The sequence below is a fragment of the Anas platyrhynchos genome, chromosome 29 (genome assembly GCF_047663525.1).
Source record: "Anas platyrhynchos isolate ZD024472 breed Pekin duck chromosome 29, IASCAAS_PekinDuck_T2T, whole genome shotgun sequence".
Taxonomy (NCBI): domain Eukaryota; kingdom Metazoa; phylum Chordata; class Aves; order Anseriformes; family Anatidae; genus Anas; species Anas platyrhynchos.
This window is the reverse complement of record NC_092615.1, coordinates 5,763,299-5,834,233: the sequence shown is the minus strand read 5'-3', so window position 1 is coordinate 5,834,233 and position 70,935 is coordinate 5,763,299. Positions and strand designations below refer to the sequence as shown.

The 70,935-nt window shown below is 45.4% G+C and overlaps 1 protein-coding gene and 2 long non-coding RNA genes across 5 annotated transcripts; 2 read left to right on the top strand and 1 right to left on the bottom strand.

Annotated features, from left to right (window-relative positions):
• Positions 1 to 14,306: 14,306 nt before the first annotated feature.
• ATCAY (ATCAY kinesin light chain interacting caytaxin) lies at positions 14,307 to 39,207 on the bottom strand. Of its 3 annotated transcripts, none has more exons than XM_038169205.2 (13): positions 38,813 to 39,207; positions 36,915 to 37,044; positions 32,201 to 32,265; positions 31,628 to 31,849; positions 30,618 to 30,803; positions 29,836 to 29,938; positions 29,158 to 29,289; positions 28,675 to 28,761; positions 28,089 to 28,187; positions 27,781 to 27,816; positions 20,126 to 20,161; positions 19,263 to 19,298; positions 14,307 to 18,658 (listed from the first exon to the last, which is right to left on the bottom strand). In XM_038169205.2, the coding sequence occupies exons 2-13, from the start codon at positions 36,989 to 36,991 to the stop codon at positions 18,649 to 18,651; spliced, it is 1,089 nt and encodes a 362-aa protein (XP_038025133.1). In that variant the 5' UTR covers positions 36,992 to 37,044; positions 38,813 to 39,207; the 3' UTR covers positions 14,307 to 18,648. The 3 variants fall into 3 exon arrangements, with proteins under 3 accessions (XP_038025133.1, XP_038025134.1, XP_038025135.1); XM_038169206.2 differs by having other exon boundaries at positions 19,263 to 19,295; XM_038169207.2 differs by lacking the exon at positions 19,263 to 19,298.
• Positions 39,208 to 39,226: 19 nt separating this feature from the next.
• Positions 39,227 to 54,372, top strand: LOC139999752 (uncharacterized). The gene is made up of 3 exons (XR_011805262.1): positions 39,227 to 39,444; positions 41,993 to 42,224; positions 52,165 to 54,372. It is a non-coding gene; the product is annotated as an uncharacterized lncRNA (long non-coding RNA).
• A 5,495-nt stretch (positions 54,373 to 59,867) lies between these two features.
• On the top strand, positions 59,868 to 62,679 carry LOC119714240 (uncharacterized). The gene is made up of 3 exons (XR_005261329.2): positions 59,868 to 60,209; positions 61,169 to 61,305; positions 62,063 to 62,679. It is a non-coding gene; the product is annotated as an uncharacterized lncRNA (long non-coding RNA).
• Positions 62,680 to 70,935: the final 8,256 nt, after the last annotated feature.

Genomic DNA, 70,935 nt, shown 5'->3' with positions numbered 1-70,935 from the left:
TCTTCGTCTTCTTCATCTTCTTCGTCTTCTTCGTCTTCTTCTTCCACTTCATCTTCGTCTTCTTCTTCCACTTCATCTTCTTCCACTTCATCTTCCACTTCATCTTCCACTTCATCTTCCACTTCATCTTCCACTTCATCTTCCACTTCATCTTCCACTTCATCTTCCACTTCATCTTCCACTTCATCTTCCACTTCATCTTCCTTCTTCTTCCTTCTTCTTCTTCCTTCTTCTTCTTCCTTCTTCTTCTTCCTTCTTCTTCTTCCTTCTTCTTCTTCCTTCTTCTTCTTCCTTCTTCTTCTTCCTTCTTCTTCTTCCTTCTTCTTCTTCCTTCTTCTTCTTCCTTCTTCTTCTTCCTTCTTCTTCTTCCTTCTTCTTCTTCCTTCTTCTTCCTTCTTCTTCATAGAATCATAAACTCATAGAATATCCTGAGTTTGAAGTCCATCATCAAGTCCAACTCCTGGCACCGCACAGGTCTGCCCAAAAGTTTAGCCCATGTGACTAAGTGCACAGTCCAATCACTTCTTAAATTCAGACAGGCTTGGTGCAGTGACTACGTCCCTGGGGAGCCTGTTCCAGTGTGCAATCACCCTCTCGGTGAAGAACCTCTTCCTGATGTCCAGCCTAAACTTCCCCTGCCTCAGCTTAACACCATTCCATGGGTCCTATCACTGGTGTTAGGGATGTTTTAACAATTCATGTCCATAAAGAACAGTCCTGTCTGCCTCTGGGCCCTGCACTGGCAATTTAATTCTTCAACCACAGATGCAGTGTGTCCCAGTCTCCCCCTCATTCTAGTCAATTTATCAAGTCTTCAGAAAATACTCCTCAAATTTATGAATCTGTTTGCTTTTGTTATTCCGGACTTAATTTCTAACAGCTACAGCCTTTTTTTTGTCTTCTTCGAAATTAACTTAACACTGCTATAGGTGTGACTGTCCCTGTGAATGGCTGGTGAAGAATGTTTTAATTACTGGTGAAGTGTCAATAAGAAAGCTATTTGTATGAAGTCTTTGATGTCTGGGGGTTTCAGAACAACTGATAACAACTAGTGACTGTTATGGGATACTATGCAGGCCTCTGATATCTGGCCAGGTGGCCAAGAGATTAAGAAGAAGAAAAAAAAGAAGCTGAAGGATGGCTAGGAGACAAGACCTGCAGGGGATGCTGTATACACTTGACACGGTGCCAAGGAGTACAAAGGGGAAGGATGAGAAAAAAACTTGGAGAGGAAGACTATGAGCCTTCAGCATGAAAGACCCCTAGAGACCCCCAGAGGGACCACCGGAGACTGATGCGCATGCTCCAGCAGGAGGGACTGGACCCTGGAAACTAATTATAATAACCTATTTTTTTTAAAAGTAGTAATGAATATGTATTAGTCTAGGAGTATAAAAATCAGCTACTTGATGTGGCTGGTGTGCGTCCTGGTGGAGCGGAGACTCCTGGTGCACCCAGCGCTGTTTGCTTACCTCTATTCTTTTAATAAATCCTATTTTTTATTTAATCCTACTTTGAAGACTGAGCCATTTCTAACAATTTGGGGGCTCATCCGGGATGGCTATGGTTCCTGAATTCTGATTTGATCTAGGAGAGGCGCCCCACCATTTGGTGGCTCCTGTTTGAGTTGGATCGGGACTAATGCCATCCTGAACCTGAATAAAGGTAAGCAAAGAATTTGATTTTTTTAAGCTGCCTTGCCGGCTGTTTTTTTTGCCCATAATTCTGCGTGCGAAGATCCGGATGAAGACGACAGGGTCGTTTGTGGATACTGTTCGGTTGGATTCTGGACGAAGACGACAGTCGTTTGTGGATACCGTCCAGTTCGATCCCGGACGAAGACGGCAGAGACGTTTGTGGATACCGTCCGGTTGGATTTTGGACGAAGACGACGGAGTCATAAGTGGATACCATCCGGTTGGGTAAAGGTGCGGTTGCCAGTGTTCATGTGTGAGAGTGTAACTGAGACTTCTAAAGTCAGCGTGGAGGTCTTTTTGTTTTCTCACCGGTTCTAATCTCCTGTGGAGGGGTTTAGCCGGTGAAGGGAGTGATTCTATAGAAGTGGTTTCTGTAGAATTCGGGGATACGTGGGTGGGTGATAGGTCCTAAACCCCCTGGAAGACACTCTCACTAGGGGCAACCAAGGGCTGTGGGAATTGCCACTAGTAAAATTCCCAGATGGGTCAGATAAAATCGAAGACCAAGGACCAGGAAGGGAGCAAATTACCAGATATATGACCAGAAAGTCCATTATGAATAATGATTAGAAATTGGAACAATAGGCGCCCCAGAAAATTAAAGAGTAAATTAAAAATGATCCAATATTATATGATAGAATGACCAAAAGAACCTCTAAGACCCCATTTATTTTGATTCACAGAGGACGGGGTCTGTCAGGCTTTGAACATTAATAGTAGAATACCTGTGGATCCAGAAAAGAGCAAGCTGAAACACTGGAATTAGAAATTAGAGAGCAATTGATTAAGAATGAATATGTACTACATTTGTGCCTCTGCTGCACTTATACCAGATAACAGGAGCCTCTCGGACCCCGAGAACCAGATCAAAAACAACCTCATGTTTCGGACTTTAATCAAGGGGTCTGAGATAAGGAGGACTGTTCACAAAAGGACAGGTTATGCATATGTATAGGAATGTTCATGTATATGTAACTCTTTACTAAAGCAAGTTGCCACGTTAGGCGTGCACGACTTTGGTGGGACTACCCACCCCGTGCTGCACGGAACTGAGTAAACATACCTACTTTACAATCTTACTGATTGTGGAGTCAGCTTTTTGTGAGTCATTTTGGTGAGCCAGGCAGGAGACACTCTGCTCGGCTGCAGGATCGGCTGCGGCGCAGACGCCCCTAGGTGCACCCTGAGTGTTTTGCTCGGAGGGGACTCCACTCTCAGCTGCTCACCGCAGGAGCAAAGATCTCCTGAAACTGCAGACAAACAGTATGTTTTCGACTGCTGGAGGGATACTAACTGGAGTGTTAATAATTGTATGTGTTTTTAAATGTCCAGGTATTTTGTGTTGAAAGTATTTGTGTAAGTGTAAGGGTTTAAAACGAAGTGTTACAAATCACTTCACAAAGAACACAGTCAGAGACAATACTTGTTTGGTTGGTTATCATTCTAAATTACATTCCTGTGGTATGAATGAGATGTACTAGAGGCCTCTGTGTGCGATTGTGCTGTGTGAGTGAGATGCAAAGCGAGTGCAGAGTTCGCAGAGTTCAGGTTGGATGTTAGGAAGAACTTTCTTTACCGAAAGGGTTGTTAGACATTGAAACAGGCTGCCCAGGGAAGTGGTGGAGTCACCATCCCTGGAAGTCTTTAAAAGACGTTTAGATGTAGAGTTTAGGGATATGGTTTAGTGGGGACTGTTAGTGTTAGGTCAGAGGTTGGACTCGATGATCTTGAGGTCTCTTCCAACCTAGAAATTCTGTGATTCTGTGATTCTGTGATATAACGGAATTGGAATTGCTGTTGATAAATACGCTTACTGCAGTAACACTACTATGATAATAGTGCTAGCAAAATGCTATGCCAGGTGTCCAAAAGGAGAAGGTTCAGAGCTTACCAAGGACGTATCCCTATCGCAGTGGAGAAGTGAAGTGAAGTCACCAGTCAGGTACCGCCCTCCAAAGCTGGCCAAAGGTCTCGGGTGCCTAGCCTGAAGGGGACTGTGGACTCAATCTCAATCTCTCTCTGGAAGTGGCCAAAAAAATTCACAAAGTATGCCTGGGAGGAGGCATGGGTAGCTACTGTGCATGCACCTCATTCCCAATTTCGACAAAATTCACCTAGCATCCCAAGCCAGCAAGATGCTTTTGACCAGAACTAAGGCAGGTATGCCATAGTTTGAACTTAGTTTGAACTTTTTCCTAAGTACTAACTGCTTTCAGGAAAGGCAGCTCCCGGGCATGCAGCAAGCTCCAAAATTGTCTACAATTTTTGGAGACCTCGCCTAGAGGTATCCAAGTTTAGCATCCACAGACGAAAAACATATCATGGAGGAAGACAAAATTTTGGAAAGGCATGCCAAGTTGAGAAGGCAAGGGTAGCTACCAGGCATACACCTCTCTCTAAAATTGGCCCAACTTCTTGTGTCTCTACCCTGAAGGGCTTTGCAGCTGGTACCCAGAACTAAATGTCTCTGAGGAAGAATCCCCAACATTTGCAGAAGCTTCCCTGGAGTAGGCAATGGTAGCTCCCAGGCCTGCAGCTCCCTCCAAAGTAGGACCAAAATGCTTAGGGACCTAACCCGCAGGGGTCTTCAGCTGCCACTGACAAGCAACTCTCTCTTTGGGGCTAGCCAGAAATGCTTGCAAAACATGATCTGCTAAGGGAAGTGAAGGCACCAGTCAGGTACCGCCCTCCAAAGCTGGCCAAAGGTCTTGGGTGCCTAGCCTGAAGGGGACTGCGGGCTCAATCTCAATCTCTCTCTGGAAGTGGCCAAAAAATTTCACAAAGTATGCCTGGAAGGCAAATTCTTGGGGACCTACCCGAGCAACATCAGACATTAGAATCTGTTCAGGGATTTTTGAAACAACAAGGATGCCATGACTTTCTTCAGCTGAGCAAACCTAGCTACCAGAATGACTACGAGAAGTTCCCAGTATTCCCATATCACCCAACTGAGGAAATAAAAAATATTGTTGCCAGCAGCTGGCTTCAAAGACAGGATCTACATGACTGCTAATCACAAGGGGGTCATTTTCTTGCAGATGGGGTTGGTTTTTTGCAGTTGTTTTTTCTGAGTGCTTTTGACCAATAATCTTGTGTGAGACACTATCCGTCCCTGTTAAATTTGCTATAAAAGTCAGGCTATTCAGGTAATAAAGGGAGAGCATGATCTGACTATACTGGTGTCTGTCGTGTTTTTGGCCGTTCTTCCTGGAACAAATGGCGCCCAATCACGGTGAGACCCGATGAGACGTGGAGAGACACAGAGAGATGTGGGACGTAGAGAGACGTGGAACGTGGAGAGATGCAGAGAGACTAGGAACAGAGACGCAATAACACACGGGACACGGAGAGACTCGGAGCACAGACCCGGACGGACACGGACAGACACGGTGAGACGCAGAGTAGTGTCACGGTGAGACGCGGAATAGTGACATGAAGAGATGTGGGTTATCCGGGGCTGAGTTTCTATGGGAGATCAGAGGCACCAGTGAAAATGGCAGACAAGCACCGCTGTGATGCAAGTTGGAACACAGCAGAGGTGTGGACATCATGACCCTGTAATAAATGGCTCAGTCTTCAAAATAGGACTATAATCAAAGTTTACAATTTATTAAAGGAATAGAGCTAAGCAAACAGCGCTGGGTGTGCTGGGAGTCTCTGCTCCACCAAGACACACACCAGTTTACATCAAGTAGCTGATTTTTATGCTCCTAGGCTAATACATATTCATTACTACTTCTAAAAAAGCAGGGTTATTATAATTAGTTTCCGGAATCCAAACCCTCCTACTGGAGCATGTGTATTAGTCTCCGGTGGTCCCTCTGGGGGTCTCTGGGGGTCTCTCATGCTGAAGGCTCATAGTCTTCCTCCCTCTTGTCCTTCTCCTTTGTCCAACTTGGCTGTATGTCAGAGACTTGTGCAACGTCCCCTGCAAGCTTTGTCTTTTAGTTGTTCTTCAGCTCTCCCCGTCTCCTTAATCTCCTGGCCAGATATCAGAGACTTGCATAGTGTCCCATGTAATAGTTATAATAGTTAGCAGTTTTTCTGAAACCCACCCAATATCAGAGACTTCAAGGAAAAGCCTACAAATACATTTCCCTTCAAGCTCTCTATTGACAAGAAATGCTAAAACATTCCTTTGCAGAATACAAGAATTATATACATTAACCACTCTGTTTTTCTTAGACTTGTGGTTATACAAGGGTATATAAGACAGAAGGTCACATTCATCATACCATGCGGCCCTAGCATTGTTCCATACTGACACAAATCAGATGAAAATATCTCACAACCCTGCAGCTCGTCCAATGTAACCATGGAGGAGGAAGCAGCTATCAAGCTTCTCTCTAGTATTCTCTCTAAGAGAGGTGTATCTTGCAACGTAAAAAAGATCAAATCCTTGGTGCACTGGGCTCAGAAGGAGGGTTTTCTGAAGGAAATCCCTCTAACGTTTAGCCCAGATGAGTGGCGACACGTAGAAGGTCGCTTATGGGGTAATGCCATCTCAAGTGGAAAGCTGGATAAAGATGTAAGTGCAACCTGGCGCACAGTGATTAATGTGCTGTGCGGTATGAAAGCCGAACAGCAGCTGGTGATGGCAGAGGCGCAAGCTTTGTCAATACCGTCTGGGACTGACAGAACACTGAGTGCAAAATCTGAGACCTCAGGAACGCAGCTGACATTCTGATTCTTTTCGTCGGTTCCTGCAGCCACCCCGGTTAGGAGTATGACCTCTTCAATAAAGGCATCAGTGGCAGAAATAACTAAGGGACTATCAGAGCAGAGTGCTGATGGGGAGTGGGAGTTGCCCTCCCTAACCCCCGCACTGGAAAATCTTTTTGAAGATGTGCTGCCAGCATCCATGACACTGCCAGGAAGCAATAAATCCACTTGGGATGCTTCGCCTATGAGAGGTGCAGCAGCAGCTTCCAAGAATCAACCTTCAGTGGAGGAGCTGTTCCAAGAACTGTTAGAGAAATTGGAGAACTTAAAAATTAAGGATTCGGAGGAGCTTCCTCTCTCATTTGCCCCACCAGAGCTGACTCCCTCATTATCCGCCGCTACAACACTGTCGGCACCAATGAGGGACAGGTGGTCTGGCGTCATACGTGATGCCATCGTAGGACATTGGAATGCTACATCTTTGGCCTGCCCTATTATTATCGACCCCGTGCAAGGCACCAGGTCATGGTAGCCGCATGACTAGAAGCTTTTACAAGCTCGAAAAATGGTTACGGACTACGGTTTACAATCCTAGGCGACTCAACAGATAATTCAGTGCATTTTCCAGGCAGACCTAATGTGTCCACTTGACTGTCAAAACTTGGCTCGTTTATTGTTAACTCCTTCCCAATTGTTATTGTTTGAAAGGGAATGGTTGTTGTTGGCACAGGTGGAAGCGGGTCGACTGTGTCAACCGGGGGACCCTCTGTATGGGATTACTGCAGAGATGTTAACGGGGATGGCTCCTTATCTCAATACCCAGGTTCAGCTGCAGTTCCCTGCGATTATTCACCAAACAGCTGCACAGCTCGCACTGAGGGCTCTTCTTAGTCTTGCAGGGGAAAAGAAAGCACCCCCATTTGCATCAGTTCAAGAAGCCCATGGAGAACCATATGCTAAATTTATCAATTGGTTGTGGGCAGCAATCACTGATCATCCTGATCTAACAGTGGAGTCTAAATGGAGTATGTTTAAAATGCTTGTGTTTGACAACGCAAACGCAAAAACTCAAAACATCTTAGCCACACTGCCGAGAACCGCACCCGTAGAAGAGATGTTGGAAAGAGTAGAAAGAGTTGATCAGTCCAGGCAAGCAGCTGTGGTGGCACAGGCTGTAGTAACAGCCATTGGTGATCCCTTAACTGCGATAGCGACGCAAAACAATGGGGCACCCCTAAGGCGTACCACCCCCTACCACCACCACAAAATAAGGTAATATGTTATAGATGTGGGAAACCTGGTCATATGAAAAACCAGTGTATGATTTCTGTCTGGTGTGACAATTGCCAATCTAACACGCATACTACAGTGCTTTGCAGGTGCGAGCGTGAACAGGCATGCAAGGACAAGAGTAGCTGCAGTTCAGACGGAGAGATTTCTCGACAAAAATGCTCCAGCCACCAGAGGAAGCCTCGAAGTGGATTTGGCAACAGCAATAAGCATAATGCTCCCAATAAATCTGTGGTAGTAATTCCAACAGGAATCAAGGGGCCACTATCAAATACACCGTTAGGCAGCTTGTTATTAGGGAGATCATCTGTGGGACATAAGGGATTAATTGTTATACCAGGAATTATTGACTTTGATCACGTAGGGGAAATCAGAGTTATGGGATACACGATCAACCCGCCACTATTTATCCCAAAGGGTACCAAAATAGCCCAACTTATTGCACTAAGAAACTGTCAACCATGTCAGGAGCACAGGTAAACCCAGAGGGAGGTTTTGGTTCCACGGACCAGGTGGTGTGTTTTACCAGATCCTTGACCTCCGGACCTATGATGAATGTGGTATTATCGCTAGGATTACAAAAAAATATTGTCATGGGTATGATTGATTCCAGGGCGGATGTTACTATCTGCAGCTCATTGGTATGGCCAAAACATTGGCCTTTAATATGTCCAGGTGCTGGGATTACAGGCATAGGTGGCAGCTTGGCAACATATCTCAGAGCACAAGTCGTGACATTAAATTTAGAGGGAAAAACGGCCTCTATTAAGGTGTATGTGATGGCACTACGTGCAAGCCTTCAAATGCTTATTGGGAGGGATGTCCTTTCTCAGCTTGGGGTGATGATTACTACTGAAGAAAAGGATTTTCCTTAGTGGTCACTGCTGAGCAACCGACCACCCTGGCTTTGACATGGCATTCTGATCAACCTGTCTGGGTGGAGCAGTGGCCATTAACAACAGAGAGGTTGCAACAGGCAGAGAAACTAGTTCAAGAACAGTTATGGGCCATCCATAACTCCTTGGAATACGCCTATTTTCATAATTCACAAAAAATCAGGGAAGTGGCAACTCCTGCAAGATCTAAGGAAAGTAAATGATCAAATGCAAGCTATGGGAGCCTTACAGTCTGGCTTGCCATCACTAAACATGCTGCCTGAAAATTGGTCCCTACTGATTATAGACAAAAGATTGCTTCTTTACGATTCCGCTAGCAGATAAGGACTGCCAAAGGTTTGCTTTTACAGTACCCTCCATTAACAAACAGACCCTGGCAAAGCACTATGAACGTCTAGTGCTTCTGCAGGGGATGAAGAATTCCCCTATGTTATGTCAATTATATGTAGCCTGGGCATTAGAACCAATTCGGGCGACATGATGTGATGTAATTATTTACCATTATATGGATGACATATTTGGTAGGCCAGAATGCTTCCAGGATTCAGATCTAAAGTTTATTCAGGATACGTTGGAAGCAAAAGGGCTGAAGATAGCTCCAGAGAAAGTTCCATGGAAACAGCCATGGCTATACTTAGGATGGAAAATATCAGACTGTACCATTCATCCACAGAAAGTTGATATATCTACAGCGTTACATAATTTAACAGATGTACAAACATTCCTGGGTAATATTCAGTGGGTTCGGCATATGGTGGGGATTACTAATGATGATTAGCTATATTATTACCTTTATTGCAGGGCAGGAGTGCAGAGCAAGAGACTACACTAACAAATGAGCAACGGCAGGCTCTTTCACAAATAGCTTCTAAGGTTGCAGCTGGTGCTGCTTGCAGACGTATAGCAGAAGTTGCACTCTCCTTACTAGTAACCAGTCATGTGTCTCATCCACTTGGTCAGTGGCAAAAAGAAAAGGGGGAGAGTAAGGGATGCTAAAGACAGAAACAGTATCAAGAGGATGCCACTGACATTAACAGCACTGGAAATAGGAATGGCATAAATGAAACAAGTGATAGCAAGGGTGGAATGATAGGGCAGCATTTTCGAGTCCTAGAATGGATTTTCCTACTGATTCAGCCAAAAACAAGTGTTCAAACACAGGCGGAAGCTATCACAGGGTTAGTAAGTAAGGGTCGCTCTCAGAGTATTGAGATCAGTGGGCAGGAACCAGGAGATATTAGTCTGCCGATGACTCAGGATCATTTGGAATGGTGTTTACAGCAATCCATACCACTACAAGAAGCAGTGTTAGGTTACCCGGGATTGGTACGTTCCCAGACTCCAAAGGGGCCTCTCTGGCAAGTTATAAGATCATATAAATGGCAGGTAGTACCACGGCTTTCATCCCAACCAGTGGTGGGTCACACTGTATACACTGATGCAGGTACAGCAAGTAGGAAGGCTGCGTGTGCATGGTATGAGAACGGAAGCTGGGAAAAATACTTAATTCCAGGGGAGACAGGGGATTCATTACAAACATTAGAATTGTCTGCAGTTTTTTGGGCTTGTCAATGCTGTATGCATGTGCCGATTAATATCGTCTCAGGCTCTCTGTATGTTGTCAACGTGGTAAGACGGATAGAGGATGCCTTGATAAGGCCAACTAAGAGGGACAGGTTATTTCTGCAGATGCAAGATGCCATTCAGGGGAGAACTGCACCTTACTGTGTTATCCATATATGTACCCATCAGTTCTCAATTGGGTTAGCAGAAGGTAATTCACAAGCAGACAACTTGGTGAGTATAGTCACAGCGGGGCCTGAGAGTGATTTTGCATGTGCACGAGTGTTGCACGAAATGTTCCATCAGAACAAAGGGTGTTCGGAGGATGTTTGGACTTACTTGGATACAGGCAAAAGGAATAGTAAGAGCGTGCCCTTCCTGTAGTCATTATGGACCAGGGTTAGGTTTGGGTATTAATCCACAGGGTGTTAAGACACTTGAGGTATGGCAAATGGATGTAACGCATGTAACGGAATTTGGTACTAAAAGATATGTGCATGTGAGTATTGATACTTTTTCAAGATTTATGTGGGCAATGGCGCAGGGCGGAGAAAAAGCACTCCATGTGTGTAGACATCTGACAGTGTGTTTTGCCATTATCGGAGCGCCACAGCAGATCAAGATGGACAATGGTCCAGCGTATGTTAGCAAAAAGGTTAGAAAACTTATGAAAATGTGGGGAGTAAAGCATATCACAGGTATTCCATATTGTCCCATGGGCCAAGTGATTGTCAAACGATCACATCAGGTTTTAAAGGAACAATTAGTGAGATTAAAAAAAATCAAGAACATCGATAAGCGATTGTCCAAGGTATCGTTTGTCTTGAATCACTTATGTTTGACTGGTGACCGAGAAGACCCTCCTGTGAGTATTCATTTTCAAACAATAAATAGAGCAGCGCTAACTGTGTTACCACAAATAAGAGTGAATTACCGAGATCCTGCAATCCCACTCAAAATATGAGAGTCTGGGGTACATGACTGAGTACTGAAAATCTTAAGACTAGGCAGCACCGAAGTCAACTGAGAAGGGAGGATGAGTGTCTCTGGATGTTCACGGAGCAGAAAGGAAACTCAGATTTTAGCCCTAAGCAACTATTTTTAGAGACAAGCTGGAAACTAGTTCTTTTCAAGCCAGGGACCATTTCAGCATCCTCAAAGCTAAAGAAACGGTTGACTGCTGTGTCAAATCATGTGCCTGGTGAAAAAGATCTGGGGACCAGATCTGGGGACCAAGGCATCTGGGGGCTCAGTGGGAGTTGGCACACGGGGTCCATCGAAGGGTCTGTGGCCTCAGTAGGAGTCCATGCATGGTTCCACCACAGGTTCCGGGGTCTCAGAGGGATGTGGCGCCTGGGGTCTGCCATGGGGTACAGGGGCTTGGCGGGAGTCAGTGCCTGGGGTCTGCTGAAGGGCTCAGGGCCTCAGCTGGAGTCAGCGCCCGGGGTCTGCTCCCGGGTCCTGAGGCTCAGCGGGAGTCGAAGTCTGGGGTCTGCCACGGGGTCTGAGGCCTCAGCAAGAGTTGGTGCCCTGGGTCCACAGCGGGGCTTGGTGGAGAGTCTGCACACAGGGTCCACAGAAGGCTCTGGGGCCTTGGCAGGAGTCGGCACCCAGAGTCCGCCGTGGGGTTCAGGGCTTGGCAGGAATCTGTGCCCAAAGTCAATTGCGGGGTCCGGGGCCTCATCAGGAGTTGTCGCCTGGGATCCACCACAGTGTTCCGGTTAGGGTTACTTTTAGGGATGTTTGGAAAGAGAGAAGGTGCAGAGTCCTGTTGTGTATGGGCCTGTGTAAGGGCTCCCCAAGGGAGTTCAGGTGTACCCAAAGGCTTCCCTTGGGAGCACTTTTTGATGGGAGAAAATGGCGCCATACATGTTTTTTAGGGTCTTAATTAGTGTTCGGCTTAGTGTTCCTGTTAGGGTTACGTTTAGTGTTGTTTGGAAAGAGAGAAGGTGCAGAGTCCTGTAGCATGTGGGGTTGTGTAAAGGCTCTCCAAGGGTTTCAGGTGTACTCAAAGGCTTTTGCTTTCCTTTGGCCATCTCAGAATTTTTCTGTTGCTGCCATACATAGCTTATTGTAGGATAGTTGTGCTGAGTCAGTCTCTGGAGTTGCCCCTTTCTCCCTGTTGCCCATAGGCCACTACACTGACCTTGAAAATTTAGCCTACACGTGTTATTCCAAGGTGGTTAAGATTAGGGGAGAGACATCCTGAGCAGGGAGTAAATTCTGAGTCAATTAATCAAATGCAAAAGCATTTTACATTGAAATTTAATTCCCTTGGAGTTTTACTGATGTGAATAACGTGTTTCTAAGGCTATTTATACAGATCACTTATTCTCATTACCAGTCTTTTTCTTTTTTTTTTTACGTTGGTTAAAACTTGGTCACACACATAGTGCCCATATTTAAATTTTCAGTGTTGAGTGCCTCAGTCTAATGGATTTTGATAAGACATTGCTAAAATGACTCAGGTGCTCGATATAATAAATTTACCCAAAATTCATTGTTTTCATTAAAGATATATACAATTTATTTTTAGTTTACTGCAGACATAAAAAAAATGCTTAAAATTAGTCATACTTGAAAAGCTACACTAAAAAAAATAACATTGTAAAGCTGACATTGCGTTTAGACCTAGGTGCCTAGGGGGCTACATGGCCTGTGTGAAAGAATATTTTTCATTTATCATGTAATAAATAACTACATTGCAATGCACAAACAGAAAGGGTTGATAGCTTTTAAATTCTTTAAATAAATTCTAAGAAATATTCCTTAAAATAGGTTCTTGTGGCTGTAATCATTTCTAAGAGGCTATATTTGATATTTAGAACAAAGCTCACAATGGTAGAATTATTAATCATTAATCTTTATCAATTTGATGGCAGGATGACAAATTAATAAAAATCAAAACAAAAGAAATGAGGAAACATAAATTTTGAAGGCTTTAAGAATGGAAAAAAATGTTGAAATTGAATATATATGCAAGAAAAATGACTGACCTTTGTCTGACGTAAGGAGTAAGCCAGACTTGGGAAAATGTAGGTTGGAGGACGATGGGGGGACATTGAGAACAGAATCAAGTTTATTTTCATGCAGTGTTGTTTGCTTGCAATAACAGTAAGAAACAATGTCTTTACATTCAAGCCCCGTGAGTCTTTAACTCCAATGCTCTCACAATTTGGTTTCCTCAAAGCAATGTTCTGAGCACTTATTAGCAATATTGTTCAATTTCTACCAGTGATTTATCCTTTTCTTCCATTCCAGATACAAAATCTTATTCTTACAGCTCATATTGGACATTAACTTTTATCTAAAAATTGATTAAAATTTAAAAATAGATAATTTTCCATTTGGGCTGTTACATGAATGAATAAAAAGAATAAGCAACCAATTTAAAATGAACTTGAACTGGAATGTAGTCGCTTTCCTGCTTCAAATCTGTTCTTAAAACTCATCTCTTCAGCTAGCATTCCCTTCTTAATCTCCATTCTTATGCTACTCAGTGAAACTGACTGCTTTTGATCATACTGAATTGTTAAACAAAAGATCAAGTAAGCAAAGACTCAAACATTCTCAGAAGTTAACCTAAGGTAATAAGTTGAACGATCCAAGTACTAAACTTCTGTGTGCTAAAAAAAAAGGAGGGAATGGTTGATCACTTTCTTTCTCTTTGACTTGTATTATCACTTCATTTTCTTCCCCTAGGGTATGATTCATTTATCCGTGCCATGTAAAATATATGTGCATGGTGTGAGGCTAGATATTTAGCTGAAAGGCATCACCACGGAGTGACATCCAGTCCTGACAGATGAAATCATCTCTTTCTCTTTTCATCAGCTGTAGAGGGAACATAAAACTAAAATTTAGATTCCATATTTAATTTTTAGTTTAATAAAATTAGGTGAAATGAATCTCATGCATACTGTTGAGATTAATTGTTTGGAGATAATTCTGATTCTTTTGAGTTGAGAACCTTATTTTCTTATCTGTGGTGCATCATAATTCAGCAATGGCAAACACCTCAGAACAGTCTATGCAGTAATTAGCGCTTTGCTTAGTATTGCTTCATTCAGGAACCTCAGTCACTTTAAAGTGAAGAACAGATACGTAATGCACGTGTGGGAGACCAGATTTTCACTTGGGTAGCAGTGTAGTTTACAACTCTTACAACAGAAGAGATTTCAGGACAGAGAAGGGTACATATTTTTGCTTAAGGGTTAGTCTCTTTTTAATTGAATATCCATGGATTCTTACAGAAACATACAAAGCAAAAAATAATACATATTTAACGGCAATCTATGTCTTCTAGCATAAACCATCTAATTACAAACACTTTAGAAAAATGACAGTTCACACATTTTTACGTGTAGGTTTGGGTTAAAAGGTCCCACTACAAAGGAAAAAAAACTGAGATAGATTATCTTATATTGCCATGGTGACTTTTTAAAATTCACTTTATCAGTAGCATGCTGTATTTTTGACTGTCAGTAAATATGGAATTACAAAAGAGAAAACATGTGCTTTTGTTTTACAGCAATTTTGCCTGTATTTTTCATCTGCTGCCAGGCCAATCTGAGTTAAATGCCACCAGCATTTTATTAACTCTTTCCTTTTTTAATTCCTAGATATGTAAAATAAAGAATGTGTTGCTTTTAAAACCATTGCCACTTAGGTTTTCTTATACACATGTATATATACCTGGAACCAAATAATCTTTGGAAAAAGTAGATGGAAAAATTGCAATGAGGTATACTCTAACCACTCACATTTCCACAGTACTGTACATAAGAAATTATATTAACTATCCAACTTGAATATAGAGAGCAGCATCTCAGTTTTATTTCCTATGTCTTCCTTGTGAATCAAAATGAAAATTATTGGTCAATTCCAAAACTTGGTGATTTGTAAATATGCCAAAACAAAGTGGTTTGACTGTATAAATATGATGGTTGCTGCATAAAATGTTGAAAAGTGCTCACATTTCAGAAGGCTAGACTGACCTCTGTTACTACCTTAAAGAGATGGGAAGGTATTTCCTAGTCTGTTATTAATATAGGAAGGACTCCGATTTTTCTTCCTGTAGGTTGATGCTGGGAGGATGCTGAAATTGTTATTAATTAGACTGTGAATAAGAATACAATGATTTTTGTGAATATGCCATCATAGGGATAAAATCAATTTTCTGCAGCCAAAATATTGCTATATATGGATTCACTGTTAGAACTAAGTAAATCTCATGAAAGGTAAAATCCAAGGCAAGAAAAATGTTGATAATACCTGCTGTTTGATATAATACAGTGCATTAATTAGTCAAAATATTTATCCTTCAGAGATGTTTTCATGAGACAGAAACAACGTCTGGTCTACATTTGGAACATTGACTAGTATACCAATGTTGCAATTTATTTCATTTTATTTTTTAGACATACGACTGGCAAAAGTCCTACTGTAAATGCACTTGTAAATGCACTTTCACTAGCAAAAGTTTTTGCTGGTACAGCATATTTTCTTTGAAGATCTTTTATAAAATGCATCTGATTTTGCTTGAAGCCCATGCTAGTCTATCAGACTCAAACTTAGATATCTTGCTGCATGATCAGTAAAGGGACACTGCCAACATGATCACTGTGTTTCTTTCAAAGAATTTGCAGCTACTTTGGTTTCAAGTAGCATCCAAAATCACTGTCCGAAATAAGTTAATGATGCTTTTCTTTGTTGCTATAAAAACACACTTTTTACTTTTAGCTATATTTTATCAATCATGGGTTCAAAGTTCTTTTCTATGTTGAAAAAACTTATAGCCATCCAGGAATAAAAATAATTACACACTCATAAAGATTTTTTACAAATTAAAACATAGTGCATACTATTTAGAGTGCTCTATCAGAAAGTGCACTTTTTGAAAAATTATTTCAAAGAAGTTACAAATTGACTTTTGTATTCAAACTCCTACCTTCATAGGAATTACACAGTTATAAAATTATAATGAAATCGGTGATAGGTACATTTTCACAAGTGAACTATTAACTTTGGCCTGAAGGAATTACTTGAGCAAATAGGAAGTTACGTCTCCAGGTCTTATTATTCTGTAGTTTGTTTGTTTGTTTGTTTGTTAAATGTAGACACAGTGTCTTTTCTTTGGAAAGGAAAAAAAAAAATCTTCTGGTATGGCTACTGCTCAGGATCAAGAAGTAGTCTGTTTCTTCAGGTCCCAATGCTAAATCTAATCTGGATTTCTTATTCTCCATGTCCACATGTTCCATAACAGCAGTATTTTCTATTATGTTATGAACATTTTTCACTGAAGTGTTCAGAAACTAAAGATGCAAAAAAGATTTTGAGCTGTACTTTGAAACACTATTAAATGTCCTACTAATTTTGTTCACTATATAATTGTAGATTCCCTTTTCAGTGTCTAATTGCATGGCATTCTTTTTTGGAAAGCATAGCAATTGCATTTTGTCTAAATGCATAAAAACAGTCTCAAAAGGAAAATCTAGCTTTAAGTATTACCAATGGGAGATACTGAATTCACATACTCTGTGCTACAAAGAGATCTGTGATTATTTATAGTCTGAGCTAAAATTTGTTTGATCAGAATAGGCCTTTCTTCATTTTTTGTTTGAGTTTGTTGAGTCCATCTGACAGACTCTATGAAAAAGGCTGCCCGGCTTTGCAGATCAATTTAACATATGAAGATTTCAAAATTTCTGACTCCTACTTCTGTCTTGAAATGTATGTCTGCTGTCTGGAAGGCTTACTACAGAATGTTTTTTGATGGGCATAAAACATAAACTCCAAAAGTGCTGTTTTTTCCTTGTAGCATGGAATTCACATTGCCAATAATGGGCTCATAATAAAATTTCTAGAAAGCCTTGTCAGTTGATGCTTGTTTGGTGCTTATTATAAACATGCCAGTGAAACAGAATATCAAGTTTTCATCTTCAGCATCAAGGGTTAATGTTAAGGGTGCAGTTCTCTCTTTTTCATGTAAAGGCCTGTTTGGTAAATACATCTATGACCGAAGAATATGGGAAAAAAAAAAAAACATATATGTACATTAAATGAGAAGTAAAGTTAGCAAACATATTTGGTGCTTCTTTGTAGCATTCAGGAAAATAAAGATCTCATCTGCAACAGTATTATGCACTGAGAAGAAAAAAGACAATTTTTAGGAATACAGAGAAGCCATCACTATGTTGAAGAAAACCTTGCTTTGCCAGAATTGTCCTCTGGGGGATTTCACAGCAGAGTGAAGTTAATTTTAAATAGCCGTGGATTGAGGTTGCCAGCCTGAAATATTCTTTAAGTGGTGAAACCTGCAGATAATTCTTCATCTTCATTTGTCTGCAAGGGGTAGATACAACAGATTATGTATGCTGGCTTTGATGAAATCAGGAGTTTCCAGATGATTTTGCCAGTTGGTTGTTTCCTAAATTTTCTTCTCTCTTTGGTTAAAGAATCCTCATGGGTCCGAACAACAATTTTCAGAGTCTCAATATCACATCTGCATCTCTTGGATAACTGAGAAGCTAACCCAGATACAATGTCCTGCAGCATTCTCCACCCAGGTTTTTCCCAGGCATGTATATTAATAGATGAGACCCTCATTACCCAGGGACAGAAAGTAGGAAATTTCAAACGTTTAGCAGCTTGACTCTGCAATAGGAGGTATTAATACTGAATGATTGTCCGATGTCATGAAATCAATATAAAGACAAGGCATGAAAGACTTCCCTGTCCATAAGGCTCCTTCTTAAAACATGTGTGCATGTGTGCATTGACTTTAGCAGATGCTCATAAAAAGGTTCTGTCATATGGGACCCTTTTTAAAATTACCAGTGCCTTGCAAACCGAGACAGAACAAATAAGAAAAATCATGGCATTTACTCATAGGAAAGGTTCACTATGAGTTAATCAGAGAAACTGTCAATAGATTAACTGAGGAGGTCAAGGCTGGAAGAAATGTATAGACCAGAGCACTTGGGATTTATGGGAAGAAACATACAGTGAATAGAGGAAGGAAGAAAATGTACTTTTTTCATTTCCTGCTTTAGGTATTTCCTGGGGCAATGGTTGTTGTAACACCTGTGTAGAGGAAACTGGGTGTACAGTTTAAAGAAAAATGTCTCAGTGCTGGCCAGCAGCAAGTTAGGGGAAGGGTTTATAATTTAAACAAAAAACGTTTCTTTTCCATGCTGATAGCTAATGGGCTACAGGATGCCCTTAACTTACTTACAGGAAATATGTTACCTATTTGCACTACTTAGAGCTCTCCACAGACCATTGTTGAACACACTGGAACCTGACCTGAAAAGTGCTATTCTCTGCTTTGTTTATCTGTTCTTTCTTCTTGTTGTTTAAAGCAAAATGTTTCCAAAATTTTGAAGAACTTGGCATCTTGGAGATGGGGGAGGCACGCTCCATGATCTTTCAGAACTCAGAATAAGATGATGACAAGGTCTTATACCAAAAGGTCATTTACATGGGTGACTGCCAGACCACATCATTCTTCTGCTCCATTTGTTCAACTGTCCTTTGATTCATGACATACTGTGAAGGAACAGAAATAGAGAGTTATTCTTAGAAAGCAAATTGCAGTAAAAAATTTCTTATCCCCGTAATATCTAAAAATATGAGTATGTTTGGATGTAATCCTCTACCAAATACTATCAGGGCCAAAGATAAAGCCATTCATAGTTTTAATGGGCAATCATCTTCTCTGAGTATATAGGTCCATGAAGAAGTTACTGTAGGGTAATGGAAGGCAGCTCTGCAGTAACTTCCCGTGCACACATGTTTATCATGTGGCAAATGCCAGGTAATTTACTCCTTTTATTGAGAGGCAGCTTTCCCCAAGTGACTGCGTAGTCGTTGCAGTTCTGACAAGTCAGTGCTTTGGGGCAAGCTGCAGTCTGTGGTTGTGGTTGCAACTGCAACCACATTGCAGTGGGGGTGAAGGTGTTAACAGCTTCCTGATTTGTACACGTCTGCTGCAAAATGGATGATGCCTCTGTTGTGTTTGGTGAATGGCACTGGGCTAAAGAGGTCTTGTGTTTAGCTCAGTCTTGCCTTTCCTGTTAAAGCATTACAAATGCAACGGAATCCATCCCATAGCAGAGAAAAGACAAACAAAAGAGTGAGGTACTAGTCAAACCTGGTTTCTTGATCCTCTGCAGAGGGCACAGTCCTGCTTGGAAGAAAACCATCAAAGCAGTAAGTGAATCTCCACCACAAATTTATCATCCTGTCTTTTGGTCCTGAGGTCCCATGTGGTTCTTTGGAACAATTCAGATTGCTCAAATGGACCTTGGCAAATTTGATCAAAGCTCCTGCTTCTCTGCGAAGAGAACAGCAGAAATATCCACTGTTCCCCCTCAGGAGCTAGTTAGACAGAATAACAAAGATAGGCTATGTCAGCAGCAGAGCCGAAATCAAGCCAAATTATCCTGGCATGGCATTTTGACAGTGTTTTCAAAACCTTCCTAGTATTTTCCTTCCCATCTAATGTTACAGTCTTGTATCTAGCCTTTATGTACACCCAAGATGTGCTTGACAGTGGTATTTGGCCCTCTGCATTGCTCCAATGTGCAAATGCAAAAACTGAGTGTCAGGAAAATGTTCTACAGTGCCGCTGGCTCTGTTCCATGACCCAGTGGATTTGCCAGCTTTATGGAGGTTAAAAGCAGAGTCAGGAATCCATTCACATAAATAAAGGTCAATAACTAAGTAACAAAACAAAAGTAGGGCTCTCTGTGATCACAGAAGTGATGGCACAGTGAGATCTTAGGGAAAAGAGAGGGTTTATCAATTCCCAAGTACTTCAGAAATACCCTGTTGGGTCCAAACATCTCCTGAGAGTGGAGAGCCTGGCTCTCCAGAAGGTGATGCCAAGCAGTAAGACCATTCTTGTGACAAAAGATTGTTCCAGGTATTTTGTAAGTGAAGGATATGAAATATATCCTTAGGATATGAAATATATCCTAATATGTTTCATATAAAATAAAAAAGAATAGTTACCTTTCCTTTTCAGCCATGTCTTGTTTGTCTTCTGCCCTGCAAAAACAAATTACATTTAAAGCCTATCATCTAGGGTTTAGCAGTGTGAAAGAGTGGAGTATCTAAGGCCTTTGTAGGGAGATAGCTGGTACTCAGAGTTTCACATCTGTTCAGAAATGTCTGCATTAGCTTCTCCACAGAATCATCTAGGTTGGAAGAGACCTCCAAGATCACCTAGTCCAACCTCTGACCTAACACTAACCAGTCCTCCACTAAACTTTTTGCCGAGGCGATCGGCTCCAGGGCAGATGCGTTCTGCAGCGGAGCGGGGATTTGGGCCAGGCAGGGCTATTTTTTCCAGCATCGAGCCTACTTGCGGGAGCCGCCAGGACCCGGCAGCCCTCGTGAGGGAGGCTGACGAGGCGTAGGCGGAGCCAGCAGCGCTCCCTCCCCAGCCATTCAAAAACTGCCCCTAGGGAGCACGGCGACCAGGACGGACAAACGGGGCGTGGCGCGGCAGTTAGCGCAGGCAGGGCAAGCAGGAAGGCCAGAGCGTTTCCCCCTCCCATACGAACACCTCCTTAACAACAGCCATCAGCTAGGTGATAATGGTCTCCACCAGGCACGGTGCGCTCTCCAGGAAGTCGGTAAACACTCAGACCGACTACCCGTTAAAAAATGCAGCAGTTCAGGTCACCGGGTGCGGGGAGTGTCTGAGCCTGTTGCTGCCATCGGCGGGAGGCAGAGAAACTGCGTGCATGAGGTGCGAGCAGGTGGATGACCTGGTCCGCATGGTGGCGGAGCTCAAGGAGGAGGTGGAGAGGTTGAGGGATATCAGGGAGTGTGAGAGGGAGATAGACTTGTGGAGTAACACCCTGCAGGGCCTCAAGGAGAGGTATCGAGGTGAGACACCCCAAATGGGGGTGGACCCCCTGCCCTGTCGCCGTTGGGCAGAGGGAGGGGATGGAGAGTTGAGGAGGAATGGAAACAGGTCCCTGCTCGACATTGCAGGCGATTCCCTCCCCTTCCAGCCCCACCTTCCCAGGTGCCCTTACGCAACAGGTTTGAGGAGCTCGAGAGACCAGTGGGTGAGGATGAGGTAGCAAGTGTTCCCAGGAGGATGCCGAGGGTGAGGAGGTCAACTCCACGCCTCAGGACTGCCTCCACCAAGACAGAAAGAAGGGTTATTGTTGTGGGAGACTCTCTTCTTAGGGGAACAGAGGGCCCTATTTGTCGGCCTGACCTTACCCGTAGGGAAGTCTGCTGCCTCCCTGGGGCCAGGGTCAGGGATGTTGTCAGGAAGCTTCCCAACCTGGTTCGCCCCTCTGACTATTATCCTGTTTTGATAGTCCAGGCAGGTAGTGACGACATCGAAGAGAGAAGCCTGAAGACTATCAAACAAGACTTTAGGGGGCTGGGACGGTTAGTGGATGGAGCAGGAGTGCAGGTGGTGTTTTCATCCATCCCTACAGTGGCAGGGAGGGGTACAGAGATGACACGGAAAGCCCACCTGTTAAACACGTGGCTCAGGGGCTGGTACCAACGCAGAAATCTTGGGTTTTTCGACCATGGGGCACTTTACTCGGCACCCGGCCTGATGGCCGCAGACGGGTCCCTATCTTTTAGGGGAAAAAGGATCCTGGGCCAGGAGCTGGCAGGGCTCATTGAGAGGGCTTTAAACGAGATAAGAAGGGGGATGGGGCTGAAGCAAGGATTGTTGGAGCTGTGCCAGGGGGAACAATAGCAAGGTTGGGGGACAAGGCAATGGCCCAGCTGAAGTGCATCTACACCAATGCACGCAGCATGGGTAACAAACAGCAGGAGTTGGAAGCCATCATGCGGCAGGCAGGCTACGACTTGGTTGCCATCATGGAGACATGGTGGGACCAGTCTCATGACTGGAGTGCTGCAATGACTAGCTATAAGCTCTTCAGAAGGGACAGGCAGCACAGAAGGGGTGGTGGTGTGGCTCTCTATATTAGAGAGTCTTTAGATGTTGTAGAACTCGAGGCTGGGAATGACAAGGTCGAGTCCCTTTGGGTTAGGATCGGCAGGGACAACAAGGCTAGCGTCCTGGTTGGGGTCTGTTATAGTCCGCCAAACCAGGATGAGGAGACGGATGAGGAGTTCTACAGGCAGCTGACAGAAGTTGCGAAATCTTCAGCGCTTGTTCTTGTGGGGGACTTCAACTTCCCTGACATATCCTGGAAGCACAACACAGCCCAGAGAAAGCAGTCTAGGAGGTTTCTAGAGAATGTGGAAGATAGCTTCCTGACGCAGCTGGTTAGTGAGCCTACCAGGAGTGGCGCCCTGCTAGACCTCCTCTCCACAAACAGAGAAGGACTGGTGGAGGATGTGATTGTCGGGAGCTGTCTTGGGCAGAGTGACCACGAAATGATGGAGTTCTCTATTCTTGGCGAGGCCAGGAAGGGGACCAGTAAAACTGCTGTATTGGACTTCTGGAGGGCTGACTTTGTGCTGCTGAGGACACTGGTTGGTAGAGTCCCTTGGGAGGCGGTTCTGAAGGGCAGAGGAGTCCAGGAAGGCTGGGCGCTCTTCAAGAAGGAAATCTTAATGGCGCAGGAACCGTCTGTCCCCACGTGCCCAAAGATGAGCTGGCGGGGAAGAAGACCAGCCAGGCTGAACAGAGAATTGTGGCGTGATCTTAGGAGAAAAAAGAGGGTTTATAATCTTTGGAAAAGTGGGTGGGCCACTCAGGAGGACTATAAGGATGTTGCGAGGCTGTGCAGGGACAAAATTAGAAAGGCCAAAGCTCATCTGGAGCTCAATCTGGCTACTGTCATTAAAGATAATAAAAAATGTTTTTATAAATACATCAGCACAAAAAGGAGGACTAAGGAGAATCTCCATCCTTTACTGGATGTGAGGAGAAACTTATTTACAAGAGATGAGGAAAAGGCGGAGGTGCTTAATGCCTTCTTCACCTCAGTCTTTAGCGGCAATACCGGTTGTTCTCTGGATACTCAGTACCCTGAGCTGGTGGAAGGGGATGGGGAGTAGGATGTGGCCCTCACTATCCACGAAGAACTGGTTGGTGACCTGGTACGGCACTTAGATGTGCACAAGTCGATGGGGCTGGATGGGATCCACCCAAGGGTACTGAGAGAACTGGTGGAGGAGCTGGCCAAGCTGCTTTCCATCATTTATCGGCAGTCCTGGCTATCAGGGGAGGTCCCAGTCAACTGGCAGTTAGCAAACATGACGCCCATCTACAGGAAGGGCCAGAGGGCAGACCCGGGAAACTAGAGGCCTGTCAGTTTGACCTCAGTGCCAGGGAAGCTCATGGAGTAGATTCTCTTGAGAGTCATCACGCAGCACTTGCAGGGCCAGCAGGTGATCAAGCCCAGTCAGCATGGGTTTATGAAAGGCAGGTCCTGCTTGACAAATCTGATCTCCTTCTATGACAAACTGATGTGCTCAGTGGATGAGGGAAAGGCTGTGGATGTGGTCTACCTTGTCTTCAGTAAGGCTTTTGACACCGTCTCCCACAGCATTCTCCTCAAGAAACTGGCTGCTCTTGGCTTGGACTGGCGCACGCTTCGTTGGGTTAGAAACTGGCTGGATAGCCGGGCCCAAAGAGTCGTGGTGAATGGAGTCATGTCCAGTTGGAGGCAAGTCACTAGTGGAGTTCCCCAGGGCTCAGTACTCGGGCCGGTCCTCTTTAATATCTTCATCAATGATCTGGATGAGGGCATTGAGTGCACCCTTAGTATGTTTGCAGATGACACCAAGTTAGGTGCGTGTGTAGATCTGCTTGAGGGTAGGAAGGCTAGGCAGGAGGATCTGGATAGGCTGCACCGATGGGCTGAGGTCAACTGTATGAAGTTCAACAAGGCCAAGTGCCGGGTCCTCCACCTGGGGTGCAATAACCCCAAGCAGAGCTACAGGCTGGGAGATGAGTGGTTGGAGAGCTGCCTGGCAGAGAAGGACCTGGGAGCGATGGTGGACAGTCGGCTGAATATGAGCCAGCAGTGTGCTCAGGTGGCCAAGAAGGCCAACAGCATCCTGGCTTGCATAAGAAACAGTGTGACCAGCAGGGCTAGGGAGGTGATCGTCCCTCTGTACTCGGCTCTGGTGAGGCCGCACCTCGAGTACTGTGTTCAGTTTTGGGCCCCTCGCTACAAGAAGGACATCGAGGTGCTTGCGCGGGTCCAGAGAAGGGACACACGCACCTAACTTGGTGTCATCTGCAAACATACTAAGGGTGCACTCAATGCCCTCATCCAGATCATTGATGAAGATATTAAAGAGGACCGGCCCGAGTACTGAGCCCTGGGGGACTCCACTAGTGACTTGCCTCCAACTGGACTTGACTCCATTCACCACGACTCTTTGGGCCCGGCTATCCAGCCAGTTTCTAACCCAACGAAGCGTGCGCCAGTCCAAGCCAAGAGCAGCCAGTTTCTTGAGGAGAATGCTGTGGGAGACGGTGTCAAAAGCCTTACTGAAGACAAGGTAGACCACATCCACAGCCTTTCCCTCATCCACTGAGCACATCAGTTTGTCATAGAAGGAGATCAGATTTGTCAAGCAGGACCTGCCTTTCATAAACCCATGCTGACTGGGCTTGATCACCTGCTGGCCCTGCAAGTGCTGCGTGATGACTCTCAAGAGAATCTACTCCATGAGCTTCCCTGGCACTGAGGTCAAACTGACAGGCCTCTAGTTTCCCGGGTCTGCCCTCTGGCCCTTCCTGTAGATGGGCGTCATGTTTGCTAACTGCCAGTTGACTGGGACCTCCCCTGATAGCCAGGACTGCCGATAAATGATGGAAAGCAGCTTGGCCAGCTCCTCCACCAGTTCTCTCAGTACCCTTGGGTGGATCCCATCCAGCCCCGTCAACTTGCGTATATCCAAGTGCTGTAGCAGGTCGCCAACCATTTCGTCATAGATTATGAGGGCCACATTCTGTTCCCCATCCCCCTCCACCAGCTCAGGGTACTGAGTATCCAGAGAACAACTGGTCTTGCTGCTAAAGACTGAGGCACAGAAGGCATTAAGCACCTCAGCATTTTCCTCATCTCCTGTCACTAGGTTTCCCCCCACATCCAGTAAAGGATGGAGATTCTCATTAGTCCTCCTTTTCATGTTAATGTATTTATAAAAACATTTTCTGTTATCTTTAACAGCAGTAGACAGATTGAGCTCCAGATGAGCTTTGGCCTTTCTAATTTTGTTCCTGCACATCCTTACAACATTCTTATAGTCCTCCTGAGTGGCCCGCCCTCTTTTCCAAAAATCATAAACCCTCTTTTTTTTCTATGCTCTAGCCACAACTCTCTGTTCAGCCAGGCCGGTCTTCTGCGCTGACTTGTCTTTGGGCACGTGGTGACAGACCACTCCTAAGCCATTAAGATTTCCTTCTTGAAGAGTACCCAGCCCTACCATAGAATCATAGAATATCCCGAGTTGGAAGGGATCCATAAGGATCATCATGTCCAACTCCTGGCACCACACAGGTCTACCTAAAATTTTAGACCACGTGACTAAGTGCACAGTCCAATCGCTTCTTAAATTCAGACAGGCTTGGTGTGGTGACTACTTTACTGGGGAGCCTGTTCCAGTGTGCGACCACCTTCTCAGTGAAGAACCTTTTCCTGATGTCCAGCCTTAACTTCCCCTGCCTCAGCTTAACACGGTTCCCACCGGTCCTATCACTGGTGATTACGAAGAATAGGTCACCTGCCTCTCCACCTCCCCTCATGAGGAAGTTGTAGACCACAATGAGGTGTCCACTCAGCCTCCTCTTCTCCAGGCTGAACAGGCCCAGTGACCTCAGCTGCTCCTCATGTTTTCCTCTCTAGGCCCTTCACCTGAACAGGCCTAGTGACCTCAGCTGCTCTTCATGTTTTCCCCTCTAGGCCCTTCACCATCTTTGTCGCCCTCCTCTGGACACTCTCCAACAATTTAACGTCCTTTTTGTACTGGGGTGCCCAGAACTGCACACAGTACTCGAGGTGTGGCCGCACCAGTGCAGAGTAGAGCAGGACAATGTCATGCTTGATGCATGCCAAGATACGGTTGGCTCTCCTGGCTGCCATGACATACTGCTGGCTCATATTCAACTTGCTCTCAACCACAACCCCCAGATCGGAGCCTTCTTGGACTCCTCTGCCCTTCAGAACTGCCTTGTCCCTGTAATATGCAGCCTTAATAATTATAACGCTCTTGGTATACTCCTGTTGGTCCCATAAGGTGGTAGCTGAATGATTTTGGCTGGGTGACTTGTTTTTCAGCAGCTAATGCTGAACTGAATGGAATCCCCCAAACTGGCATCTCACATTCAATTCACCAGCTTAAGGATGGTGAATTGAATGTGAGATGCCAGTTTGGGGGACTCTATCTGGATGATGCAGTTACCAAACCACTTTTTGTCATAATTGAAAAGTCATGGCAGTCAAGAGTGAAGTTCCCAGTAACTGGAAAAAGGGAAACAGCTATTTTAAAAAGGGTAGAAAGGAAGACCCTGGGAACTACAGGCTGGTGATCCTCACCTCCATGCCTGAGAAAGATCATGGAATGAATCCTCCTTGAAACTGTGCTAAGGCACGTGAAGATGACTCAAGACAGCCAACATAGCTTCACCAAGGGGAAATTGTGCCAGACCAAGCTAGTAGCCTTTTATGTTGGTGTGACTACATCAGTGGACAAGGGAAGAACTGATGTCATCTACCCAGACTTCTGTAAGGCTTTTGACATGCTTTCATGAAACATTCTTGTCTCTAAAGTGGAGAAAGATGGAATTGAAAGGTGGACAACTTGGTGGATTAGGAATTGGCAGGATGGCAGCATCCAAAGAGTTGTGGTCAATGACTCAACGTGTAGGTGGAGATCAGAGACAAGTGGTATACATCAGGGGTCTGTATCAGAACTGGTGCTGTTTAATATGACATAAAGAGCAGAATCAAGTCACCCTCAGCAAGTTTATGGATGACACTGAACTGAGTGGAGGAACTGACACAAGAGAATGAATGGATACCATCCAGAGAGACCTGGATGGGCTTGTGAAATGGGGCCCAGGTGAACCTCATGCACATCAACAAGGCTGTGTTCAAGGTGCTGCACCTGGGACAGGGCAATTGCAAACATCAGCACAGACTGGGGGATGAATATCTGGAGAGCATGTAGTGACAGGACAAGGGGTAGTGGTTTTAAACTAAAAGACGGTAGGTTTAAATTAGATATGAAGAAAAAATTCCTCCGTCTAAGGGCAGTGAGGCCCTGGCACAAGCTGCCCAGAGGTGCTGTGGGTGTCCCATTCCTGGCAGTGCCCAAGGCCTGGCTGGATGGGGCTGGGGGCAGCCTGGGCTGATGGAGGGGTTGTGCCTATGGCAGGGGTGGGACTGGGTGGGCTTTGAGGTCCCTTCCAACCCAAACTATTTGATGATTCTCTGAGCCCGTGATGTGGACTCATGGAGTTAAGAGGAACAATTCTATGGATAAATAACCTTTTAATCAAGCTTTTTCTTCCTCCTATAGCTTTTTCTTATTTTGAGAAAATAAATAGAAAATAAATGTAGACTGTGTGGAATAGGCTAGGAGGAACACAGGATTGACTGGTTATAATGCATAAATAACCATGTGAGACAGCAAAAAGGCAACAATATTCTGACAAAACAAACCAACCCTCCTTCCACCCAATAAATTAATTTTACCTTTCCTTTCTGGCCTTGATCCTCTCTTCTTCATATCTGCAATGAACAGGAAACATTATTTAAATGTTACCCAGCCAAAACTGTTCTCATTCAATAAAATGCAGTGTTTGCTCTAAAGATGACAGAAACTGCAAGTTAGCAGTTTGCAGGCTTTTTCTTGGCACAAGTGTATGACTCAGATATGGTTTGCCCCAGGATCTGTGTTTTCTGTGCATGGATTTTGATTCAATATAATATTCTGCTACACAGGATTTTTGTCCTGGGCCTGCTGAGATCTATATGTGTTCCAGGGTCCCTGTAATACTTACTGTAAGACACAGTCTGGAATTTGTACATGCTCCATTGGGATAAGCTGCTCCAATTCCTCCAAGCTGTGAACATACTGGATCTTACTGATAAACTTCACACTGGCAAAGAAAGGGAAAGAGTGTGCGCTTGAGGCCTTGTTTTGATTTCCTCTCCGTAGGAAGTCAGACTTTTCCTGATGGGAACAGGGAGTTTTGCATCTCTGTATCCTCTGCAGTCTTAGTGCACTTATATCCTGCCAGTGCTAATGTGCTGATGACTAAGAACTATGGTGAGATACTACATCACTGTACCTCTCAATATCTGCAATGTGTTTTACAGGAGGGGCCCAGGACCACCATTCCTGCACTTCCCAGTAAATTTGGTCTCTTTCAGTGTTCTTTATACACTACCCACTGGGACAAAGTCTGCTCTGTATCCAGATCACCATACTGTCTCCTAAAACCATCTTTAGAGTTGTCCTTGGAAGTATTAGACACAGGACAAGTGATGAAGTTTCACCGTGGTCCCTACTATTTAAAAGATCTGATTAAAGAGGTCAAATTTCCCTTCCAAAACCAGCTGAGTATGGGAATACATTATATTTACCTGATGAAGGGCCTTGATATAGCCAGCACTGTCCGGATGAACCATGAAGGATGCACAATTATCAAGGCTTTGAGGTTTTTACGCAGCCTGTGGAAAAGTCATGGGACAGAAAGTCAAACTTGAATTATCTTTTCTTAAACTCACCTGTAATCTGTCTGGGCTCTGAGGGCAAACTTAGACTTTAATAATGCTCAGCAGCCACACCTCGGGGTCTCCAGCCGAAAGCCCTGACCTATTTAAGCTCAGGGCTGGGCAGTTGCAGGAGTACTGCTTTTCTTGCTTGAGTGCTGTATTAGTCAGATGTCTGTGAAGGGAGCATGTCAGGGAGAAGAGGAGATGAAGTCAGAGAGCTGTGACAGAGGAAGAAATTATAGAATCTGGAACTGGTGGGAAAGGCTTAGAGAAAGCAGTGGAAGAAATGTGGAAAGAGGATAGAGAAGAAAAAAAAAAAAAAAAAAGAGGCAATACCAATAGGATTCTCACCTTCTGTCTATCATTTGATAGCATTTCTTTAGCCAGCCAAGGCCTGGCATCCTCCTCCGGGGTGTTGCTCCATTTAGGTACACAATCATGTAGTCCTCAGCCACCAGCAGCTCCAGACTACTGATCACATATCTGTTGGGTGATCAGAAGCAATGGGGACATAAGACTCGGAAAAAGTACCTTGACGTTTCTTAAGGTATCTTTGTATGAACCTCAAAGTACTCCAGGTCTTTTCTTTGTACACCTTATAATATGTTTCAAGCTCTCTTGGCATCTCTGCAGAATGCAGAGGGTGTTTCTCAGGGTTTGCCTGCACTTGTTAGCATAGAGTGTACATTGATGGACCAATTCCTGCACCATTTTTCTGCCTACTAGTAGTATCTGCAGGCTGTTCAGCATTGTATACATACGGTCTAGCCTGATTGTGAGTCCACTGCTGGCATAATTAACACCAAATATTTGAATGCTTTGGCTTATTAGACTTGTTTGTGAATGCGGTGGACAGTGATGTTCACTCCAGTTTGCAGCTTGCAGCTGCACACTAGAGATATTTGGCCTGGATTCAAACTCTTTCCAGCTGAGGTTTCTGATGCAATGGGTACATGGAAACTAGTTCCCCAGGACCCAAGTTACCTTCCTTGCCCTCCTCTCCCTCATAGACCTTGGCCAGACACTTACAAGAAGAGGTTCTCCATTATGTAGTGGTAATCATCCAGGTTACTGTCTGGGAGATAGCAGGCAGCAAAGACAATGATGGCATTGAGACCTTCTCCATAATATCCTGGGAAAGTAAGACAGGCAGCATCAGTGACTCTTTCCAGAGGGAGACACAAGAGTTCATGCAAAAATGCAAAGATGCATTGCTAAGTGTGGGCCTGTACTGCTTTTTGTGCCTCTCTTCTGCTCTAGGTAAGTATTTGTCCCTTTTTACGTATCTTTTTCACAACTGGATTTGCTTCTTTTCCTGGTTTTCCCAGTAACATGTACGTGGGGTTCAGAGAAGGAATACATGTGTGTCAAAGCACAGAGCTAAGAGTTTTGCCCTGGGTCTTTGTTTGTCTATGGTCAAATTTCAGAAATGGTCACCAACTGTGGGCATCTTAGCCTTTAGATATGCATCCAGAGACAGCTCAGATGCTAATTTATGGAGGGATTAAGCAGCTGCAGTCACTTCAGCATTGGCAATGTAGCTGCAGCATTAGCCTGCAGCTGAAGAAGAGGCTCAAGATGTATTTGTGCTCACTCAGAGCCAGTCTTATTATTGAGTTTGTTTATTGAAACCTTTCTATTGTGGCTATCTCTTCTTTAGCATAAGCAGGGTGCTTTTTGTGCTTGTCTGCCACATAAAAGTATGAAAGGAATAGCAAATTTTCCCTAAAGACAGCCAAAACTGTCAGGTCATCCCTTCCAGCTTGACAAAGATACTGCAAGAAATCTGCCTGGCTAGGATTAGGCCTCACCTCCGTGTGTCACCACTCTCATGTAAGGTTTGATCATCTGGAGGTCAATACGATGCTCCTGCTCTCCGATGATGACTGTCCTCCAGAGCCGTCCATTGGTAGCACTCCCATCTTCTGTCCCACCATCCCCGAAGAGATCTGCACTGTCCCCAGGCATGTTCTTGGCTGTAGCTACAGGAGTGTCATCTAGGAAAAAGGACAATATTTCTGCCACTAATAACGTGTATGAAGAGGCTCTGCGATAGCTTTGGTGTTCAGTAACATCCACAGACAGGATGATCTCTTTTATGTGCTGTTTTGATTTGTGTATGTTTATGGATCTTATTTTTTTTCAATTGTCAAATTGTAATAGAAATAAGTTTAACATCTCACGCCTGCAGTCACAGGTAGTTCACAGGACTTTTTGCTGGATCTTCCTTCAGATCCATTTATACTGACTGAAGAGAGCACTACCTATATCAGGGGATCTCTTCTGATCTGCTACCAGAGCTGCTTGAGTGAGTCCTTCTTAGCACAATTCAGTCAAAATCATCCAGGTTAGCAAAGACCAAGTTATTCAAGTTGTTTAAACCAATCTGGTTTGGTTTGAGCATTCACATGACAGCTCAGCCTGCAGAGCTGAGTAGGTAACACCTTCCAGCCTGGGGTTGTGGCCCAGGTACTGCTGGAAGGGAATGTATGTACAGAGCCTTACGCTTTATCCTGAATTGTGGTTAGACTGGTGTTTGATTGAACTACTTCTGCCCACACTGTCCACTGGTGGAAATGTTGAGAGAGCACTCCTGGACTGTTGCTGGTGTCTTGGTGGGGCAGATATTGTACGGAAGATGGGCTGTGGTTGTATGTGCTGTGCTTTGCTGCTGTCAGTCCACAGCTGCTGCTGATAAGTGTTATCAGAAGTGGTTAAAATCAGTGTTAAAAAAAAAAAAAAAAAAAAAAAAAAAAAAAAAAAAAAAAAAAAAAAAAAAGCCCTAGCCCCTGTAGAAGTCCACCCAAAGTTATCCTTTTACCTTCCCATTCCAGTTCATTCCCATTTCCCAGGAATTCAAGGGAATCTGTTTCATCAGGAGTTTCAATGTCATCCACATTAATATCCAAGTCATCTGGTGTGTCCAAGAAGTCATCAGAGAGAATGGAGCCTTCACTCTGGTCCAGGGAAATGTTGATTTCAGGTGCAACAAGTGTCTTCCGTTTACGATGCGACCCATTAAAGTTTAAAGTATTTGGGGGAGCTGGAGTTAAAAGGAAAATAACTGACAGATTGTCCTTGTACTGTATCCTTAGTGCAAGAGATGGTGGTTTCCTTATTTTTATTTCAGGATATGGTCTTGGAAGCTAAGGGTGGTGGGCAGTATCTAACACATGCAGGTATGGCTGGATAAAAGTGCCTACACTTCCAAGATCCCCATTTCCTCCCCCAGCCTCTTGCAAAAGATTAGCAAATTCAGATCTCTGTGGCTTCTTCTTCCATATTAGAGTTTTTGTGGAGACTCCAAGGGAACTGAGTTTTGCCCTAACTGCATGCTGTCACTCTCTTAGGCTTGTTTTCCTTTGAACTCCTGATAAGGCAGGCTGGTACTTACAGGATGTATTCTCATCTTCTGTAGGGCTGCCCAGTGACTCCATTCCTGTCTCTTCTGGGAGAGGTCTGCAGGCAAGCCAAGATGTGGATGTAAAAGATGGGAAACAAGTGATATTTAGAAGAAAGTCACACATGACAGACATGAGAGAAGTGAGGATGTCAGGGAAAAACATACAACTCTATGTGTGCGCTTCCCTTTTCCTTTTGTCTGTGAGCATCAGCCTGGTTATAACGTCAGGAGATTTACCCAGGAGCAACCCAATAGCTGTGCTTTCTCACTGGAGAACAGTGCAATCCCAATAAATTTCCAAACTATCCCCCCAGTATGTCTCTTATCCTGCCATTCAACCAAAAGTCTGGAAAATCTAGCCAGTGACACTGGAACAAATACTGTCCTTGGGGAAAAAAAAAAAAAAAAAAAAAAAAAAAAAAAAAGAAACACCCTCCTTTTCTCCATATTATCCCCATTTTGATCTCCATCAAAAAGTTGAGAGGCAGTGCCAAACTCTAGGGCTCCTCATCAAGAATACCAGTGAACATCTGCAGCTGGTACTTTGATACTGAACCCTGCATAGTGTAGGCAATGCAGTGGGCTGTAAAATCTGCATTTGGCTGTTTACAAGCTCAGAACGGAATGCTCTGATCCCAGTAGCAGGTGAGCTAGCAGAGATGCTTAGAACAGGAGCATTTGCCACTGTCCACCAATGTTTTCTAAACAGTGCATCCTGCCTTTAGGCACTGGCCATGGCTGAAGTGGAGAAACGTTTTTTTCAAAGCACCCTCCACAACCACCTCTTGTGAAAGGCCATTGCCTCCTTAGTCTGTCATGACTTTGCTCTTTTAGTTGTTTTCTTGGTGTTCAAGGCAAGAATTCTAAACCTTAGGTGTGATCACAGAATCATTCCCCCATCCTCACCTCAGTCCCCACTTGGCAATAGATGACAGTGATACCCAAACCCTACTGAGGTCTGGAAGCAGGTTCATTCTGAGCTAAGATCCAGGTTTGAGCACTCAAACCAGTATCTTGGATCCAAAGGCTAACCCACCGCTCTCTTCCTTGGGCTCCATGTCAGAGGCCAGGATTTTCATCTTCATCCCCTTGGTATAAATAACCATGACAGTAGCTGGAGGCTTAGAAATGTCAACTGAATTAAAAGTTTGGCTTTCCTTTACAGATGTTAATGCCAGATCTCACTATGTGGCTGTTGCCCTTTGCAAACTGGTAAAGTTGCTCCCAGCTCATAGGGGTAAGTGAAGTAAGAATCTGCCCCCAGTTCTGTTGTGAGTAACCCTAGCTGGCAGTACTGAACAGCACACTGCCCACCCTGAGCTGGACACTTTTCTCATTAATTTGAGCTATAATTTGTGCCTTTCCCTGGCATTAGCTAGGGGAGGCAGTTTGAAACTTTCCACACACCATGACCAAATCCCACCAACCCCATGGCATGTTCATGATGTCAACAAACAGTTTAAAAAACAACCAAAAAAAGCAACCTTCTAAACTATCCTTGTTTTACCTGCCCATTGCTGAAAGCTTCCCCACAACAGGGAAACTGGCCAGGCATTCAGGTATAAAATCCTGGGTTCTGGGATGGCCCTGGGGTGAAACATGGAGGAAAACCCACCAGTTTTAAGGCAGTAAAGTAAGAATTGGGATGGGACCACAGGGTTGCTTTCTAGCAGCTGCTGGTGTTAGTCTGACCATGACAGGGAGAGAGCTGATAGGGACTGGTATCTCTGAGTTGGCAGAAGGATGCTGTTTGGCTCTGCCCTACAAAGGCTTCTCTTTGTGCAGCCCTAACACCAGAGCTACCAGCCAAATGAAACCACATATATATTTAGATTAAGGGATAATCCTCTCCGAGCTGGTTGTTGTATATTTATGAGAGCTAGAGACCTGATCAAAGGTGCTTGGTCCTTGCTCATTTGGGCAGCCCTCTATATTCCTGAGCAGTCAGACCCAAGGGCCTTCTGCCCCCTTCCAGCCTCTCCTCCTCCCTTTTGCTTTCACCTTGAATAGAGCCTGTCTGGTTCTTTATCTGGCTGTGAGCCTGGCACAACTTCGTGACACAGCATCAAAAGGAGGGGGGGAAGGCCCAGCTGTACCCAAGTTTGTGCTGCAGTGAGGCACTCTGCTCTTTGATTTTAGGATTTATTAAAGAGAAGCAATTCAAAAGTCTGAGGCAAAGAAAAGGTCTTTCTTACCTTCCCAAAGGAAACTTGAATCACTACCTCCCAGTCTCCCGTGTAAATCTTCCTTCCCACACGCAGCTAGACCTAGATGCCAAATTTTCTGAATGAAGCCGCTTTTCTAAGGGTTAGGTGCCACCATTTTTCTCTCTGCTGATAGTGTGATGCCCAGCTTCCCTGTATCTCAGGCCCCAACCAGCCCAAGCCTTCTCTGACTGTAATCTGATGGAAGTGTGACGGAGTGAGCATGCTCCTGCACCCCCCCTGCTGCAACGCTACAGCATCATTGCAGGAGGACACTTGCACAAACAGCTGAGACAGACTGTCAGCAAGAGACTCAGCCTTCAGGGAGCAGCAGGAAGGGGGGGGGGGGGGGGGGCTTTCCTCTCTGCTTCCTCGCTGCTTGATCTCTCTAGGAGATGTCTCAGTGTGTTGGCTTTACACCCTTGCAGCAGAAAAAGGCAGAAGTTTGTTCTGCAAAGGAGCTTCTTGGGGAGGGATGGGAATGTCCCCTTGTTTTCTTAATAAGGAGATCAGTTCCTCAGCCAAGATCTTTGTCTGGGGTATATATTTTTTGTAGCAAGATTGGTTAATCACAGATAAGCAAAAATAGCTATGCAGCAAATCATCTGGTAGAGAGCTACTGTCCCTCATGCAGTAGCCTCTGTCCTGTTATTTTAATGCTTCTAGGGGGGAATTAATTGATTTTTTTATATTTTTTTTTATTTTTTTAATGCAAGTGAAACACAGCTGGTATTAGTGGATATTTGGGTTGTATTTCACTTGCATCATTCCTGATTTAATCCTTCTGCAGCAGTCTAGTAGCAGGCTGTGGAGCTAGTTCTCTGGGCTTTGGCCTTGTCCCTGCCACTGACTTGCTGCCCAGCCATGGTCACATTACTTTGCCTCTCCCTGGGCTGTGTTTGCCAGTCAGGAGTGATGATGCCCATGTTACGTGGGCACAGAGGCTCTGCAGAGCCCCCTTGAAGGTTTGACTGTTGCTAGGGTACGTTTGCTGGTTGTACAGCAAGTGCAAAACAGCCTGACTCCTGCTCCAGCATACTGCACGGGTGTCCAGGTGCTAGGCCAGCTTTATCCCCAGATTTTCTAGGGAGCATTGTGTGTATAATTTATTTCTATACCTTACTTTCCATTCCACTCAACTGAAAGCTTGTCAACGCAACACTCTAAAGGAGCTTTATGTCGGCAGAGGTCTGTCAGCCCAAAGCTTTGGCTAGCCCTGCTTTCAGAGGAAAGAAAAATCTGCACTAGAAGCCCAAGGCTTGGCTGAGCACTCTTCTGGGGCCAGTGGAAGGACAAGTGATGTCCTAGGAGCCGGGTGCTGGGCTGGCAGACAGAGGTGCTTAGATTAGCACTGCAGCTGGGCCTGGGGTAAACAGAGCTAAGCTCATCCACCGGTGCCAAGGGACACAGGAGACCCTTTCTAGTATGGCAAGGGTTTGTGTGTGCCTACCCACAGAGCACACTGAGCCACTGTCCTGCAAACACGGGGACCCTGTGGGTTGCTGTGGGGGATTCAGCTGCAGCTGGGATGGGGTGAAACAGCCCTGAAAAGCCCCTCAACTTCCCAGGCCCCTGTGCGCCTGGGGCTGGCTGTGCAGGCTGCAGCAAGGTTTGGTGTTGTCTGCACTGTGTGCCTCAGCAAGCTGCTGCTGGGTGATGGGCTTTAGTCCTGGATGTCTGGGGCAATGCTTGAGTGGCTGCAGGAAGTTAAGTGCTCACTGAGCTTACAAAGATTTTTGTCAGTTCTCTGTGCAGTTAATAAGGTGTCTGTGAAGTTGAAAGCTGTCACCTTGGCACCTTTTCTTGCCCACACATCATTTCCTGCAAGGTTTGCAACCACAGTTGCGACCAGTGCTCTATTGTCTCAGGCATGAGAAAAGCAAAAACCAGGTTGCCCATGTGGGTGGAACAGTCTATATCTACCCTGTCCTGGAACAGGTAATTATTTTCGGGACTGAGAAGCTGTCCAGGGAGAAGGGAGAAGGAAAAGAGCAGTGTTATGCTCATTTATTCATTCATCCAAGCAGCTGGCCCATGGTAGGGCAAGATACTGCCATTCAGCATGTCAGTGCCAGTGGTCATTGTATCCCAGTGACTTTGGGTCCTGTGGCAAAGCATTGTTGCTTTGTTTGGGGAGACACCGCTTTATGCAGAGACTGAGATCCAATAGCCTTTCCTTCCATTCATCCATCCCTATAGGTATGTATTTATCCTTGTTAATCTCTCTCTGTCCTCTGCACCCTGTTCCTTACCCTCCTTGGCATGCTTACAGAGTGCTGCCAGAAACCACCTAAACTTTTCTAATCATTGAAAGTAGCCTTGCTACAGAAGCCCTGCTTTCTGGCCAGAGTCATTCTGCTGGAGTCAAGGTTTCTGTTGCCTTTGGGGCTGGTAGGAGGGACCAGAATGCGCCATGCTTTGCTGGTTTCTTACAGGAAGAAATAAAGCTTTCCCTGTATTGTCTTGATTTTTTTTAATATTTTTTTTTTCAGGGAACGAACCTGGGGAAGTCCTCATCTTGCCATTCCTCCTTCACATCCACGTTCTCCATCCGCAGAGTGGCTTCTGTGGTTCCCATTGTGCTCAGAGATGGTCTGGATGCACAGTGTTTTCCTCGAGGAAGGGCTCAGGCTGGAAAATGTAAGGCAGAGGGGCTGGCACTGAGCATCACTACAGGGGAGCATCTAATCCAAGCAGGTTCAGAGCAGGTATGCTAATACCAATCTCGACAGAGAATCAGTGAGATAGCTGCTTGTTGCGCAAAAGGGATAAGACAAGAACATGGAGGTTTGTGGCCTCTTGACACATTTTGGACAAGAAAAGAGGAGGTGAGGCTGGCCTTGAGTCAAAGCAACAGGTATATCTCTGAACAGTTGTGGTCTTAGCTCTTCTCCCTGTAAATAAATACCTTCTGGGCTGACACCCTCCTATTTTCCTTTACTACCTTTCTTGCCATAGTAATCTCAACATTAACCTACACCTCTGCTGAGGGAAATTAAGTGTGGCTTAAAGGGAAGAGAAGAGCTCCTCCCAGGCTGTTTTCAGGTTGGTGATGCAGTAGCACCATTTTCCATTTTACTGGCTTGAACAGAAGCTAATGGCTTAGGTTTTGCAAAGAAATTCCCAAATGCTGCTGCCTGATCTATGCTCCATCCCCATGCTTGTCCCTGTACCAAGAGAGAAATGGGAGAGGGTGATGAGACCTTCACAGGGTTGTTGAATGTCCTTTCACACCCCTGAAGAGTTCGCTCTCTACCTTGCTCTTAGGTAAATAAAAAAAAAAATAATTAAAAAAAAAAAAAAAATGGAGCACCTCAGATGGAGGCAAGGCAGATGTGCTGTTCCCAGGCCGGGGTTTCATCTGCACTGGTAAGAGCAGGAGAGATTCAGATCCAGGGGCCTTGTTCTCACATATACTAACACCCTGGTAGCGCCAGGGGCCCTTTAGACTACAAATATTGTTACCTTCATGAGAAGATTCCTACACTGCCAGCCAGCAAAAATCAGACTTTTCTACCTATTTCCCAGGGACTACATCTGTGTTTGGTGTGTAAGTGCAACCCCTTACAAAGTCCAGCTGAGGGAATGGGACCGGTCCTTGCAGAACCAGCTCCAGTTGGCAAGAGCAGAAATGGTTCTCTCAGCTGGCTACTGCTGCAGATGTGCTCAGTAGTACCTGAGCCCAAAGGGGACAAGGGCAGGCCTTATGTTATACAGAACATGCTCAGGTGAAATCAGCGCAAATGGTGGGCGCAGCATTAACCTGTCTGCTGCAGCACAATTTTGAATGTTCTTCCTGAGCTCGGCCCTTGTGCTCAATCCATTGCTATAAGGCTCTTCTAGAGAGCCAGTGCTTTTTCTGCTTCCTTGGAGGCTTGTATTTAAAGAAGGTGTCACTGGTAAAGAACTGGAGAAAAGTAAATCTGCCTGTGTGTATCTACTTTGAAGGAATTAAGTTGTGTAGAGGCCTGAGTAAATCAGGCATCCATCTTTATTACAGGCACTGACAGAGATAGGAATCAGAGCAAAGAGCTATCTGTGAGGGTTGCAGGGCTTTCTCTCTGACCAGCATCTCTGAGCCTTTCCTCACAGGGTGCACATTTTGTATTCTGGCCTTAACCACCGCGCCTGGATGCATGCAATGCCCATGACATGTCATACGTGTCCCCGTTTTTATATCCCAACTTGCAGGCAAGGGAGATACCTTGGGGCTCAGAGAGACTCCACCTTCCCTCCCTGCTCCCCATAGCTGTCATCTGCTTTCCGCTAGCCCTTGAAAGCATCATGGAGGGAGAAAGAGAAGGAGAAGAAATTGAAACGAGTCCCAGGGTGGAGCCTGATGTTTCTTAATATCAGACATTGCCTGGCAGTATGGAAGCCCAGATGACGCAGTACTCACCGATGCTTGTGGCTAACGAAGAACAAAGAAGATCCTGCCTGTATCCCAGCTGCGCATTCTTCCCAGTGCAGTCGGGCTGCTCAGGAGATTCAGTGCCTGGATCTGGATGCAGACGTGTGGTGCTTTCTCAGTGAATGACTGTGTGGTTGCATCTAGGTCTGCCTTTCTCGCAGGAGACAGTGCTTTGTGATGTGGATTTCACTGGGAGGGAATTGGGAGCTGTTATTTGTATTCTTCCGTGGTGATCGCTTTCTCAGCTGCCTCTCTCCCTTCCTATTTCACTATTTTCCTCTTGCAGCTGGCTAAGCATCAGCTCTCTTAAGTCAGCTAATTGCACTGCTTTTGTGTGTGAGGAGGATGGTGGTAGTGATGGGGGCGGGCGGGGGGGGGGATGGAGGGGGTGGTTTATGGGAGGATGGGTGGAGAGAAGAGCTGAAAGCACCCCCTCTCGGTGCCACCTCTCCTCCAATTGGCTGAGAGGTACCAAATATCTCCCATCACTCTTGCTTGGGATGAATGATGCTGCCAGGGACTAAGCACACCACCTCCTTGCTGTTTTCAGTGGAAGTGAGAGATGCCCCTCATCCAACAGGATCTGTTCCCTGAGAAGCCATGGAGCCGGCAAGGGATAGGTAGGAAGAGGAGGGCTTTTTAATAGAGTGCATCATTCACTGAGAAAGAAAAACGTGGTTTGAGCATGTGTTAGAATGCAAGGGAGCTTGTCTGTATCAGTGTTAAAGGTCCATCTTGCCTGGCACATACAGAGCTGATCTGTACTTAAAACTCAGGCACAGGTCTCACTTCTGGTGCCAAGTACTGTACAAATAGATCTGAGTTGTTCCTATTCCGGGGCTTCAGCTCCTGTTACTTGCTTCCAGGATGTCAGTAACAGCATTAGCCTGAGGCCTTTGCAAGTTTCTTTGTCTACTGTCAAAAATCCCTTTCAGGCTTGCACAGAGCAGACAACTTGCTTGGTGCTGTACTAAGATGAAGGTAGGTCATCTTTGTCTTTAGATCCCCCAGTGAAGGAAACAAAAATGGCTTTTCTTCTGAGTCTTAGCAGAAATGGTCTGAGAGAGGCTATTTCTTCTATTATATCAATAGATAGAACAGGGCTGTGAACTCCACATTTGCCTGCTGCACTAGGATTTTCTTATTACCACCTCTTAAAGATGCATTTGATTTTTTGCATTTGATTTTTTAAAGATGCATTTGATTTTTTGGAGGGCTGTTCCATGGACAGAGGGACTGCAATGATCTAGAGAGCAGGCCAGGGTGGGGAGATGAAGGAATGGGATATGGTGGAAGCAGGATTCTACTTATTGCACCTCTTTTTTTCTGTTGCAATAAGAATAGAGTCTTGTGGTCGTCTTGGCTCCCATGAAGTAGCAGTATTTTGCTGGGGGGCTCTACCAGCACTTTTGGTCAACACTGGCAAGGTCAGCAGGCTGAGGAGAAGGGCCTATGTGCTATGTTGCTGGCTAAGTTACAACATCATGAGGCCCTGCTCTGGAGGAGCCCTACTCTCCTTAGTCCTACTCTTCCACCTAGGAAATGCCTCTCCCATCACCTCAGCCATTTCATTCTTCTGTAACCACATGTACCTGCTAGGTGCTCCCATTCTCACCTGTTGGGAACTGGGACCTTGGGTTCATCAGCAGGGAGGCAGGCCTTACACAAGTGGCATAGCTCCATGCTGACATTGCTTTCTTAGGATCAGCAGCTCCTACAGGACGAGATGCTGAGGGCAATATTTCCTCAGTGGTAGCTAAGCACTAGCAGCTTGTAGCCATGTGCATCTACCAGCCATGTGTCTGGTGGATCCTGGATCATACCTCAGAGGAATGGTGGGGTATCCCTAATTAACATCTCGCTGGGCATCTCTGTGGTCCAGGATACACAAGATTCTTAGTGATGCTTTAGAGAGGCATTATATTTCTTTAAGGCTTAAGAAGCAGCCAGAAGATCAATGGTGAGTGAAAGAGATGCCAGAAAGTCTGTAACACCTGACAGCTGCAAAGTTGCTTATCAAAGTCAGCAGGCTAAGTTTAATATTTGCATTTTACCTTCACTTTTATATGAGAAATGCTATCCTCCATGTTTTCCAAGACAGTTTAAACCTAATAGCATACATATACATAATATAACCCTGTATGAATGCCATCTACTGGTTGTGGTCCTTGGACTTGGAGCAAGTGTACTGCTTCTAAATGTGAGAAACAAAATTGTGTTTTTGTAGTAGAGAATTACTTTTCTGTATTCCAACGTAGTTGTGTAGGAGAATAAGGAGAAATGCTAAGTAGATAAGTGGACAGTAGAAGGCCTCACTGTTCCAAAATAAGGTAGAAGCTTGAGAAAAACAGGATGAGTAGTGTGAGAAAAGTAAAACAAAGATCACAAGTTCTCAAAACATGAGAAAGGAGAAATTAAAGGGTTGGGGGGGGGGGGGGAAGAAAAAAAAAAAGTGTACATATATGGTATAGAGAAGCATTGTGAACCTGTAGTACTCAGCCAATGAGGAAACAGGGGAGGTGATCAAGCATCAGGTAATAGGGAATAAAAGTTTAGGATTTGTTTACTAAAATGCTCTCCTGATTGACAGGACGCCCACCATTGCAATCACAAATAGAATAGCTTCACAGAACATCCTGTCTGAAGAAAATTATTTGAGATTTTTCTTGCATAAACCCTACCAGGCACTGCTTGTATGTTGCTGAGCTGATTTACAGCATGAAAGGTTGAGTTAGTCCATCTCCACTTGCCAGCCCAAATGTTTTTTTCGGAGTACGTTTTGTTTTGGTATACTGATACATAAAAAGTGAACACTTCACTGAACTAATTTTCCAGCACTGCAATTCCTCCAAGAATTCTCCTGTGCCTCCAACTGCCAAGCACAACTCCTGCAGAGTTCCACTGACTTGGAGGAGGCAAGGAAATGCATTGTGTGGGATCAGGACCTTCCCTATACTGTTTGTATTTTTCTCCAGAGCACCTAGAATAGCAGGTTTTTAAGTTACTTGGTAGCTTTTTTCACTTCCGTCAGCTGATGGGGACTTTGTAGTCCTGCCGGTCACCAGCAGTCCAGAGGCTCTAGCTGACTTTCTTAAATGTGTGAGCCTATAATATAAATTACTGGCATTTTCGAAACTGCTGATATTATCGCTATTACATCAAATCCAGCTGTTTCTCTATACTGATGGAAATCGAACACTGAGAAACCTCAGACTTTCTGCGAAGTTTTGGAGTCGGCCACAGGAGGGCAGTGGATCCAGCCCAACCTGCAAAGAAATCTGTCTCTTCTGGCTGAAATACGACATACACAAAGCAGACTGTAGAGGTCACTTTGCACCAAGAGATGGTTGGGTCTGAGGCGTGAGTGTCCCGCTGGCTTTCCCCAAGAGGAAAACAGTCGGTAAGTTTAACCCCTAGGTAAGTTCGATGGCTCACTAAAAATGGGCTGAGATGCTTTTCCAAAAGCCACTATTGAAAAGATCCTGCCACTGCCCCGAGGTGAGGTTCTGCTGGAAGAAAACAGACGAGAGATGCTCACTCTGTTCTTCTAATGACACCCAAACTCAAAACTGCCCCAAATGCAAGGGACTGCTTTGGACAAGCTGCTGGAGCTGAGAACTCAGTGCTGTGTGTGCAGCACAGGGCTGTGGATTGCTCACGTGTGTATGCATTTGTGTGTGTGTGCACATTCCAGGAATCTTATAAAAATTAAGGGCACTTTAAATGTTTTTCTTATTGGCTGGGATATTAAAATATTTGAGTCCAGCTGAACAACACCAGAGATGGAGTGCGGTTCAGGCCTTGGTGATGAAAGGGGTCCGAGATTTCCGTACTCATAGATCTCTTTCTCCATTCACACTCCCATCTCCTGACCCCAACAGGTGGAGTTGACCAGAGACTCTGACAGTCCAAAAGCCCAGATGTGAAACATCCATAGGATGTTTACTCTTCTTTCCATCTCTTTTTAACAAACTTGGACACTTCCCAAATTTTCAAGAAGTCACTGGCTTTTTATTAATCCTGCAGTGTGGCAATGACTGAGGTGATGGTGCCCAGCTTAGCACTGAGCAAATTCCCTGATGCAAAGCTGGTAGGAGCCCATCTGAGCTGTGACTGCTGCTGTGATGAGCAAGGCTGTTTGTGACACTGTGTCTGCCTGTCTGTTTTCCCTACCAGCTTTAGTACTGAGTGACCACTTTCAGTTCAAGCTGTCAGTGGGCTCAAACTCATGGGGATATCAGACTCTTATGTGAGGTGGCCGGGAAAATAATGTGAGCCCCTAATGAATTATATAGTCCAGCGTGAGCTCTTCTTCTTCAAATTAAGATCCAGTGAATCTATGCAGGAACATTTGAATACGCAGCTATGGGAGAAGCTTTCCAGAGTTTACACCTTACGAGGCACCAGAGAACCCAAGCAGGATGTGTAAGGTCCAGAGAAATCCAGCTTGCTCAAACTGCTTGAGGAATGGCTGATTCTAAATGCCTGTGGGTTTCTCTTTTACAAATCTGCTTTCTATTTTTCTCCCTTGCAGTTCAGGCAGAGGTTACAGGTTTTCTCTTCATTTACAAGGGTAAGAAATGCATATTTTATTTTAAACAGTCAATTATAATATCTCAGGAACTGGAACGTAAAAATATCATGAAGCTCTGTGTGACTCTCAAACTCGGCAGGGCTGGTGATGCCACAACTTGCAGTGGTTCAATGGGCCTGGTGTATGTCTGTGAATCTTCAGAGAGGTGACTGCAGGACCTGGATACTTCCCTTTCCAGTTTGTGATAAAATGAGAAGGATTAAGCCTGGAAGGCACCTCCAGACATCACCTAATACAACCCTCTTCTCAAAGCAGGATCAGTTAGGGGGTTGCTCAGGGCTATGTCTAGTTGGGTTTTGATTATCTCCAAGAGACTCCACAGCTTCTCTGCACAACCTGTTCCAGGGTTTGGCTACCCTACAGTAAAAATAATAATTTTTCTCTTCTATTTAAAAGGAATTGTATTTCAATTCATGGACATTGCCTCTTGTCCATTTACTGGGCACCACTGAGAAAAGTCTGGCTCCAATCACTTTAAGCTAGCCTGGCTGAAATTAAGATGAAACATTTGTTTGTAGGAAAAATAAAAAGTTATTTTGGTTCCTTTGACATTATTTACAACTTTGGTTCAAGTCTGAAATGAAAAAATAAAGAGTATTTTCGGGATGAAAAACTGCAGGCTTTGTTTAAGATATGCTTGAAATTAAACTCTTTAAATTTTTATTGCACTGTGACATTTGAAATTTGCCTGCCTTTAATTAAAAAGGAGGGGACCACAAGTGCCTTCAAACATGCATTTGAAAACAGAGAAATGCCTTATTTTGGGGAGAACAAAATGTTTTCATTGTCTTCACTTAAAGAAAAAAAAAATATATAGTTTTGCTGCAACTAATAGAAAGGTTTCATTTTGGGTTGACCTAAAGAGAAAATGTTTTCCTCTTTCTAATTTCTTTTGATTTTTAAAGGATAGACCAGCTATTTGCATGTCTAAGCTTCACCTCTAGGAATCTAATGAGGAGCAGGGGAAGGAGGCTTCCATTGGGATCTGGCAGGTTTCTGAAATGGGAGGTTGGATAGGACTTAGTTCTGTTGAACAATAGTTGTCACAGATCTGAAATCTCCTTTGTAAATTTGCTTATTTTTTTTTAACTATGCCTTTTGTGGGGTGTTTCAACTGTGTGTGGGAGCATTGTGAGAGGATCAAGCTGGTTTATTGTGGTGCAGGGTGTGATCGATTGTTTTGGGATGGAGGTGCTTCCATGATGGGTCTCAGCAGGAAGGTCTTGGAGGACTGCTCAGTAGGAGGAGGGATCAGGAGTGAAAGAGAAGGTGAGCAGAGGATGGCATGTGTGCAGCTGGATCCTTAGACAGCTAGAAGCCTCCGTTACCGTCGATGGGTTTCATAAATCTTGCTTGCTGCAACAGCTAAAAGATGTGCAGCGATTCCTTACTGGGAGGCCAGAGGGGTGAACTGGAAGCACCCAGGATGCTGGTATGATAACAAAGCAGAACTATCAGGTTCTGCCCCTGTCTAGGGCCCATCAAGGTAATTTCTGTTAAAGGCAAAACAGGACTGGCTGGGACTGGGGTGGGCTTGGATGTGTGTAGGACAGCTCAATCTCAACGTGAGCAGTGCTGCCAGGCATGGCTGTACTCTGCACTTGCTGCTGCTGAGATCAGCTCAGTCTTGGGATAGCTGATAGAATAAATATGTGGAAACCCCTACACCCTCACCTTGCAGTGTCTTCCAGTTTTTCTTGGGAGGTTTGTCTTCTCCATTTTAGGTTTTTATAGGACAGTTGCTGCAGTTTCCAGTCTGGAGACAACAGCGCTCAAAGCTGTTGGCAGCAAAAGCCTGTTTGGGCAGTGGTGTGAAATAAGTGAGTGGGGCTGTGATGCACATCCCACCACCCTGAGGATCTATGCCTGTTCCCATTGCATCAGGCCCTTTGCTTCAGGGCTTTTCATGTTTGGAAGGGCCAGGTACCATTAGTGTTTTGGACTGCGCTGGACCAGAGCATGTTGACTGCAGGTTTTAGAGCAGCAGAAGCCTCTGCCTCTCCTCCTAACTGCTTCCTTCTGCACTCTGCATTCTTCAGAACAATGGTGCTGCTGTGCACTCTCACAGAAGTCGGATCTGTGGGTCCAGATGTATGAGCAAGCATGAATCCTAGGAGCTGTAAAGGGCATGGAGAATGCAGTGTGAAGGAACAATCCATTCAGGTGGGCACCATCTGCATCAATAAGGTCACACATTTTCCAGTCTCAAAGGAAAAAGAAAGTGCCCAAATGTCTCTGGAAAAAAAAAGAAAAAAAAAAAAAAAAAAGCATTCCCAGTTGAGACTACTGGCAGTACCTTTCATCCTCTCCTATGAAGCGACATGCAATGTATTGAGCAACATTACTGGGCCATCATAGGGTAGCAGTGGGAATTGGCACCCATGGGTCCCACCAGCCTCCTATGAAGGAAGAGGCAACATGGAAAAAGAGAGAGGGGAGGCTGGTTCTTCCCCAGCTGCAGGTTTTCTTTTTGAAGGCAGTGCCCTGTGGTGGAGTGCAGCCTGGGCTGTGTCAGTCAGAGGTTACACACATTTGCTCCAAGGAGGCTGCTAGGTTACAGGGCCCCAAGGACTCAGCTGGAAGGAGCTCTAGTATAGGCAGAGGCAGCTGTAAGGAAAGCATGGCCCAAACCCAGCATCACTGGGTTTTGCTGACAGGCCCCATCACTTCATGTGGCTATTGAACCTCTCTGGAGAGGCTTTAGGGGGCAAATCCAGCAGAGCTAGTGCTGCTTGGGAAAGTGGAAAGATGGAGAGTTGCACCAGATATTTGTGGCATAGAATGAAGAGAGCCCTGACAGAAGGCTGGTATTTTCCTACTCAAATCATGTTGGTATTTTTAAGGCATTTAAATGAGAAAATGGTGTTTATCACATGGTGGTTTTCATGAGTAAACCATGAAAGCAAGCATCCTGTGCTCGCTCACTGACATGGTGGGGACTTGCAACCTTCTGCAGAGAGCCAGGCTGCCTCATTCCTGCCAGTTGACACTTGGTACTTGTGCAAGTGATGAGAGCATCACCACTGGACTGTCATCCTTCCTGGAGAAGCACCTATGGTTCTTGCCACATGTAGTTTCCCTTCATGGAAAAGGCTTTCAGCCTGGCAGTAGTGTGATGAATCACAGCCCAAAGCAGTGGAGCGACTCCAGCCGGACCAAACTAGGGCTGCAGCTTTTTGCAAACCTGCTCATGGCAGAGGAAGCAGCATGTGTGCCTGGGCTCCAGTGCCTGAGCATGTCAAGATGTTGTGTGTGACAGGACATTCATTAGTCTTATATAAATACTTGTCACGTTGGAATGGGCTTTGTGGGACAAGCTCATCTGTGATGGGGATGGAGTGTGGGGAAACAGAGACCTTGACTGGCAGGTTGGTTATGCTCCCTGACAATCTGAGGGCTTCTGGCTACCTCCCAAAAAGCTCTCTACGGCAGCAGTCCCAGGCCAATCCTCTTCCTAGGCTCTGCACCAGGGTAAAAACTCATTGTCTTCCACTGCAGTGCCATTCTGCAAACTCCAGCACCAGGGGAAGATATTTGGGGGTAGAAATTAGATGCTGTAGAAGGATGAAAGTGGATGAGGTTATTTCATCCCCCATTCTCCCACCTAAGGTCTGAACCCTTAGTTCAGGTCCATCACAAAGGACAAAAGTAGCTGGGAGAGATTATGGCCCTGGTGTGGGTGCTGCTGTTAAGCTCAACAAAATGGTTGGTGGTAAGAGGGCATCGTGTGGATGCAAAATTTTACTCACATCCTCTGCCCTGATTATTAGCTGCAAATCCTTCCTCCTCTGTTTGCCTGCTTGTCTCCTTGAGTACGAAAACATCATGCAGAAAGGTGTAAACAGTGCTGTCCAGTGACATGCTTTATTTTATTTTATTTTATTTTATTTTATTTTATTTTATTTTATTTTATTTTATTTTATTTTATTTTATTTTATTTTATTTTATTTTATTTTATTTTTTGTTTTATTTAGCTGAACTGTGGCTGGCCCTGCCTTGGGGATTGGACTGTTTAGTGTTGAAGTAGCTGTGATTCAAAGCATCCTGGGCCTTAACTGCATTCACACCTGTTTGGCTGGGTGGGATCTTCTTCAACTGAGTGCATCAGGCTGTAGTGTTTGGAAGTTCCTTGCTGGTTTTAGTTTCTCTGGGATGAATCTGTCCCTTCTAGATTATGTTCATTTCCCAGTGCCTTGCAAGAGAGGGAAACAGCATCTGATGGCCCAGGCAGCTGCTCAAAGGTTGCATGGTCAGGAGAACAGAGGCAGCAATGATGTCTGATCTTGCTGACAGGCAAGGAAGTCCTCCAGAGCCGGAAAGAACAATGTTAACAGACATTGCTGGATCTCAACCCCGCAACCTTGTTGTCAAAGGAGTCTGTGGATGCTAAAATTTTACATAGATTTAAGAGGACACTGGGCAATTGCATGCAATTGAAATTGCTGAGTACTAAGTATATCTGGCTCAAGAGTTCCTCTGATTTGGGAACAGCTGGAGACTGAGAGGGGACTTGCAGTAATATCATATGTGCTTGTCTTATTCTCATATTTCTCTGGGCATCTTACTGCTAGAGAGAAGCAAACTGAGCCCTTGGCCTGACCTGGTGGGGCTGTTTGTGTGAGGACCTTGTCTCTTGACTCTTGTTTACAGGGTCATTTTTGGCTGTTTTGGCAATGCTTTGAACTACCTCTCCAGGGAGCTGATGTTGGACTCTGCTCCTGGCCAAGCTGTGAACCAGTGAAACCATTTCTTAGAGCTGCTCTAGATGAACTGGGAGCCTAAGTTGTTTACATCTCAGCACAGCATGAGAAGAGAAGTATGACTTGATCCTGCTCAGGTACAGGAGGGATAAAGGGAGATGGATGGCTGAGGTGACCCTTCCTCCTGCTCTGATTCATTTATCTTCAAGGCTTCTCTTACGCTCCTTCAAACTCTGTCCCTCCCTTTCCCTGTATAGTGCCCTCAATATTCTGTTTCTCTCCTTCCTTTGTTATCCTGCATCCTCTTTCCAGCTTCATTCTGCCCCATTCTTATCCTTTGATTGGATGTGTGAAAAAGATCCCAGCCTGCCAGCAAAGATACAAAAAAGTAGAGTTTGACAGTAACTGGAGTTGTTGAGGAGGGGAAAATGAAGCAAACAAGTAAATGGGCCATGAAGACCAATATCACTCAAGAACGCAGCATTTTAAATCTGGTGATGGGCTAATATCTGTAGTGACAGCTCCATGGAGGCTTTTCTCCTCTGCTTTAAAATAGAAGATTGGTTTATTTATTTATTTATTTGTGTGTGCGTGAGTGTGTTCTGCAGTAAGTCTCACAATCAGAACTGCTTAGCAGCAGAGGAATGTCATGGGTCAGTGGCAGAGAAAACTGATCGTTTCTTTTTCAGGATGTAAGTTGATTCAAATGGATGGATTGGTGTGATTCATGCAGAGGTTTTTAATCTGTTTAGAATTATCCCCCCAGCCTTGCCCATCCAAAAGAAGCTGCAAGTGATGGACTTTCAGGGTGAGCTTCATGGCATATTGTCTGCTGAGGAAGGCTTTGCACCTGCCTGGTTCTTGGATCCATCCCCACTTCAAAGCAGGTGAACTCTCTTTCACCAGACATCTCACAGTGAAAAGGAATGGCAGAATGGGGCAGAGGTTGTCTTTCATTTGATCTTGATGTAGTTCATCAGTGCCAGCTACATCCATACTTGGATTTTGTGTGGATTAGCATTAAGGTAAAATGCACAGCAGCTCATCTTGGGTGTCTCGTTGGGAGGTTTAGCTGGAAATAAAAGCATAACCTCTTCCACCCAGGAAGGCAATGCCTTCTGTTTGCATGTCCAAGTGCTAGTTCTGCCGCAGTCCTATAATAGCCAGGCTTAGTAGGGCCTGTCCTGGAACCTGGGAGAGGCTGTTCCCTTGCCATAGCCATTGAGGGAGCTGCCTTCTATTTTCAGGTTGTATTTTACTGTGAACAAATTCATTTCACCATGCAGGGATATGTTCTTGTGCCAATGTTTGGCCTTAGCTTTGTCAGCTTTTGTCCCTTCCTAGCAAGGAACTGATGGGAATGAAGACATTTGGATAGGGGGAACCAGGGAATACACCCTGGATGAAATCAAGGGGGCATGCCTTATCCTGATGCTTCCAGGACAACAGCTGCGGAGTAGTCATTGGTACTGTGTATTTTGTGAAGGCTTGAGTCTAGAACAGTGGGGCTTGATTGTTTACCATGGGAAAAGAATCAGCCACTGTGTTGGAGAAGAGCTAGTATGGGAGATTGCTTCTGAAGGACTTGGATTTTTGTTCTTGTTGGGAAGCTGTTGATGTGAACTACTTGAAAACACCTGGTACAAAGTGATTTCCCTTGGAGATGCTTAAACTCCTATTGAATTTGGAGCCCATAGAGAAAGCAGTTAACTCTTGTATTTTATTATCTAATAATAAACATTTATTATTGCTGTTATTCACAAATGGGTGCATTAGTACAGCAAGTCCTCAAGTGGTGACAGGAGCATAATAAATTTTGCTACCGGTTCATGCCCTGTTCAGTGGAGAGCATTTTTTGCTTTTGGATTCCCAAGCTGTTGACAGCTGACATCTAGGTACAGGCTGCCCCAGTGAAACACCCTGTGACCTTGACATTCACATGTGAAGGGTTAATAAGGGCTTTGCTTTGCCTCCACATTCACATCTGCTGATTAATTCCAGCCAGGTGTCTATGGTTCAGGTCTTAAAACAACAATTGCCAAAGTGTCAGGGAACACTTCTTTAGGTTTCACTCTGCAATTCCAAGTATGGATAAATATTTGCACCTCTGTGGCTGCAAGACACCCTTGAGATATGAAGGCAATTACTGTAGGAGTTCTTTACAAGACAAAAAGACTGATTTGCTGGGGAGCAGTGGTGGTTCAGAGGCAGACAAGACTTGTGGGCTCTATTTGCAGTTCTTTCTGGGTGGTCTTGGGGAAGGTCACGGGGCAGTTGGGTTTGGGTGCTGGAGGGATTGTCATTCTACAGCACCTCGAAGGGAATTCAAACATGCTTCCACCTCCCACTGATTTTTGGCTTTACATTTTCTGGGCCATGGTTCCCCCCCGTGATCTATTTTACATGGGAGAATGAGGAGGAGAAATGCAGACATGGAATCCACAAGCATCTGCAAAGCCTTGAGACACTTCAAGGAAAGACCCTGTATGGCTTAAAGATACTGGAAAATACGTTTAATTTTGGTGATTTCCTGTTCCCATCTAGGAGTAGTTCAATAGTTGTAGTATTCTGATTCTTTCCATTGAAGAAATCAGTGCTTTGTGGGGATCCAATCCTGCAACTCTTAATTTCTGGCTTTCAACAGCATGCTATTCTGTAACGTGTTCAAGGGTAAAAGAAAAAAATAGTGTCTGCCTTCTGATGAGGGTAATTCTGCTTATCTGCATCTCACTGGATATCTGGGGACCTCAAATTATATGCTCTTCTAAATATGTTTATGATGGCCCTGCTGTTGCACCTCTGACCATTTTTGACATCTCTTTTTTTCTGGGTTTTGGTTTGGTGAGGCTGCACCTCAAGTACTGTGTTCAGTTTTGGGCCCCTCACTACAAGAAAGACATTGAGGCCCTGGAGTGTGTCCAGAGAAGGGCAACAAAACTGGTGAGGGGTCTGGAGCACAAGTCTTATAAGAAGAGGCTGAGGGAGCTGGGATCGTTTGGTCTGGAGAAGAGGAGCCTCAGGGGAGACCTCACTGCACTCTACAACTTCCTAAAGGGACACTGTGATGAGGAAGGGGTCAGCCTTTTCTCTCAGATAACTAATGATAGGACTCAAGGAAATGGCCACAAGTTGCACCTGGGGAGATTTAGATCAGATATGAGGAAAAACTTTCTCTCAAAGAGTGGCCAGGCACTGGAACGGCCTGCCAGGGAGGTGGTGGAGTCACCATGCCTCGTGGTGTTCAAGAAGCACCTGGACAAGGTGCTATGAGATATGATTTAGTAGCTTAGTGGGTAGTATTGGTGATAGGAGGACGGTTGGACTAGATGATCTTGTAGGTCCTTTCCAACCATGTGTTTCTATGACACAAAGGAACCACTCTATGGCAATTCTATGACAATTCTATGACATAAAGGAAATCGCATTGTGACTTGTGGGCTTAAGCCATTTGGGCTAAATCAATGTCTTGCTCTGGCCAGCAATACATGTAACCCTCCTCAACTGGAGTGTAAATTAAAACTCACCTCCGACATTGTCATTGACTGAATTCAGAGACATATATGGGCTACAGAATCTTTATTATTTGGCCAAGTAAATGGCTTCTCAAGAGAGCTCTTTCCTCCAGCGTTTGATGGAATTGCTTTGTACCTTGCTATCCATACTGCTGAGGAGTCTGTGATGTATTAAAGTTATTATAATAACTTCATGGGCATTTCCACATTCAAGTGATCATAATAATGCTCATAAAGTACACTCCAGCATGAAGCATTTATGAGTTATTCTACTTAAGGTGGAAAAAGAAAAGGAAAATAAAAATATATATATATATAAAAAAAAAAAAAGGAAGAAGAAAAGACCTGGGCTGAATTAATAACTCTGAAAGAACCATGAATTTAGAGGAATCATATTGCAGAGGGTTATTTTGTGTGTGCAATAAATGGAACATTTATGGCGTTAGTACATAAATTTGGTTTGAATGTTTTTGAAGCAAAGACCTTTCAAATAACTTTTAACTTTTTTCCTTTCATTTTAATGTTGCCTTAAAGAGAAACACCAGGCATTTTGGTGCTATGTACAAGGGCAAGCAAAGAAGAAGGTTAAAAAGAGCACAGTTAACTCGGACTCTTGTCTTCAGTGATGACCTGAAGCAGGTGAGGAGCATGAAGGTGAACAGGAGGCTGCTCCTGGGGCCCTAAGGGAGATGGTCAGCCCTGGGAGGCTAGCTTCCTCTGAGCTACACTGGGGTTTGGTGGCCACATGTCTCCCATGGCAATAAATATATGTGGTCCCAAACCCCTTGCTAGTAATCACCTTGTCTGGAGGCAGTTCTGGAAGCCGTTCATACGCTGCAATGAGACAGACAGCTCTGAAATTTGTCTTCCCTCATTTCCCAACTTGATGGCGATGGTTTTACAGGGAGATGAAGGGGAGAGAGCTGCAGGGAAGGGGGCAGGGAGGCAGCATGCAAGGAGTAAGCATTCCTGCCATACATCAGGATTAATGCCAGGCTTGTGTTTATCCTGAAATGGAAAGAAGGCAGATTCTGCCCTTGAGCAAACTGGGGCTAAAGCATTTGCCACATCCCTTGAGAGATGATCGCAAGTGATGGGGAAGACTTTACACCTCCAATCACCTCCTTCCTACAGAAGAGGTGGGAGAGGGGACCTGTTTTAGGACATGGCTCTCTGGGATGCCAGTGACAGTTCTTAGCACATGAGAGCAGAGACAACCTCCTCCATCCTGTCCTTTCCTGAGTCCCTGGAGCTTGCGAGGGGTAGGGAGGGAGCTGGAGCTGCCAGGAAACATATATGATTCAAGCAGCAAGAATGCAGACACCATCGCTCCTTCTTTTTTTTTTTTTTTTTTTGGTTGTTTGGTTTGGTTTGGTTCATTTTGGTTTTGGCTTTTGTGTTGTTTTTTTTTTGCTCCTGTGCTAATTACCAGGATTAGGCATTGTGACCTGAAGCAAAGCCCCAGCTCGTACATCCTCACTGCTGCCAGGACCTGGAGGGTTTTTTTCCCTCTATCAAACTGAGTAATCAAACCCCCTCAAACACATTTTTAACTGGGTAACTGAAGGCTGTAACCTTCCTTCTGGGGACATCTGCCATGGGCTTGTGCAGGCAGTAGGGAGACGCTGGCTCCCATTCCCTGGTGTGAGTGACGCCAACCAGCAGCCTTCTTCAACCTGGAAGCACTTAGGACTCTGGGCATCTGCTAGAGACATGGCACCCACATGGGAGTGATTTGGGGAGATGCCTGCAAAGCAGTGCCAGCCTAGGGCCAGAGCTGGCAAAGTTGGTGACTGCATAGCAGCTGTGGGGTACTGGTGTGCTGTCCTCTCCCTGTTAAAGCATCACAGGTGAGGAGCAATTAATGACTGAATAGTTGTGAGACTGTGCTAGAAATCATGGGATTTCAACTGAATCTGCTAGAATAAATTACCTGGGTGTGGAGGCAACTTGTCTCCTTGCTTTGAACTCATGAGTTGTGCAAGCTGTGAGTTCAAAAGGAAAGGACCACAATGTCCTTGACCCATCCTGGCTCCCCCTGCCCAGCCAGCCCATTCTCCTCTCTGCTCCCTGGTCCCCACAACAGCTTCTTGGTCTCCCACTGGGGCAGAGCCAGGGTCCTACCAGGACCTTCCCTCAAGGCAAGATGGAAGAGAGACATCCTGTGCTGAGAGAGTGGGGAGACGCTTGTCTTGATCTGCAGCAGAAGGATATTACCAGAAATCCTGCAATACTTGATTTCTATCTCTGCCAAGATGGTTATCATTTATTGTACTACCTCTAGCTGTACCTGACATCCACAGAAATGTCTAATCCTGTTTTGGAGCTAGCTACATGCTTGGCCTCTCTACCTTGTCCTTTCTATGCAAACTTTCCCTTCCTTTCACTCAGAGAGTGGTGAGGCACTGAAACAGGTTGCCCAGAGAGGTTGTGGGTGCCCCCCTCCCTGGAGGTGTTCAAGGCCAGGTTGGATGGGACCCTGGCAAATGTGATCTAGTGGGTGACATCCATGCCTACGGCAGGGGGGCTGAAACTAGATGATCTTTAAGGTCCCTTCCAACCCAAGCCATTTCATGATTCTATGATTCCAGATGACTGGGCTGTGCTAGAAATCCATGTTCCAATCAAAAAACCTGTAGAGAGGTTTCTTGGATGGCTGGGTAGGAGACTTTGCAATGGAAGCCTGTTATGACACTGGTGCAGGGCAGATGCTGCAGCATTCTGTGTCCTGGTGCTGACAGCACAGGCTGTATGTGAATGTGCCTTCCCTCAGCTGATGGCGAAGCCCCTGTGGGCTGAGGCGAGTGATGATGAATGCCTGTTTTTCTGAAGATACTGGCACAATGATGGATTTGCAGGTAGAGATTACATCTCTGACTTATAATATTGAGGAAATAGAGAGAAACAGAGAAACTGATTAAAGAGGTGGATGTAGTTTTGATGGAAAAGCTGTTACCCCCCTTCATGGGCTGGTTTTCTCTGATGTTGGAAAAGTGTCAAGACCTGAGGATGTCCCTGTCCCTGAATCTCCTTGTCTCCCTGCTGAGAGCCAGAGGGTGCCAGACTCACGGACACATTACTGCAAAGGCATGCCAACAGCAGCAAGTCTGACATCTCCTGCATCTGTAACAGGACAGAAAGCAACCCTAACTTTAAAGAAATTAAGAGACTGAAAGAAGAGATCCTTGTTAATTAGCATTTTACTAGTCTAAGTGCTGAAAAACCTCCAAACTATGGCAGTTTTGTGTGCAGGATCTGCAACTTCCCATTAAGCCTGTGCGGTTTCTCGCTGTAACAGTGGTGCCTGATGGACTGCCCTGCTGGGAGGCAGAAAAATCATAGAATCATAGAATCATAGAATCATAGAATCACAGAATATCCTGAGTTGGAAGGGACCCTTAAGGATCATCAAGTCCAACTCTTGACAGCGCACAGGTCTACCCAAAAGTTCAGACCATGTGCCTAAGTGCACAGTCCAATCTCTTCTTAAATTCAGACAGCCTCGGTGCAGTGACCACTTCCCTGGGGAGCCCATTCCAGTGTGCAACCACCCTCACTGTGAAGAACCCCCTCCTTATGTCAAGCCTAAATTTCCCCTGCCTCAGCTTAACCCCGTTCCTGCGGGTCCTGTCACTGGTGTTAATGGAGAAAAGGTCTCCTGCCTCTCGACACCCCCTTACGAGGAAGTTGTAGACTGCGATGAGGTCTCCCCTCAGCCTCCTCTTCTCCAGGCTGAACAGGCCCAGTGCCCTCAGCTGTTCCTCGTACGTCTTCCCCTCCAGGCCTTTCACCATCTTCGTAGCCCTCCTCTGGACACCCTCCAACAGTTTCATGTCCTCTCCAACCTATCCAGATCCCTCTGCAAGGCCTTTCCACCCTCATTCGAGTCCACAACTCCTCCAAGTTTGGTGTCATCAGCAAACTTGCTCAAAAGACCTTCTATTCCTACATCCAGATCGTTTATAAAAATATTGAAAAGTACCGGCCCTAAAATGGAGCCTTGAGGGACCCCACTGGTGACCGCCCACCAGCCTGACGCAGCCCCATTTACCATAACCCTTTGGGCCCTGCCCGTTAGCCAATTGCTCACCCATCGTATCATGTTTTTATTTAGCTGTATGGTGGACATTTTGTCCAGTAGGATCCTATGGGAAACCGTGTCAAAAGCCTTGCTGAAGTCCAAAAAAATCACATCAGCTGGTTTCCCTTGGTCCACCATACGGGTGATCTTATCATAAAAGGAAATCAGGTTAGTTAGGCAGGACCTACCCTTCACAAACCCATGCTGGCTGGGACCAATGACTGCTTTGTCCCCCAGGTGCGCCTCAATACGTTCGAGAACCATCTTCTCCATGATTTTACCAGGCACTGACATGAGACTGACAGGCCTGTAATTGCTAGGGTCTTCTTTCTGACCCTTCTTGAGAATCGGCACAACATTTGCCAGCTTCCAGTCTACCGGGACCTCTCCAAATTCCCAGGATCGTTGAAAAATAATTGAGAGAGGTTCTGCGATGACATCCGCCAGCTCTTTCAGCACCCGGGGATGAATCCCATCCGGACCCATGGACTTGTAGGGATCCAGGTGGAGTAGCAAATCCCGCACACGTTCAGGGTCAGTTGGGAGTTTGTCATCCCCACCGTCCCGGTCCTCAAGCTCAGGGCACCCTGGGTCCCGAAGCCCATCATCAGCATTGAAGACAGAGGCAAAGAAGGCGTTAAGCGTCTCTGCTTTGCCTATGTCATTGTCTGTGAGGAGACCTTCCCTAAAGGAAACCTTCTCTAAAGGAGACCTTCCCTAAATCTTAAATGAAAGTCTTCAATAGCTAATTGCAAAGGGTGCCCTGCTTTGTTTCCTGTTTTAGAGGAAGCAGGAAGCTACTGCATAAATGTTGGTTCAGGGTTGTTTATCACAGCAAGGCATTTTTCACAGGCAATGTGCATTTCTGAACTGTTTTGCACATTCAGGATGCAAAGCACAGCAAACCAAAGGACAGCAGATAATTAAAGGGCACTTTTCTTATTGACCCTGGCTGGAATCAGATCTGTAGTATGCCTTTGAGTGGTTTTAGGGAGGCTCTGAAGCTGCAGTTCTCTGTTCAGCCACCATCTAGGGTGGTTTCTGCAGCCCTTGCAGTGGCTGTTCCACACCTGCATGGGTGTAAAGTTCACTTCTCAAGCCCATAAATTTAAATAGCTCAGGAGACAGCTGGAGTCTAATCCAAAGCAGTAGGACAGTGTGAAATAGCTTCCTGGAGTGCCTTCCTGCTATGCTGGATGTAGATCTGAGGTATTCTGCACAGGGCAGGCTGCCGGCAGCAAACGGGATCCCACATCCTGGAGGATCCAGGGGTTGTCTGTACATGTAGGTCTCTGCTCAGATGGCGAATGTTCCTTTCTGCTACTGCCACACAGGACACTGGGCACCAGAGGGGCTTGTGCCTCTCTGCACCCTTGGAAGCCTCCTTTGCTGGTCACTGGCATCTAGAGCCAAGAGAAGGTTGTGCTGCCTGGATGAAATTTTGGGAGGGGATGTTATGGGGTGGCTGGGAGAATATAGTTTGCTCCCTGTAGTTGTCATCACGTCCCTTTGGTCCATTTGTCCCTGGGTCTCCAAGCAAGCAAAGTGCTAGGATCAGCTGGGGCCAGCCTGAGAAAAGGAGAATGCTAATGTAAAACCCATCAGCTGCACTGAGGCACATGAATACCTTTCTCTGTCCCCTCCAGGCTGGATTAACAGGTCTTTTCTTTTTATTCTTGTAGGAAAATGTTACTCCCCCTGCATTTGTTTCAGAGCTGAGTCCTGGTTCAGACATGTTCCCTGTGGGAACTATGGTGGGAAAGAGCCATGAAACGTCAGACATTAGATGTTCAATGTGCATGGATTGAGGATATCACTCCCTGGGGGCTGCAAAGAGACACGTGAGCAGAGAAATGCAGGTGTAACAAGCCAAAGGCCCTCTTCAGACCCTAAGCCCCAGAGTGCTTGGTGTGCCCTAGCATGTGGGGCTGGTTCCTGCCTCACTCAGACCTGTTCCTGCCAGGAGATCTCAAGGCCCCAGGGGAGTCCCTGCCAAGAATCCCAGCCTTGACTGTGAATTTTGAGTGCTTTGAGGGGTGAGGCAGTGTTTGCATTTCAGGGAAGCGGGATCTGTGTCGAGATGGGGTTTCCAGACACATCTCTGAGGTAGCTGGGTATCACCAGAAACAGTCTCTTTCAATAGCACTGCTGTGCGTTCACTTAGCTGATGTGTTTATCCATTGATCTTCCAGATCAATGGCCTCCCAGAGGCCTTTTCACTTAACATTTTAAAGGACCTTGTGATGTGTAGCCTGAAACTGATGGGTTTGGGGGGAATTAACCTGTTGTCCAATCCCTTAACTGGACTGTGACCTCGAGAACAGCCTGGAAAATTGGACATGAGCTTGCAGCACACATTTGCAGCCCAGAAAGCCAGTGGTACCCTGGGCTGCATCAAAAGCAGCATGGGCAGCAGGGCAAAGGAGATAATTCTCCCCCTCTACTCTTCCCTCATGAGACCCCACTTGCAGTGCTGTGTTCAACTCTGGGCTACCCTAAACAAGAAAGAAATGGACCTGTTCGAGCAGGTCCAGAGGATAGCCACAAAGATGACTGAAAGGCTGGAGCACCTCTCCTACAACTCTCATACAAAGAAGGGCTGGGAGAGTTAGGGATGTGAGAAGTGAAGGCTCCAGGGAGACATTATTGCAGTGTTTCGATAATTAAAGGGGGCCTATAAGAAAGATGGAGAGAGAGTTTTTAAAAGGGCATATAGTGACAGGACAAGGGGTAATTGTTTTAAACTGAAAGAGGGTAGATCTGGATTAGAGATAAGGAAGAAATTATTCACTATAAGGGTGGCAAGACCCTGGCCCTGGCTGCCCAGAGGAGCTGTGGGTGCCCCATCCCTGCCAGTGCCCAAGCCCAGGCTGGATGGGGCTGGGGGCAGCCTGGGCTGGCAGGAGGGATCATGCCCATGGCAGGGGGTGGAACCAGATGAGCTTTAAGTTCCTTTCAACCCAAACCATGATATGATTCTAATTTAGAATTTTTACATAAAGCAAGGCTGGACCTGCTGAGAATCCTGCATGGATTCACTAATAAGAAGAACAAAAATAAACATAAGGCAAGTTGATTCTTTATTGCTGCTGTTGGATAAGGTTTAGCTTGGAAGACTTTTTAACCTTAAAACAGAGATCTTCAGATCTGGGCTAAATTATGCTTCCATGGGCTGTCATTATAACATAAAAAGAGCGGGTTAGTTTAAAATTTTTGAACAATTGCCCAGATTAAGTTTGTTAAAGAATAAACCTCTGTGAGTGTTCCTGGATGCACAGAAGAAACCAGGACTAGAATGTTCTGATTTATGAGTGGTGCTGGGGATGCCCAGGAATGAGCAAGCCCTTGGGCAGCCTATACAGAAGAGCAGGAGGCTTAAAAGACCTGCTAAAATGTTTTGCAATCTGAGGATCTTGCTGCTGTACCAATTTATCTCTGATTATCAGAAACACCACAAATTCCTTCCTGATGACATGCAAGTGAGTGTGTTACTGGAAGAGCCAGCTGATGAATTCAGGTGGGAAGAATACAGAAGAAGGCCCCTTGTTTTTGAAGGAGGGTTTGTGTTCCTTTGGTTGCAGATGTAACTCATGGAGGTTTCCACAGCCTGCAGAGCTCATGATGCTGTTTTGTGCTACTGGATATATGGCCACTCAGACAGAAGGCATTTTATAGAGGTTAAATAGCATCCTTGTCTGATTGGTGATGCATTTTGCAAAATAGCCATATCCTCTGGACAGGAACAGAAAAACCCCAAACCAGTCCCAAACGACAGCCCTGTAAGCAGCACATCGTGAAGACAATGCTATTTATAACTCTTCATTCTTTGACAGTTTCAATAAAATAAAATAAAATAAAATAAAATAAAATAAAATAAATCCTGCACTGTCTTGTTCTCCAAGTTACCCAAATTTTTATCCAACAGTAAAACTTCACTCTTTCTGAGTGAGGTTCAGGACCTGAACCTGCATAGCCCATACCCAGCAGCAGTGGATGCCAGCAGGAGAAGCACCTCGGTCATGTTTTGGGAGTGCAAACAGCAGCACAGGCTGTGCAGAATCAGGCTTGGGCTGGTGCTGGGACCTCACTCTGCTCCCACTGACGTCAGGCAGGAACGCCCGGGGAGCTGGAGCTGAGTTAGAAACACCCTTGCTGGTGTGAATTAGGTTACAGCATGATCCCAGGAGAAAGAGGGAATTCATTAAACCACCACCACATGTGGAGTGAGGTTATAATTGATTTTAAGTGAGTGCAGCTGACAAGCTGAAAATATATTTTGCCCTCCAAAGAGTTTTTATTCTTTCAGCTCTGCCTTGCTGCAGCCTTCCAATACCACAGATGTACTTATAGGCAATGGTTTGATATTGGTATGAGCTTTTCCCAGTAGCGATACAGAGCAGACCGAAGCACTATCAATTATAGTAAGCTATTTAAAGAAGGATGCTGCTTTTCTATTGCTCTGCTCTTTGCGCCTGTTCCCACTCCCACTCTGTGGGAGGTAAGTGGCATTTTCCAGCTTTTGCATTAAACATTTCTTTTCTTTTTAGTTTTGTGTTGCTTCACTGTTGGATTATTTAGGAGTAGCCTAATGAAAAACCACGCCAGCTCCAAGCAAGCAACATAAATTCAATTCCAGGACCTGCAGGATTGCCCTTTGGAGATGCTCTTCAGATGCAGATATATAGGCACGTCCTAAAGTTTAACATCAGATTGCTGAATGTGCATGTCCTTGGCCAGTTTGGGTGATGTGTTTTAGCATAACCCAGCTCTGATCTTAGGAAAGCCACAGTGGTTACCCTTGCTCAACTGCCACTGAGGAGCCCAACTTGCTCTGATTATGTTCTTGGATCTCTGAGCCCAATCAGCTCTTTTTTTGCTTTAGCTTTGATCCCAGCAAAGCAAGGTGGCACAACTACATCAAAACTTTAAATCTGGATGATGGTGCCAAATCTCCCTCTTCTCTGTGCTCCAGGTACCATCACATAGGTCCTTTCTTATGGGAGAGTCCAGCTAGGAGCAGGAGGCCCTTCCTGTGGCATCCCAGAGAATCCACACTGGCTTCTCTCTCCCACCACTTCCACCCGAACTGCTAGGGAGAGAGGATCTTCCTTCCCAGGATGAAAAACATATTTTTGTGGCCACTGCAGTATTTTTTGTTGTTGCTGTTGTTTTTAAGGGTTGTGAAATACTCCCACTGAAACCTACTTGTGTGTGTTTGGTGGAAGACACGCTAAAAAGTCAAGCCAGCCAAACCCATTACAATGCCCCTCCTCCTGTGACTGCCTCAGCCTCTCTGATGGTGGGGAGAATTTTCAGGTGGGATGGGTTCCCCTTGCTGTGATTTAGGGCTCATCTCCCTGTGAAGCTCTTGCTGAGCCAAGCAGGGTGCAGATCCTGCATTCTCTTTGTTATTCTGCAAAACAGCTGCTTATTTCTGCTTAATCCCTTTCCAAACAGATATGCCTAAATCAGAAAAGTTTGGTGTTATGCCAGCCCATGCAAGAAGCTGTCCTGAATTATATCTTCAAGCAAATGGACTCTTGTGGGGCTTTAAAATGCTGAACACCTTCTTGGCAGAGTCTCATTGAATAAAAGTGAGTAAAAAATTGGCCCAGCCTATAGAGGAAGGGGGATCTTGGCCCAGCTTTCTCCTAACAGTGCTGCAGCAGTGCCGTGGCAAAGGGCATGCAGCTCTACTGAAGGAGGGAAGAAGAAAAAGTGTCCTCAATATTTAGACTGATGAAGTAAGAGGTGTTTTTCTGAAGAGGACAGCCCCACATAGTATTTCTGTGCACTGGGCAATTGCACGTGTTTCCACTGCTGGTTGAGGTGTCTAGTGCCAAGATCCAGCCTGGGTTCTCTTATAGGGCCAATGTCCCCTGGCAGTCAGGACAGCTTGTTTGCCCAGAAGTCGCAGGGAGGCTGGGAGAGATAAACACCTATGCAACCGATGCTGCCTGCATAAGCAGGGACCCACTGTGTTGGGACTGCTGGAGGCTCAGCCAGGTCTAAGTCCTCAGCTGCAAGGACCATAGTGGAGCATTAGGAGGGGTCACAGCTCCATGGGGGACATCAGAGACATCTCTCCAGCTTGGGGTTAAAGCTTTGATGTTGCCTTGGCCATGTGAAAGCAAGGCCAAACCTGGCTTGACTCAGTTCCTAGATGGGTGACTATTTGAAACAGCCACCCAGGTACTATGTTATCCTTGTGGAGAACATCAGTCTGTAGCAATTTGGATCCACAGCTGCAGATACAGTTGAAACTTTAAAGAGTCTGTCAGTAAGGTGACACTTTAAATAATTTTTTTTTTTCCTTTCCTCCCTCCCTTCCTGTCTTCCTTTCTTTCACAGGTCAAGAACCTCATGAATTTCCCTCAATAAAACAAATGTACAACAAAATCAGAGCTTTGGGTTACCTCATTGAAGCAGAGTTGTTGAAGGCTGACCATGAGCTGTGGTAGAGCAACCAGCATGCAAATGGCTCTGCTGCAGAGCAGGATCCCCACAAGGCAGCATGGCCTGTTGGAGCTGATGGAGGAGAACTCCTCAACATGTCAGTACTGGTTTGGGTGGCTGCCAGGGCAGGGCTGGGAGAAGGAGGGCTGGTGAACCACAGGTGTCATGGATAGGATTGCAGATGTCAGGTCTGGGGAGAAGTGTACACATGTGCAACAACCAGCAGATTCATGTGCATGCATGCATTTGTACCAGAGTGGGTACCCTGTCTCCAACCTTGTATATACACACTCCTTGAACACAAGAGTGAATGCACACTTGCCTGTACACACTCAGCAACCCCTCCAGGCACAAGAACCCTGCTCATCCGTGTCTGGTCCCAGTTGCATTTTTCCACCTTCCCCTTTGCACAGTCTCACAGACATGTCTATGTCTGTTAGCTGGGCTGGGAATCCATAGTCCAATTGCAGTCCTGTCAAGCCTTTGCCTCTGGAGGGTCCTGGAGGGAAAAGTTTGGAGGAAATAAGACTGGAAGGCCTTTCTGGCAGTGAGGGCTAAGTGCTGGCAGCAGGAGAGAAAACATGGAAGGAAGTGAGTCTCTGATAGGGAAGTAAGTCTCTGCTTACTTCCAGCAGTACTGAAATATCAGGAGGATACCTGTGTCAGCTGTAGACATGGCACCATGCCCTGCTGCCCTGACCCTACTGATTTCCTCCAAAATGGCCCTCCTAGCTGCTGGAGTTTTACAGTCCCCCAACCTTTCCCAAGGGAAAACAACCATGTGCAGACATTTTCTGGCCATCTCTTGTACTTCCAGGAGGGATGTCTTTGCCTGGCAAGTGTTTGACATCATGCAGAGGGGATGCTTGTATGTCCAGGATGTTCCAGAACTCAGACCCAATGCAGGCACCAAAAATAGGAGAAGACAAAAATAATTTCAAATAAAGCTTGACTCTTAAAAGCAATAAATAACCTTGAACAGATGCTAGCTTGCTCTTAATCTAATTATCTATCAGCAGGCCTGTGCAGTGCTGGGAGGAAAGACACACCAACCCCATCTTGTTGGAAAATGGGGCTTCAGCTTCTTCTGGCTTTTGGATTCCAACTGTGCCCCAAATTCAGCAGAGCTCTCCAGAAACATGATGTCTGCAGGCAGGTCAGAAGCATGGGTGAGCTCCCTATCCAAGGGCATGCTCGACAACCTGAGGGCACTGGTTGTGACCTGCCTCATGCATGGTTCAAAGCACTTGGATGGTGACATTTAGCTATAAAGTATAAGGTCTTGAATTTCTTTGGCCCAAAGCTGCTGCAATGTTTTCTTTCGGAGTTCTGTGGTGCAGGCTCTTGGGGAAGAGCCTCCTACAGTCCAGCATGCTTATTTTACAGCCTCTTTCCCTGTCCAGAGTATTGCAGGGCTTTGCGTCCTGGCCAGGACGTGACTTTTGGGGTGCCACAGCCTTTGGGGTACCCCAAAGGCAGAGCAAGCTGGACCGTCTGCCTGTCCACCCCACTGTGCCTGAGGAGAAACCTCTCGGGAGGTGGATGAACAGAGCAGGCTTTGGTCTCCTTACAGCAGACCAGAAGGCTTTGGTCTACTTCAGGCTATTTGGCCGCCTGACCATGTGGACTTGCTGTGAGAGGCTCAACTAAGCTACACTGTCAGAATCCCAAGCAAGTGGCCACTGTTGGGTCTCATGTCTCAGCATCCCTGGACAGCAGTGGGAAAGCTGACAGAAGGCAAGCCCTATCCACTCACTGCAATGGCCGTTAAAGTATTTCTGGAGGAGTGCCCTTTCCAGAGTAAATTGTTGGCAACCACGCACTAATTCTCTTTTCATAAACAAAGCAAAGGAGATAAAAGCAGCAGTCTCGTCTGCCTCTGCCTTCTCCCTCTAGCGCAGTGCCTCATGCCCTTGCACACCCAGTCCTGCATCTGGAGCTCATTGTGCACAGCTGCTGGGAAGAGGCAGATGGGAACCAGCTGAGTCTCCCTTCACGCTGCCGCCAGGTCCAAGTATGGTCCTCATGAGGGAATGTGTGAACAGGGCCCCACTTGGGCCGGGGACCTTGGTTCAGATTGATGGTGGTAGCTGAAGCATTGAAAAGCTGGGTGGTTCAGTCAACCTGTAAGCAGAAAAGCGAATGCAATGCACTGCCAAGATGGCTGCAGTCTATTTGTAATAGACAAATAAAATCTGAGGCAGAACAGCCTCAGATTTGCTCTGTCCCATTCCTCCCTCTCAACCAGCAGTGGCCAATTGTTCATAAACATCCTGTCTGGGAGATCTTTTTGTGTGTGCCCCGACTTTTGTCTTATCCCTAATGCAAACTTGTCATGGGCAACATGACCAGGGTGTTTCTCTCAGACCCTGCAATGATGTGGTCAATTTGGGAGCTGAAACCTTAAGCTTTGGTTTTGGGAAGGCTGATTTGAACCCTTTTTGCAGTCAAGGGTCATTGCAGTTGGATATCTCCACACAGGAAGATTTTAGTGTGTGTGTGTGGGGGGGGGGGGTGGAAATACGACCACAATGGAAATATTTGCATTTTTCCCTTTGCAAGAGAAACATGTTCCACTTGGGGATTGGAAGTCACTTCTGTTTAGAAACTTGAGGACAGTATAGTACAATGTGAAAATAAACAGCAAAGTAGCCCAAGTCACTGCAGCCCAAAATGAAACATTGCCAAATAAATGAAACAGAGCCTCCTGATTGGCCCAAGAGAACTGGAATAAACACCTTAGCTGATCCCAGGCTCCACCAGAGCTTTTTCAGGGCATCTCCCAGGGGATTCTGCCACTGTTTCGGGGCACGATATTTTGGGGGGAGTGGGAACACCCATGGTACTCACTTGGACTTGTCAACCCTTTAGAGAAATGGTGTTTAGATGTAGAGCTTAGGGATATGGTTTAGTGGGGACTGTTAGGTTAGAGGTTGGACTCAATGATCTTGAGGTCTCTTCCAACCTAGAAATTCTGTGATTCTGTGATTCTGTGTGTTTTAACCAAGTCTGAATATGAGAGATGGCAGCTGGGAGCTGGTCTCTCCTGGCATGGGAGCGTGCCTGCCCAGACCCAGCTCCCCTAATCAATCCTGCCTCATCAGAGTTTATTCTGTGCTTTCCTGACAAGCCCTAGCTAGGGTGCTGGTTTTCATTAGCTGCAGGCAGGTGGTTCACTGCCTCATTCCTTCTTCCATCCTTAGGAAAACCTCAAGGAAATTACTCGAGTCGACCACACTCTGGGAACTCCTAAATGATCCTCTCTGCAGGAGTCAAATTATAGAGCACTGTGTCCTGGATTACTTTTTGCAATCTGAGACCTGCGGTACTTCAGCTACACCTTTACTTGTTTATCTAGATTCCCTCTGAAACCAGAGATGTGTCGCTAGCATGATCCCCATTATAATTTGATTAGTTACATTTTCAGCAAGTTGCCTATTACATTTTCTCATTCTAGTTCCTCTTTTTGCCTTTTCTTGGAAAAAACAGATATTGTGCATATGGGGGGTCATTGCCGAATCTTATTTCTTCTGGCAGCCCAAGTGTGCAGCTGGAGACCTGGATTCAACTGCAAGCAGGCTGTCTCCAGGGTACAGTCCAGCCTTTTCAAAGGATGCTTTGCAAGGGTGTGTCCAGCATCTGGTAAAACCCAATCTTCGTCTTCTCCATTTTAGGCTGTTATCTTACGTGTGGGTAGCTGTGACTTGTCTTTGCAACCCCACCCCACCCCCAAAACACTTGGGATCCTGACTGCACAGTGGCTAAGGTAGAGCCACTGGGTGTGAAGGAGCTTGGGGAGCTAATGTGAGCTGCACGTGCTGCAGTGGAAGAGATGGTGAGTTGGCGCTGGAGGTAACCTCTATTAACCTCTCCCACTCCAGACTGACAGTGTGTCTGCCCATCAGCCCATACGTGGTACCTGGACCCACACCCAAACCTCAACTATAAAAGGAACAACTGTGTATTTTCCCTTCCTTGCATGCTAAATGATTTTCATCTGTTGGGTTTTCTTCCTTTCTTTTTTCTTTTCTTTTTTTTTTTTTTATTTCCACAGAACCATAGCAGACAAGTGACAAATCACCCTTAATCCACCTGAACTGCTAAATCTCTTGGTAATCCCTTCTTCAGCACATCTCCTGTGCTGCTCCCCTACAACAGACTTTCTTGGTACCATTAATCAGTGACTCTGGCTCCTGCCTGCCTCATGGTACGTGCCTATGCAGGGAGACTCTCTCATTTATAAAACTTGGGGACCTCCCACAGTTTCCCATTCCCCATGACCTTGGCAAAGGGGTCAGTGCACAGAATAAACTGGTTGAGAGGGAAGGTCCTAATATTTATATGGGAAGCCATTAGCAGGCAATATCTTATCTACCTTCTGTTTTGAAGTGGAGGCTGAGAGTGATAGCATTGGAGCTGCCTCTGAATGCCCTGACATGCTCTGTTTTGCCATCCATGCTCAGCTGGGTTATAGCATGTTCTTATTGTTGCAGGAAGAGAGTGATGGGTACAGGAGGATTTCAGAGAGGGGAAAAAAAAAAAAAAAAAAAAAAAAAAGAGAGAGAGAGAGCTCAGATCCCTAAGTGCTGAATTTTAAAGCCAAACAAATGTTCCCAAATCTATCCTGATAGATAGATTTGACAATGGACAAATGTGTTTTGTCCCTCTTGGACAATGTGTTTTAGCCAGCTGGTCCCTGTGTAGATGATGTGCTGTTGTACAATGAAGCAGGCCTAGCTAGAGGATGGAGTGATCTTTCCTGGTCTTAGAACATATTAACCTATGAAATAGATATAGTCTTGTAAGCTCTCCTGAGCCTTCCCCAGATATTGAGCATAGCTTTGAATGCAGAGGTGGTCAAATGTTTTCTCCAGCAGAAAATGTCTGGGGAAAACACAGCAAGAGTGAGGGAAAACAGACATCACCACGCAGTTCACCAGTCTGAGAAAAGTTAATTCCCAGAGTCAACGGAATGGTTGCTCCTCCTTTCCACTCTTTTCTGAAAGCCCAGCATGGGATGGGTTCACATGGAACAGAAAAAAACACATTTTGTAAACCAGAAAGTTCCCTCTTGGCAGCGTTTTGATTACATATATGCTTTTAAAAATCAGGCTGTCCTGCACCCATGAGGGATGTTTCTATGTTCCTTTGTAGCTTTTGTTCTAGTTTAGTATCCGGATCTGTCTATTTGGATTGTTTGTACCAAGATTGATTTCTGAGGTGTTACTATTTGTAGTTGCTGAAATTCTACCCTGACACCATCACATGCTGATTATTAAATGCTGAGAAATGTAAGATCTTGGCTCTTAACCTAGGAAAGACACTTGATGACTTCAAGGAACAGGCAGGCCGGGGACAGATCGGGGGGAGGTGGTACACCACATGTTGGCCTGCTGCTGAACCAGGGAAGGAAGCATAAATTGTCAGAGAGAACACAAGGTTTTGCCTAAGTTACGGATGCCCATTTGCTGGATGGTCCAGATCAAACATGAGTTCATTGATGTGATAAACCAGGGCTCTGCTCATGTAACTGGGGAAGGGCCTGGTGTGGAGTAGCTGCATGGGGAAATAATCTTCATGTGGGCCAAATCTGCTTCTTTGTGCACCCAGAAAGATGTTGGAGACACACAGCATGTCAGGTTCCCAAAGTTGGTGGTAAACACCCCTCATTTCCTCCCAAGAAGGATGCTGGAGCCTTTCAGCACCACATGTGAACATGGCCCAGGCAAGTGGGGACACTGGAACTGGCATCTGGCATGGTTCAACTCTGAGTGCAGCACACACAGTTGTCATTTTGTTCTTCTAAAACGAAATAGTACATTCTTGGGAATGCAAACAGTTCATAACCTTCCTACACCACTCCCTGCCACTCTCCTGTAGGCTGGATCCTGTGGGTAAGGCTGTGGGCCCAGGCTCCCCCAAGGAGTTAGACCCATGCCAAAGGTGCTGCTCTCCAGAAGGAGCTGTTGTCCCAGTGAGTGTGCAAAAGTGGTGATACAATATAGGTAGGGCAAAACATGGAGCCGTCTGACAGACAGTGGTAACACACTTGGCCATCCAAGGAGGCAGGTGACTAAGGGGGTGCAGGGTTTTGGGGACTGTTGATGTTAAGGGCTGGCTACCAACCTCATGCTTCCACCCCATTTTCTCTGCTGACACCAAAGGGCTCTGGATCAGGTATAGTTAAATTCATTCTCAGTGGCTATATCTTTTCACTCTGCTGTTACCAATCTGTGCCATGAGATGGGTTTGGCCTAGATGATCAGAAACCCTTTGTTGTATGCCAACCAGGGCATGGGGTTATTATGGTGAGGCACAAAAAACATGCTCAGCATCTGAGGACCTGTTGTACATTTAGGACTGGAAGCCTCCCATCTCCCTGATCCTCCACCCTTACACTGGAAACCCACATGAGAAATTTGTCACAGTGAGAGTGCCTACTGGTACTTCTTTTATGTCTGTGCAGGCAAAAATCTGAGGGTGATGGAGGACAGCACCAACAGTCATTGTGTTTGGACAGGACCTACCCATCCTACCTGCTGAGGCCCAGCTGCATGTTTGGGACTACCACTGGAGCCACGCTGGTATTTGCCTGTTGATGATCATATCCCAAAACATTTTTGTTCCTGTAAAGCCTTGAGAAAATGTTCTGCAGGAGATGCACAGGGAGCAGCTAAGAACTGCAGTTGTGAGTGCCCTAGGCAGAGTTTCCCAGTGAGATTTTCTGAAGGAATTCTGCATTCCTCCTGCTGCTTTGCCCTGATTGTACACTTTGCAGTCAGCTGAAAGTGACTGGAGCAAAGAGATATAGTGTTGTTACCTGGTAGACTCTGCAGGAGCTTTTCAAAGGAATTGGAGGTACATGAAGACCTTTTTCCAATTGTTTTTACTGTGACCATTTAATGCCTTGTCTTAAATGCCTTGGTTCTAGCAGAGGTATATTGCTGATGTGACTGTGAGACACAGGTCATGTCCTCTTGGAGTCTCTATCTTGGGACAAGGTGTCTGGTTGGAGAAATGCCTCCAAGAACTCATCCCTTGTCTTCCGATGCTACATATGCAATGGGAAACTAAATGGAGACAGGGCGTAGATCTACACATTGTCTTGTTATTGTCTGTACTGCACAAACCTTGGCAAAATTCCAAAAAGTGCTCTTCAAACACCATACAGACATGGTCCAAGGATAGTCCAGGGCCAGGACCATTCCCAGCAAACAGCCTGAATGTGGCTGCAGTGGTCTGGGAGAAAGCAGTGGGGATGGAAGCCAAGCTGGGTCACTTGGCCTCGGGGACAAAAAATACTCTCTGTCCCATTTGTTTAGTAATGTAGATTAATCCAGTGTATTTTCAAATCCGTTGCTGTGTATTATCTGCTGTGGACTAACTGCACTAGGTGACCTCTTTGAAGGCAAATGATCTTAACTGTTCACCTTCTCACATCTCTGGGTAAGTAACACAATTTGCCCCACAGAGTTCAACCCTCACATTTTCCTGTACTCACCTGGGTGAGTGCTCAGTACTCAATGCTCTGCAGTTGCTTGCTAGGTCAAGATAGGACACTAACCAGGAAACTTCTCTAAAACACGGCCTTATTTGTCTTCAGATGTAGGGATTGCTGGGAGTGTGAATCATGTAGCAATAAAGTCATGTTTGGTCATGCCAATTCTATTACCTAAGCAACCTTTGTTCTGTCTGTGTTACAGCCTCACATCACCTTCTGGAGTTAAGTGATCTGTCACAGCACTACATGTGTGCCACTCAGAACAATTCTCCATTCACAGCTTCATGACTTGTTTTCCATAGCTTCCCCACATGTGCTCATCTGTTTAATTTACATTGACTGCTCCTGCTAATTCAAGTTCCTTGTGGCCCTGTTTTTCAGGGGTACAAAGGTCTTGAATTTTCTATCTGTCTGAAGCTTCTCGTCTGATGCTACAGGATCCTTCGACGCAGAGCATTCTACAGTGCATGAAAATTCAAATCTTTCTCCTCCACAGCCCTGAATAAAACTGCATCTGGGGACATCTGTGTATGCAGGAGTCTGCATTTGTGCTGCAGGGTGCAGAACTCATATACTCTCAGCAAGAAATCTGACTAGTGCCTGAACATCATGACTACACCTGCCCTTGCAGGACAAGCCTGAGGCTAACCAGTATGGCTGGGCTGGGCTAATACTAAAAAAATCCTTTTGCCATCAAGGAGTATCCATATGCAAACTACCTGTAGGGAATGCTTGCTTGCTATTGTAATTCCCAAACAGCACCTGAGTCAGGTCTGGCATAGTGCTAGCTAGATCAGGCCATACCTGAACCATGGACCGTTCCAAATTTTAGCCTCTGGATGAATTTAATCAAGAGCCTGTGCCCTCATGCTGTATGATTTACTAGTATAGGTGTAGCCTTTGTCATAGGCAAAGGGCAAGAAGTCACAGTCCCTCATGTGTGGAGTTCTAGGCAGAGAAGTTGAATGGCTAGTGCCTTCTTGGGCCTAGATGAGGAGCTGTAAAACCTCAGGGTGAGCAAACCATGAGTTATGTCCCCCATCCTCATGCCATGGTATATTTTTTGCTCTTATCTGTGCTGGAGTGCACCCAGGCCTGCAGGAGGAACCTGGACACACTTCAGGGGACTTCCAGCTCTGTCCCAGGAAACACACACCTACTAATAGAACTGTAAAATCTTCCACAATCCCCTACTGCCCAACTGCCCATTTGCAATCCCCTTGACCACCCAAAACACCCCAAACTTTCATTAAAACTCTTTCTGTGA

What these genes read in the sequence shown, in the direction of transcription:
- ATCAY (XM_038169205.2), bottom strand. Translation starts at nt 36,991, where the DNA reads ATGGGAACCACAGAAGCCACTCTGCGGATGGAGAACGTGGATGTGAAG. An exon ending in AGAAGATGAGAATACATCCT is followed by an intron (nt 31,850 to 32,200) that starts GTAAGTACCAGC and finishes TTTTAACTCCAG; the next exon opens with CTCCCCCAAATACTTTAAAC. An exon ending in ATATCAAGGCCCTTCATCAG is followed by an intron (nt 28,188 to 28,674) that starts GTAAATATAATG and finishes TTTCTTTGCCAG; the next exon opens with TGTGAAGTTTATCAGTAAGA.